Source organism: Strongylocentrotus purpuratus, unplaced genomic scaffold (assembly GCF_000002235.5).
Source record: "Strongylocentrotus purpuratus isolate Spur 01 unplaced genomic scaffold, Spur_5.0 spur5_contig_810, whole genome shotgun sequence".
NCBI lineage: Eukaryota > Metazoa > Echinodermata > Echinoidea > Camarodonta > Strongylocentrotidae > Strongylocentrotus > Strongylocentrotus purpuratus.
Window position 1 is genome coordinate 1064008 of NW_022145514.1, and position 72089 is coordinate 1136096.

Consider the following 72089-nt stretch of genomic DNA (forward strand, 5'->3'; position numbering starts at 1 on the left):
CGAGGTCGCGGGACCGCAACCGTGTTCCCAAAATGTCCGGTAAAGGGGTATTTTTCACGCACCAAAGTCCGGCTCGTAGTACTCCGGCCCGTATTGACTAATTTACACACTGGACTTAAGGGGTGTTTTCAAAAGGAGGGAACACGCATACGCGTACCCTAAATAACACTGAGTGGGGGGGGGGGGGGGGCTATACAGCTAATGGTAATTAAGACCACCTGTGACAGCGAAGAGCTAGGGTAATGAGAAAGGTAAACGGGCACCTGTCAAAGTAAAAGGGGCAATAATCATCAGATTTCAATGTAGGGGTATAGTCTCGAGGGTTCAAGTTCAGTTCATTTTATTCAAAACCACACAAAACATGACATAATCTTTTGCATATAATATATATGATTAATGTACTATTACCAATCTCTTTTTCTATAAAAAAGAGATTGGTAATAGTACATTAAAGGTAATACAAAGTTTTGGTATGGGGTCATGAATTTGGTTCAAATGGACATATTGGAAGTATATGCGATCCTACAATATTCAGTGATCGTTGTCGCGGTTGAAATCGAGTTTAGAGTTATGAAAGTATAACTAATTAACTCTTTATGTTGTATAGCTCCCTCTCAAGGTCAAGATATTAATCAAGCTATAAAACAATGTTTTTTGACTAAAATCGACCGACTAGCTTTTCCCGTTTGGAAATTATATATCACAACTACGTATTCAGAGATTCTTATGGTCGCAGCTACTATTGTACGGCCGTAGGTGCTATTTAAAATTCATCAAAATTTACCGGGAGCACCGGTAAATTTTTATATTCCATTTTTCTCAAAAGCAGGACTGTTTTAGGGGCTAAATTTTCTAGTGCTTACGAAACATCCACAGGGGCATCCAAATATATCAAAATAGTAAAGAATCTCTATCCACCCAATTTTCAAAATTTCCCAAAACTTTGTATTACCTTTAATCAACATAATTATACTAACTTGATTACATCATAAAATGAATGGTTTTAGGCGGGGGCGGATCCAGCCGGCGGCACATATGAACAACTTTCGTTCATCTGCTCCGCACGCATCGCACCGTGAGCTACAACACGTGAAATTCCTTACATCACCTACGCTAAATCACAGCAACAGCCTGAACCCACCGTCTCGGCCGGTATTTTAAAATTCAATGTTTTCTCTTTAAGATGATATAAATTTGAAATAATTTCATTCATGCGAAAAGGTTACACTTTTTGCTTAAAAATGTTCCCAAAAAACCTTTCACGACACTTTCTCTATGGAGGTCAACCGATTTTCGTCCAAAATTCGTCAACTCTCCATACCATACTCATCTTGGCTGTAGAACTGATTCGATGGCCGAATTGCACCGTCTCGCAGAGGTTTCAACGATTCCAGTTAAGTATCATTCATTTTGATTGGATAAGAGGAAAAGGTTGCACTTTTGCATCGAATGATTTGCTGTCTCTTATGCTCCTTTTTGCGCGAGAGCATAAAATATGCCACACTACACGAGTTCCATACATTAGCGTGCGAACTTTTGCGTTGCATGGGATTTGAAACATATAAGTCTCCTCTCGGAATGTTCCCCGAACCTGTCCATTTTGTGTAGTTATTTCTATCAATATGTGAGTTTCAACCTAAAATGTGGAAAGAAGAAGACATGTAGACTGTAGTAATGATAATTAAATGGTGATACATCATGGATTTGTTGTGTAATTTGCCAGTGACCAAGAAGAAACACAAAGGATTTTGTAAAAAAAAATTGGGGGCCTAGCTAGCTCGAAAAGTGATTCGAAAAATCGCACTCCCGCACTCCCCCCCCCCCTTGAGCGCCAGAGGTGGTGGCCCATGTCCAAAAAAAAGTAATTAACATGTTTTTACCCCAGGGGATTCGCCACTGGTTATAGGACCCCTGTGGTCTGTAGAGTGATGATTAACACTGATGAGTAGGTATTTTGTGGTCAAAAAGCATTTGAAAACGAGAAATTATGTCAGTCTTCCAAGTAGGTACGTTTTAGAGGGGTCTATTCGCTATTCATAAGGACCGCTATTCATAAGGTCCGCTATTCATAAGGACCGTTATTCATAACGTGTAAATTCCCGTACTTCCTGGTCCGCTATTCATAATGGCAAAAGAGGGTCGCTATTCATAAAGAAATAAGGTTCGTTAATCATAAGGACCGCTATTCATAACGTGAGATGAGGGTCGCTATTCATAATTCATATTAAGGGTCATTAATCTTAAGGACCGCTATTCATAATATGAAATCAGGGTCACTATTCATACATATGGAAACGTTGTATCATCCGCTCAATCTGACTTGCGTGCATAGAACAAATAAGCATTTTTCCATGAAAAAGTGAATTTTTCTAAAATGTGCGTTTCTTTCCAGCATTGGGGCGCCCGGAAGTCACTCGGGTAACATTTCATAAAGTATAATATAAAAAGACCATATGCAAATTTTCTGTACTTTTGTCGGAAAAAATACATTTATCCAGCACAATGTCGTCTCTTTCTGCGTTGGAGAAGAGTAAGGTTACGACGAGAATAGCGACCCTCTTCTCCTATTATGAATAGCGACCCTCTCCTCCTATTATGAATAGCGACCCTCATTTCCTATTATGAATAGCGACCCTCTTCTCCTATTATAAATAGTGACCCTCATGTCCTATTATTAATAGCAACCCTCTTCTCCTATTATGAATAGCAACCCTCTTCTCTTATTATGAATAGCGACCCTCATTTCTTATTATGAATAGCGACCCTCATTTTGTATTATGAATAGCAACCCTCTACTCCTATTATGAATAGCGACCCTCTTCTCCTATTAATAATAGCGAACCTCATTTCATATTATGAATAGCGACCCTCTTATCCTATTATGAATAGCGACCCTCATGTCGTATTATGAATAGCAACCCTCTACTCCTATTATGAATAGCGACCCTCTTCTCCTATTAATAATAGCGAACCTCATGTCCCATTATGAATAGCGATCCCCTACTCCTATTATGAATAGCGACCCTCTTCTATTATGAATAGCGACCCTAATTTCGTATTATGAATAGCGACCCTCATTTTGTATTATGAATAGCAACCCTCTACTCCTATTATGAATAGCGACCCTCTTCTCCTATTATGAATAGCGACCCTCATTTCTTATTATGAATAGCGACCCTCATTTTGTATTATGAATAGCAACCCTCTACTCCTATTATGAATAGCGACCCTCTCCTCCTATTATGAATAGCGACCCTCATTTCCTATTATGAATAGCGACCCTCTTCTCCTATTATAAATAGTGACCCTCATGTCCTATTATGAATAGCAACCCTCTTCTCCTATTATGAATAGCAACCCTCTTCTCTTATTATGAATAGCGACCCTCATTTCTTATTATGAATAGCGACCCTCATTTTGTATTATGAATAGCAACCCTCTACTCCTATTATGAATAGCGACCCTCTTCTCCTATTAATAATAGCGAACCTCATTTCATATTATGAATAGCGACCCTCTTATCCTATTATGAATAGCGACCCTCATTTCTTATTATGAATAGCGACCCTCATTTTGTATTATGAATAGCAACCCTCTACTCCTATTATGAATAGCGACCCTCTCCTCCTATTATGAATAGCGACCCTCATTTCCTATTATGAATAGCGACCCTCTTCTCCTATTATAAATAGTGACCCTCATGTCCTATTATGAATAGCAACCCTCTTCTCCTATTATGAATAGCAACCCTCTTCTCTTATTATGAATAGCGACCCTCATTTCTTATTATGAATAGCGACCCTCATTTTGTATTATGAATAGCAACCCTCTACTCCTATTATGAATAGCGACCCTCTTCTCCTATTAATAATAGCGAACCTCATTTCATATTATGAATAGCGACCCTCTTATCCTATTATGAATAGCGACCCTCATGTCGTATTATGAATAGCAACCCTCTACTCCTATTATGAATAGCGACCCTCTTCTCCTATTAATAATTGCGAACCTCATGTCCTATTATTAATAGCAACCCTCTTCTCCTATTATGAATAGCAACCCTCTTCTCTTATTATGAATAGCGACCCTCATGTCGTATTATGAATAGCGACCCCCTCCTCCTTTTATGAATAGCGACCCCCTACTCCTATTATGAATAGCGACCCTCTTCTCCTATTATGAATAGCGACCCTCTTCTCCTATTATGAATAGCGACCCTCATGTCGTATTATGAATAGCGACCCTCTTCTCCTATTATGAATAGCGACCCTCTTCTCCTATTTTGAATAGCGACCCTCATGTCGTATTATGAATAGCGACCCTCTTCTCCTATTATGAATAGCGACCCTTTTCATTGATTATGAATAATGACCCTTATGAATAATGACCCTTATGAATAGCGACCCTCATTTTCCATTATGAATAGCGACCCTCATTTCGTATTATGAATAGCGACCCTCATTTCTTATTATGAATAGCGACCCTCATTTTGTATTATGAATAGCAACCCTCTACTCCTATTATGAATAGCGACCCTCTCCTCCTATTATGAATAGCGACCCTCATTTCCTATTATGAATAGCGACCCTCTTCTCCTATTATAAATAGTGACCCTCATGTCCTATTATGAATAGCAACCCTCTTCTCCTATTATGAATAGCAACCCTCTTCTCTTATTATGAATAGCGACCCTCATTTCTTATTATGAATAGCGACCCTCATTTTGTATTATGAATAGCAACCCTCTACTCCTATTATGAATAGCGACCCTCTTCTCCTATTAATAATAGCGAACCTCATTTCATATTATGAATAGCGACCCCCTCATCCTATTATGAATAGCGACCCTCTTCTCTTATTATGAATAGCGACCCTCATGTCGTGTTATGAATAGCGACCCCCTCCTCCTTTTATGAATAGCGACCCCCTACTCCTATTATGAATAGCGACCCTCTTCTCCTATTATGAATAGCGACCCTCTTCTCCTATTATGAATAGCGACCCTCATGTCGTATTATGAATAGCGACCCTCTTCTCCTATTATGAATAGCGACCCTCTTCTCCTATTTTGAATAGCGACCCTCATGTCGTATTATGAATAGCGACCCTCTTCTCCTATTATGAATAGCGACCCTTTTCATTGATTATGAATAATGACCCTTATGAATAATGACCCTTATGAATAGCGACCCTCATTTTCCAGAATAGCGACCCTCATTTCGTATTATGAATAGCGACCCTCATTTCGTATTATGAATAGCGACCCTCTTTCTGTGTTATGAATACCGACCCTTTTGTAATATTATGAATAGGGACCCTTATGAATAGCGACCCTCCCGTCGTATTATGAATAGCGACCCTCTTCTCCTATGAATACCGACCCTCTTCTTTGATTATGAATAGCGGTCCTTCTGAATAATGACCCTTATGAATAATGACCCTTTTCTCCAATTATGAAAAGCGGACCTTATGAATAGCGGTCCTTATGAATAGTAGACCTTATGAATAGCGGACCTTATAAATAGCGGTCCTTATGAATAGCGACATTGACCCGATATTGGCGGCTTCGAACCTTGAACATCAAAGGTAACAGCATGCACACCAGTAGATTCTATATTGTGTAACCTTAGAAGACGGCAGCTGCTTGGAATAATTAGCTGGCAGTAATTGGGTCTCCAGCTCTTAAAACGGCCTTGGTAATACGAGCTTCGATCCGTTTCATTTTTTGAGAGGGGGGGTGGGGGGGGGGGGGCGTTTCCAAAACTGGTCTTAGCTTTACCTTTAATTAGGTCACTCCTTAAATTTTCATTTACAGCCATCGCACGAAGTTAAGCCGGTACCGCCTACGTAGGTAAGTGATTTTTTCCCTTTTATTCTGGCTCAAATGGTTTGTTTCGATAAGACATGCTGAAAAATATTGACCTAGAAGTCTAGTCATCGAACAATAGCCAATAATCGAACAATCTTCAGGATTGAAGGACATAGAAAGCTAAGAAGAAGATTAGAACGAGGAACGTCAGTGTGTGTGTATACTGTAACTTACAACGGTCCCACCCGTCCGTACTTGCGTGTGTTCATACATAATGTTTTGTCAACTAGAATCTAACCGTTATAGTCGTTAGCCTTAGCCTTAGGGCCTAGGCTAAATGACCATATTAAATCATTTCTATAAGTTTCAGTCGATTCGAAACCATGTGTTTAAAAACCAAAGAAATCACTGCTATTTTATTATAATTCTCCATTGACCAATTAGGTATTACTATTGGGTCTTTTTTTTAATGTTGTTATTTGTTGTTTCACTAGCAGCAGCAATATGTAGCATGCCATTTGATTTGCGAATGGTCAGGTCGTCTGGATTTCTTCTTCTTTGGGTTACTGTCCAACAATTACCTTAAAATGGGGTTAACATTAACAGGAACGGTGTGCACTAGGGTTCACTGCAGAGAGAGAGGATTGGCTTAATGTTTATTTTGCTCAGGAAGGAGGTTAACTTATTTTTGAGTTATGTTGACTTGGGTTGATTTTATGTAGTCTGGATTAGACCGAATTTTCCGTCTCTTTCGTTCGTTAGCCTCTTATTGGGGTAGGGTCGGCCGGCTTTCTCTTTAGAGACGGAAACCGTCTATACACATTCCCTTGATAACGCCACGGCCATTTCAGGTCGTAGCGTTTTGCCCCCCAAATCCCCCAAAATGTCATTTTACCTCGTGCATATCCACATGTAAATTAGACCTAGGCTATAATAAATCAGTTCCACTTACCAACTTGACTGAAATAATCAGTTTAATAGTCCCTTTTTAGGAAATTATGGGTCAAAATCGAAATCCATGTTGAAAAAGATTTTCAAAATGGATTTCGATTTTGACCCATAATTTCCTAAAAAGGGACTATTAAACCGATTATTTCAGTCAAGTTGGTAAGTGGAACTGATTTATTATAGCCTAGGCCTAATTTACATGTGGATATGCACGAGGTAAAATGACATTTTGGGGGATTTTGGGGGCAAAACGCTACGACCTGAAATGGCCGTGGCGTTATCAAGGGAATGTGTATAGACGGTTTCCGTCTCTAAAGAGAGAGCCGACCCTACCCCAATAAGAGGCTAACGAACGAAAGAGACGGAAAATTCGGTCTAAGTCTGGATATGCAGTAATAATAATAATAATAATAGTGAACATTTATAATGCGCCATGTCTGTCAAAAATGACACTCCTGGCGCAGTTGTGTGGAAGTTGTATAATTGTGGGCAAGAATTCAAGAAAGAGAAGGTTGAGTTCTGGGAAGAGGTGAAAAATTATTTGTGAGTGTCATCATTGCTATTATGCAAGGTAAAACATGTTCCCTGAAAAGCATGGCTCTTCAAATGTCAAGGGACAGATTTTTACGCCACATGTTCGTATAGTCCCATATACATCATTCTGTGTACAGTGCTTGTAACTTTACCAAGACTTGACCAAATTTCTTATCATTGTGATGATTTAGAACCTTGCAATACACACAAATACATAAATATGCTAGATGATAAACCTTTTCTGATCAATTCCACACCGTTTCTTGCACAATGCAATCGCATGACCAGAAGTCAACTTTATTTTTAAGCAATACTAATAATAGCAATTTTTGGTGTTGCTGCAATCGGGATAAAACAATTTTCTGATGATGTGTTCCTCAAATTTCTGTGGGTGCAGGGTAGAGAGCACTTGCACAGTGAGATGACCTGTAACTGCCTGTCGAAAGGCTGATAAGCAATCAAATTTCTGTCTCTATTTTAAGTTCATTTTATTTTTCAATGACGCTTTTTCTCAGTCTGTAATCCCCTGTTATGAAAGAGACTGCTCGATTTTGAATCATTTCAATTTCGTTATATAATTTTGTGTGTATGGATCCCATACGGATGAGCAATAAAATTCAGTTTGGGTCTCACTAATGTCTTGTACGACATTCTTTTTCATGTTTTTGACTTTAATGTAAACTATTAAATAATAATCTCTTGCCAATCTATCACTGTAACACCAATCATTCAAACCATACTGCCAAACTCACAAATCCTCTCTCCCAAGTCTCTAACTTATAATCATAACCAAGCCCTAAATTAATACCACTCACCCAGTTCAAGTTCAGGGCAGGGCCCTGTTTCATAAAAGTTGTTTTCAATAACAAATGCTAAATTTCTATGACAAATTTGCTCTCAGCCAATCAAATGCCACGATTTCAGTAGCTTATAACAATTATTGTAACTTGTTATTGATAACATGTTTTATGAAACAGGGCCCAGGTCTCCATGTGTTTTAATGTACATGTACATGTAGCATGCTATCCATATGCAGCCTCATGCAAAGAATATTCAAATGAAATATCACTCATCAACCAATAGCAAATAAGATTCAAGGATAAAACTGAATATTCATAAGAACAAAGGAGAAGAGAACCAATGATAAGTAAGAAGTGGAAATATTTAAATGAGAAAAGAACATACATGTACCACCTGTTTTAAGACTTGGTATGTGGAGGAGATGAATGGAGGATATGCAAATGATGTGAAATGAATATAGAAGAGACTAGAGAAACAAACAGTAATTGTGACAAATACAAGTAGGAAATAAGTCTAATTTTAACTCTTACATTAATATTACGGATTCCTTCTGATGAAACCTAGAGTTTTAGTTGCCTTGGAGAAAATTCTGCCAACGTGTCAGTTCCCAGTTAAATCACTACTTATCTACTCTTTTATATGTGTGAGTTTTAGTCTCTTGTAATGTAGTGTTATTTAGAGTGTGATCAAACTTAAATTGTTCTGTGGCATATGAAATATGACATGACACTTTTGGGCATGACTTGGCACTTTTGGGCATGGTTTGGCACTTTTGGGCATGGTTTGGCACTTTTGGGCATGACTTGGCACTTTTGGGCATGGCTTGGCACTTTGGGGCATGGTTTGGCACTTTGGGGCATGGTTTGGCACTTTTGGACATGACTTGGCACTTTTGGGCATGGTTTGGCACTTTTGGGCATGGTTTGGCACTTTTGGGCATGGTTTGGCACTTTTGGGCATGGTTTGGCACTGTTGGGCATGGTTTGGCACTTTTGGGCATGGTTTGGCACTTTTGGGCATGGTTTGGCACTTTTGGGCATGACTTGGCACTTTTGGGCATGGCTTGGCATTTTTAGGCATGACTTGGCAATTTTAGACTTGTCTTGCCAGGATGTTAGGCTTGTTAGCCTGTCTAGGTGTCTTTGTAACCTATCGCCATCTTTACGGCCCGTTATTGTTGTGTACAAAATGCAGTCATCTGCAAATAAATGACTTCCAGATTCAAGACCGTCCATCAGGGAGGTCATTTACAAAAAGGAGCAAGCAAGTTTATTGGACCTGAGACTGTGCCCTGTGGCACACTAGAGTCAACATTGACCCTATCAGAATGTTCACCATCTTTTACTGCCCTTTGCTTACATTTAGTCCCTCTCAGGCTCTGATACCATAGCGCCTAAGGTTTAGTAATTAATAGTTTTCTGTGAGGCTATTTGATGAATGCCTGTTGAAAGTCCATAATTATCACTTCCACTTGGCACTTTTGTTCCACTTCAAGTTCATATGCATTACCGGTATCTTGAATGGTGGAAATTAGCTATAATTCACAAGAATTATTTTTTGCGAAACCCATGCTGTTGGTTACACAGGATGTTATGTGCATCCAAGTGAGACATTACATTACAGCAGAGTATGTTTTCCATTACTCTACTACGTACAGATGTCAGGTTTACTGAATGATAGTTTGTAGGTTGAGTCTTATCACCTTTCTTAAAAAAAGGTGTTGCATGTATGTTAGCACACAGCCAGTCTTCAGGAAGTTCACGAACCATTCTTGTTTTGAGTGATAGCTAAAAGACAATGGTTGAAACACAAAGGTTCACTGAACAATAGTTTGTAGGTTGTGTCTTGTCACCTTTCAAACAACTGGTCTACAGGACCATTCCTGTTTCAATTAATAGTTGAAAGACAATGGTAAGTGCAGGCCTGATTTCTTCCGCTGTTGTTCGCAAGACCCAAGGGAATATTTCATCAAAATGAAACCTGGAGATTTGTAATGTATGGGCTGTTCTCTTTCAGTAACTTGACAACTCCCCCTACTATTACTTCAATTTCGGGCATGGGTAGAATTTTTGTTTCTTTTTCTGTTGGTAGGTCTGACAGTCTTTCTTGTGTGAATTGTTGTAGATACATGTATTCTGTTTACTATCTGTCAGTGTCCCTATCTCCACATCTCTGATGTCAGGTATGCCAGAAGAGTCTTTCTTAAAAGTTTTGATAAACTCCAGAAGGTTTTAGCTAACTCTGTAGACGTTTTTTCAAACATATCCTTTCCTTATTGCTTTTAAATTTTTTTTTTACTCTTCTTTGCTTTATTATAAGCAATTTGTTTGCTCTTGTATGTAGTACCTGTACATTCAATTGAGGAGTTTATCCAGGGTGTCTCATTCCTGTCAACTGTTACTTTTGATGGCAGCGCTCAAAATACATAGGGGGGCGATGGGCGATTCGCCCCCGTGAGCTACACAATCGCCTCCGTCAGAGTGCTCACGGGGGCGATTGCAAAATTATAAATCGCCCCCGTGGAATATAAATAACAAATATAAAATAAAGATGATCCTTTCTGTTATAACTTTCACACAATGTTGAGTTTCAAGTTTCAAACCTTAAATCAATGAAATGGAACTATGGAAGTAACATTTTTATAGCGTGCAGGATTTCTCACTCGAATTCTTTGGTGTCTGGACGCTGCCACATTGTGAAGGAATAAACACCTTTTCGCTGCAAGATTGCGCTATATCTCCCATCTCCACATCTCTATGGGTATTACGGATACAATCAAACAACGGAAGATCGCAGTTCACTGCGGTCGTCAGCAGAGCGGCTTTACTGGCTGCGCCGGTAGTATACTGGTGTGCACGCATGCCGCCCCATATCTGCTGGAGCAAGATAGAGGCGATCGCGCGAGGACCGAAACGTGAAGAAGTTTTTCGTTGTGAAAATCGTGAATCCTCTGAAATCTAATTCCAAAACATCAGCAAATAATGAACCTCGACCAGTAAATCAACCGAAAGCTAAAATTGGTAAAAGGAGACCTGTTGGCAAGGAGGCAAATGTATACGGGCTTGGACCAGAAATTTCGTACAAAGGGAAGAGATCTGACCGCGTAGCCAGGGGGGCGGTGGGGGCAGTCACCCCCCCCCCCCCAAAAAAAAAAAAAAAAAACGCGGGCCAAAAAAAGAAAGAGAGAGAAAAAAGGAAGAAAGGAAGAGGACGTAGGAAGAAAAAGGATTAAGAGTCGAGAACGGTACAACGGATCGTCTTCGTTCTCTAATAATTTATGAAAAGTCAAAGCTTCCGCGTTTCGCGCGGGAACGGGGAAACTGAATTCAGGCAAGGATTTAGAGTCGAGAACTGTAAAACGAATTGTCTTCTTTCTCTAATAATTTAATGAAACGTCAAAACTTTCACCTCCCTGCACCCACCCCTCTAGGGAGCGCGCTACGCGCGCTCTGTAAGTGATTCGCACGCTTTGCGTGCTCACTACCGCCCCCCTAAAATGAAATCCTTGCTACGCGCTTGCCTGTCGGACCATTAGCTGCATGTTATAACTTGTAAAGTTGTAAGAGGAAAATAATGCCGACTATTAATGATAATGATGAAATAGCAAATAATTTAGGAGTTTCATTGGTACCCCTAATTCAATGGAAATTTTTATTAATAAAAAAGCTCCCGTCAGTACTAAAAGAGAAGGCTCACGGGGGCGCTTTTTTTTTTGAAGAGCCCCCGTGGACCAAAAATTAATTTGAGCCCTGTTTGATGGGATAGGTGCACTGACAGCACCGTCTGTCAGTACAACCCAATTTGGTAAATTTACAGTAGTTGTGTTCAGATCTTTAGTTTTGAAATCCTCACTAATCAATAATCAGACATCAGCTGTACCATATAAATGTACTTTTTATGGTTTCTCTACTGTACTACATGGTTTGTCATTTACCAGCACCATAGATATAGTTGGCGACAATAATCAAATTACTGACTAATCACCAATAAGCCAAAACACAACAACAACAATCATCATGGCCACTAATACCAGAGATTGTGTTTGGTTTCATAACAAGAGATGGATTTTTGTATTTTGTAAATATAAAGAACAGGTCTGAGGTACTCTGTTATATGGCTAATGCATGATTTTGAATTAGTATTTAGTTTATTTTAAGCCTCGGTCACCATAGGATTAAAAGGAAATCATGTTATACATTTCAATCTTTTTAACATTGAACTTTATCCTTCGCATCTCAAACATGACTGTACTGTTTCTATTTATAGAGGAAGCAAGGAAGCAATATGTCCGCTCCATCCCTGGACCCCATCCTGCCGTTACCTCTAGACCAAGCACTATTGAAAGATGTGCAGGACCAAGCAAGGGACTTTGCATACAGCCATGGTGTGGTCATGAGGATGCCCCACCGGCCAGAAAGGTCAGAGGTCATCTGTCATGCTCCCTACACACTGATCCCGTCTCCATTTCCGAGGGTGTTCTTTGAGAAAGCCAAGAGGCTTCAGCAGGCCATTAATTTGCTCTTGTATAGAGTGAGTCAAAACAAAGACTTCTTGACACAAACACTGTCCAGGTAAGAACTAAGAACCCCTCTCATATCTTTTTGTTTAAAAAAAAAGAAGTTTTGAATATGATGAAAGAGAGCTCTGTCAGGGCTCAAAATCAGTGGTAATCTAGGTGCTATTGATTCAAGGGCACCTTATAGATCAGCCTTAGAAGCGCGGGTAGGAACTACAATATCTTGCCCCAAAAGGGATTTCTTGGGGTGAGGTTTCTTTTTGATCAAAGAAACAATATGACCTTCTTGTGTGGTAATGTGTTATATGTGGTTAACTTCAGGAAGAAAGAAAAACAAATTGTGAAAAGAAGGGAGTTTCCCTTTCAGTGCTTGGTTGAGTAGTACATGTACATTTTGAATGATTGAAAATATGTTAAAATAAGTTTTTTTTCACAATCAGTAGAAAATTGACCTGTTTTGATAAGCTCTTGCTCCCTATGCTGTCAACTTTTTGAAATGAAAGCTTACCAAGCCAAGTAATTTTTGTACTGATTATGAAGTAGGAACTTCAAAGAAATAAGGAACCTTAGACAGGAGCTCTTCTGCACTATATACAAAGTATCATGAGGCTTAAGCCTAGCCATCACTATAGGGTGTAAACAAAATTAAAGGGATGATCCCCCTGATATTAATTTGTTTTAATAGATCTAAACAGAAAAATGAGAGGAACAGGTCAGTGAAAGTTTTTAGCAGTTTCCGATTTCTAATCAGAGACTTCTGATTTTTAATCGAAATTCGCTCAAACTGTCAATGACCTGTTCCCTCTCATTTTCTGCTTCTATTACAACCTACTTAGTATCACTATCAGTATCGGGGTGGACTTCCCTTCAAGTAATTTCTTAATACTGGGTACCCATTTTACATTTACCTCACCTAGTTGGAGAGTGTCAAATGGAGATTAATGTCTTTCCAAAGAAATTAGTGATATGGCAGCAATTTGAACCCCATACCTTGTTGTACACAGTCTGGGCACTTACTTTAAGGATTATTTTCAAATGTTGAACAGTATTTTTTTTTTCTTCTCTCAATGATTTATACACCCTTTTCAAATCAGATCAATTATGTGCAACTGTGCATGATATTTCATCAATAGTAAAACATTCCTTTTAGCCGTGTGAATCTTGAAAATCAATATTCCCACCACAGTCAGCTGTATTGTACTGTTTTTTCAACACAACTGTAGAGATCTTGTAATCTATTGGTCTTAGTGGATTATAGTCACCGGACTGTAAACCACAAGGTACTGGGTTCAAACCCCCTGCCACACCACTAATGTGCTTTGGCAAGACATGTTGTACATTTGCCACACTCAACCCAGGGTAACTTCCTGGCTGGAATTAATTCCTTGAAATGCTGAAGCACTGTAATAACAGCCATGCTAACGTAAATGTTATGATTGTGGAGTGTCAAGTCTGACAGAGACATGAGTGCTGTATACAAGAACCCGCTATTGTTATCGTATTATGGCATCATTCAATGCCTAAGATTTATGATAAAAACATTTCATTATCCATTTTAAATTAATTTGATTTAAATTGAATTGAACATACTGTGACGGTGTATCCAGTCACATGGTTGTATGTAGTATAGTGACATGGTTAATATCGGCATTTAAGTAAGACTTATCTTTCATGTTTGTCAAGTGTAGTTATTGTGAATTTTTGGTAAATGAAAACAGAATGACGGCACCTTATCCTATAGTTTGTTAGGGTTTGCTACTTGTGTAATTATGTAACCATCTGTGAAGAATTTAATTTCCAGAAACATCTCAAAATTAAGTGTGTAGCACTTTAAAAAAAAAATTGGTTTAAAATGTATTTACTAACATAACAGTTCCACTTACTTTCAACATATGTGTGGATGTATGGGGGAAAAGGTTATCTTGATTTACATTAAGATAATAGTGCATGTATTAATTATACATATTTTTTGTTGCTTTTTATTTTACAGAACAATAGAAGGGGATGATTTCACAGGCAAACTATTCAAGATATATCAGCAAGTGCATGATGAAAAATTATCGAAAGTAAGTAAAATATGTTAAACTGATCATGGGGATGATGTCCTGTCTCTTAAAGATACTATGTCTCATTTGCAGGCCAAAATAATGAAAAATTCAAATTTCATCCGCATTTGAAAGATAATACTAGTTTAGAACCTCCCTCAAAACGAAGGGGCTTGAAAATGTCTTTATGTGGGAACATAACAACTGTTAGTTGTCTAATTGACTTTAGTTATTGCAATTGTTTTAGTAAATAGTCTGATTAAAAATCTTTTATAAATTGTGAGGCTTATTTTGTTTTATTTTGATTATTTTTGTTATTGTTGTTGTTTTGTTTATTTTCAGGACATTGAGTTAGGCCTTTTAAGAACAGACTACATGCTTGATACTGCCCGGGGTGAGTCTGGTAATCTTGCGCTGTCAATGGTTGAAATGAACACAATGGCTGCTTCCTTTGCTGCCCTAGCAACTAATGTAACACCATTACACAGGTTAGTCAAAAACTCCTGAGATTGTTAAAAGCAGGTCAAAAATTTTGATATAAAAATTGGATGAATTTTAATATGCTCCCAATAAAACATCATCCAGAAGGAATAAATTACTTTCTGGATTCTTAAAAACAGATTTTAAGCATACATTTTCATATTCATATCATAATACATTTTCATGTGTTTTTGTGCAAGCTAAAATCATTGAATAGGCTACCCTGGGCACAAAATGATTATTTTAATGAACAAAGAATTCAAACAAAGAAGAAATGAATGAAGCTAAAAGAATATGGTTATTATGAACTTGAAATACATGTATACTGAGTAATAATACTAAAGAGCACTGGGATGATATTTGATAGTACATACACTAAAGAAAGATACATGCATTTATTTATTTACATTATACTTATATTGAGACACAAACATATTTTAATTTACAATGATATGCAGTATATTGTGTGATGTCCTGACTGGTTTATATTGCAATGCATCTTTGTTTAGGTATGTCCTTGGACTATGTCGCAAAGAGTTTGAACCGTCCTGTATACCAGATAATCAAGCAAACAAAGGTTTGGCCCAAGCCATTGTCAAAGCATTCCACCTCTATGGTCAACCTAGGTGAGTACCCCCCCCCCCCCCTTTCTGCACCTCTCTATTAGTTTCCTTAATAGTGATATTTTTATTTGTATGACCAGTGCCGTGTAACATGAAAATTCTACTTGCAATCAAGCGAGTTTCATTGTATCTCCACTATTACTACAATTTATTGTATGTTACCATATATATATTGTATCTATCTGTAACATAACATTAAGAATGAGTTACTATTTGTATGACTTGATCTTGTGCATATGCCCCTGTCTGTATTCAATGTTTCTTTTTTTACAAATGTTCATCTTTTGTGAAAAAGGTTGTAGATCCCAATGTTCTGTGTGAGAAAGGGTTCTGAAAATAATGAAATCAAAATTTGTATGAGCAGGACCACAACTAGAATTGCACTCCAACATAGGCTCTGGCGACAGTTGCTCTAGGCTTCATGTTTTTGAAGATGCAGGGTTGGGGTTAGAGCTGCAGTTGGGTTTTAGGCAAAGTTTAGAAGTTGGGAGCCATACAATTAATCTGATTTTTGTCATGTTTCTTGTAACATAGTGCTGCAGTATTCTTCATCGTCACCTCCAAAGAACCCAACATCTTTGACCAAAGGTTCCTGGAGTATGCCATCACAGACTGCGACCACAAGATCAAGGTCATGAGGAAAACATTGGGTGACATCGGGCACAGAGGTGAACTCACAAAGGACAGGAGGTTATTCATGTGAGTCAGAGGTTGAAAGGTTAAAGGTTAGAGATGAAGGGTCTTTTCCATTTATGCATGCTGTGGAAAAACGGAAATCTACCCTGTGAAAACTACTCCCCTCAATGCCCCCTTCCCCCTCCAAAATTATTACCTCCTAAATAAATTAAATCACACAAAAACTGTTTGCAACGTAACTTGGGTTATATTTAAAGGGATATTAATACAGGCAGTTTTATTTCTTGGTGGTAATTTCCCTAGAGAGAAGTTGTCTTTCGGGTCGGGGGGGGGGGGGGGGGGACTTGTCCTGTCAGGTTTTCAATTATATAAAAACAGGGTTTTTGTGGTCTGAAATATAATTCTGTGCTAAAAAGAAGTTTCATTATGCCATTATAAGTTATAAGGAACTTTTTTGTGACATATCACCCAGGTACCATATATAATTTGCAGCCATTGAGTACCTCTGTGAAAAAATTCAAACAAAGATTATTTTTTTTGTAACTACTGCATTGTTTTTACAGAGATGGCACAGAAGTGGCAGTTTTGTATTACCGATCATGCTATACTCCTCACCAATTTCCAACAGAGTTTGTAAGTAAAGCAAAGCAAGTCGAAGTTTTCTTGTTCAGTCTAGTTTTTTGAAGTCATTAAAGCCTGTCTGTACTAGTTTGGCCAGGAGGGATTAGACCACCCAGCAAGGTCATTGACAGGTGGCTATCTCATCAATTAAGCTCTCAATTAACATAAGAAAAAGATCATTGTGGACCAACGGGCACCGCTTTGGCATTGTTCTCTATATAGAGGGAGCAAGTAGCTACAAGTAGTACAGTTAGGCTTTAAAGAATGATGATACCACTTTTGAACCATTAATGCACATAGGCATTATGTGTGAGTCAATATCTTATCACTTTGCTGATTCAAAATCTCTCGGTATACAGTTATGTACCTAAAATCTGCCTTTCCCAGTTACTACTGAACAGTCTCTGACACCATGCAATGAAAGGAACTCAACTTTATATTTGAAGGAGGCGAGTTGGCTCAGTCGGTAAAGCGTCTGCCCCGTTGACCCAAGGATCTGGTTTATGATCCAGCCCAGGCAGATGACTGAAGCCTGTGTTGTGTTTCGATGTGTCCCTACCCTGTTCTATAGATGCAGGTTGTGTTACAGTGGAAAATACTCTGTCCCACAGATAGGATGCTAAACAGAGGTCCCATGTGTAATAGAGTCATTACCTATGCATATTAGGTACCAACTGCAGTATTCAAATAAGATTAGGGAGGAAACCGTGATGTAGTGGTACACCTGCTCCTCCTAATCAGTTTTACTGGGAGGAGAGACCTGAGGGTTACAGTGAATAAGTCGCTTCTTCCCAAATCATTAATATCTTAAACAATTGATTTGTAACAAATTTAAATTATGATTCCCCATTTCATGACAGGAATGGAAGGGGAAACTAATGGGAGAGCAGTCTAGAGCTGTCGTCAGCCCGTCGATCTCATGGCATCTCGTTGGAACCAAGAAGATCCAGCAGGAACTAGCCAAGCCCGGGGTCCTGGAACAGTTTGTTGAGGACCAGGAGGTGACAGATTTCATCAGGTCCTCGTTTGCGGGCCAGTACTCCCTAGATCTGGTGAGTTGGTCTTATTTTATCTATTTTCAGTCTAGACACTGTTAAGCCTCTTTTAGATATGACATGGCAAACCCTGCCTTTCTTTTTTAATTTTCTTATTGAAACATAATCATAATAGGCTTCACGTTTCTGTATCTGATAACACAGAGCTCGGTGAAGATGAATAGGACCTTTTTTGCGTGTACTCCTCATTTATTAACACGTTAAAGAAAAAACCACCATGGTTTTACCGCTTTATACTTGAATGAATGAGCATTTAGTGGTACTGGTGTCTCAGAGTCTGAACTGATTAACCCATAATCTGCAATCTGTGTGTTTACTCACCTACAGCAGGTTGCAGTGTTCATGCAACACTCACTGTGTAGTTTGCAGGCACTAACCATTGTCGGTCGGTGTGCGTAATCGTGTCTGCATACTGCATAGGCTCTGTACTATAGCTGCTCAGGACACAGCCAGGGACTGACAGACCTAGGCTCTGCTCAAGGCTTTAGAAATTGTGGTCAAGTATCAAATTAGGGTCTGAGCTTGCAGATGAGTACTCACAATGTATAACGCATCAGGCATCGGTCGTTACTAACAGCTACTTGTATGGTTTTCTCACTCGTCTCATTGCAGACTCCCGAGGGGGATGAAGCTGCCCGAAGAGGTATAGAGAATCCAAGGAGATATGTCATGAAACCTCAGAGAGAGGGTGGAGGTACGTACATGATGATGATAATCTTGTGTTTCATATCACTGTTTTTAATCACTTCTCACAGGGGTGCAAAGCCTTCACTCCTTTGGGAATATGCTTGCCATATCTCCTCCTTGAGTGTTTTGGCAATTCAATAAAAAACAGCATTACTTATTATAAGAGTGGCAAATGTAAATTAATTTCTAAATGATTGATCCTTTAAACAAAGATTTTTTTTCTAAGGTGTGCTAGTACCAAAGATTACTTGATTAACATTGGTAATTATTGGTGATCATCTTTTCCCCTGCACCAGGCAATAATATCTACGATGATGAGGTGCGGACCATGTTGGAGAAGTTGGCAGGCAACCAAGAGAGGGAGGGCTTTATCTTGATGGATCGCATCCTTCCCCCCATCCATCAGAACTACCTGCAGCCATGCGGGGTATTCGATGACCTCAAACTGTCAAAGGTCATGAGCGAGCTGGGAATATACGGGACGATTATAAGGTAAGTGTGTATCGCCTGCTGCCCGCAAAAAGGTTATAAGAGATATGTATGGTCAGTGGCAGTAACAGCTTCTTGTTGGCAGCTGAAAATATATATTACTTCATTATGGAGTCAACAGTCTTGTTTTGCTTTTTTAACAGTAATTTTTAGAAGTTTCTGTACCAACAGCTTAACATTGAGTCTGAAGTCTTTTATTTTTCCTTTTCTTTTTATCTGCAAATTTTAGGAAGTTTCTTTACCAAAAGCACATTACTAAGTCAGAAGTTTTTCTTCATTTTCAACAGCAATTTTTAGGCAGTTTTTTGACCAAAAGCTGAACATCAAATCAGAAGTTTTCTTTTGTCTTTTTTGCAGCAACTTTTAGTTGTTTATTCAACCAAAGCCCATTATTGAGTCAAACTTCTTGGTTTGTTTTTAACCAGCAACTTTCAAGAAATTTCTTTTACGAACAACTCGACATTGAGCCAAAAGTCTTCTTGCATCTTTCTCTTTAAACAGTCATAATGGTGAAGTTGTGCTGAATGAAAGTGAGGGCCATCTCCTGCGGACCAAGCACACGGATGAGAACGAAGGGGGAGTGGCTGCAGGAGCATCCTGTGTGGACAGTCCTTTCCTAACTTGACGATGGTCATGCTAATCATCCAGCTCCCTGGCCGGGTGTGCTTCCAAAATTTCAAATCTTATGTCAAGGCCAATTGTAAAACAGGTCCTATTTTCTCATAAAGAAATTTTATAAAAAATAAAAGGAAATGATCAGATAAAAATACACAATCATTTAATTTGTGAGAATAAAACAAATATATGATCATACATGCTTATAACTGTACTTACAGGTGATCTGTTATTTGCTCTAGATTTTATTTCATCTAAATCATAGGTGTTGGGGTTAGAGTTAGAGTTGCAGTTGGGTTTCGAGGTAGGTTTAGGGCTAGTTTAAGGTGAGGTATAGTGTTTGGTTCAGGGTGGATCAGAGAAGTTTGTTCAGTATTGGAAATTACTTTGGAACAATTGTTGTAGGAGCAAGTGTCTTACAGCCTTATTACAACTCAAAAGATGATATTGCAATAATTATTATCACAACACTGCCAAAAGATACATAAACAGCAAAGCACACAGAATTACAATGTACCATTTGATCTTCTTTATTCTTTTGGATATTTTTTTTGAAACAATTTTTTGTAGAACTCCCAAGCCTGTATGCTCTATCTTACATGATTACATAAATAGAGAATACTCAAAATGTGGTTGAAGACAATTTTCTGGTTCCAAAGATAATTTGTGAGAGTCATTTTCCAAAGTTATAGATTTAATCGTCTGTTGAAAGCAAGAAGGGCTCTAACTCCATGTTCAAGTATATGTGTGAACACCCTTCTAGCATCAAACAGATGTGTACTTAACTGTCAAAACCTTTATAAGGCCAAGTCTTTTGAATATCAAGTTCTGTGTCTCAGGTGACTTTTTGTATTGATTGTGTAAAAAGGCCACCTGTCTACAAATGCCATTCATTCTGTTTCGTGGCCTTTATATACAAGATTGAATGTATACAGTGTACTTACCTCATATAGATTATTATGAGTAATTATGATTGAAAATGTAAACATCATTATACTAATCATCATTATGTGAAGAGACACCCTTAGTTTCAATTAAAAGTGTTATGCAACTGAAACTCTAGGTGTGCAATATTTGGAACAGACTTTTATCATTTTTAGTAGTCAAGATGAGACTCGACTTGTCAAGTGAGAATTTTAAGTTGATTCTTATTTTAAGTTTATTATTATGCTTAAACTTTAGCATTAATCATGATTTATCTGTGGTAGTATCCAATACTTTTACATAATATATTACTTTCACAATTATTTCCACAGTATTGATTTGTTATGTGCAAAAAAATTACACGAGTAAGTGGCTTAGCCTTTATATTGTACTGTGATTCATCATCCAATGTGTATATTTGATTCATATATTTGCCAATAAATCATGATTTATTTAACTAACAGCAATAGTGTGACTTGTCTAAATATTTCAGTAAGTGTCTTTAAAGCCCCACAGCAGAACTTATAACTACTTGCACCCTCTATACAGCCAACAATGCCCAAGTGGTACCCGTTGATCCCCCATGATGCCTTTTTTCTTTGATTTGATGAGATAACCACCTTCCAGCGACCTTGCAGGGAGGTCTAATCCCTCCATGCCATACTAGTGCAGAGGGGCTTAAAAAGAATTTCTTATGGTTCTGACTGTATTACATGTACTCATGTATGTTTTGCCATGTGCTAGGTATCTAATGAGGAGGTGCTTTAAGAATGATAGTGTTACTAATGTGTACGTTTGAGACGCGTTTTTAAAACAAATTTGCTCTGGATTCGTAAGAATACTCTTCAGTTTGTGTAGCATGTGGTCTGAATAAAAATTAGTGTCATTATCTGGCAGCACTGAAACCATTTTTATCATCAATAAAAACAATAGTAATGATAATAAGAACAACAATAATAATGTAATGATTATAACACTAGTTTGGTACGTCTATAAGACGTTACTAGGTTATATGATAGTTATAAGTGTACCGGCCTGTGCATCACATGGTTCACGGATGGATTCCCGCCACGGCACTAATGTGTTTGGCAAGACATTGTTCTACATTTGCTGCTCTCCATCCAAGTGTTAAATGGTACCCGGTAGGATGCGAATGTGATTGGATTAGCATGTGTGCGCTTGTAAAATGATACGGAACGTACGTATGCACTATATGAGGTACGGATCAGTAGTTGAATCCAATGACCAGTAAACAAGTAGAAACATAATATAATTAGCATCATTACTATTATTGATAATATTATTATCATTATTGTCATTACTATGTACAACAATCGTGTACGTTCACGCATCACTTATAGATCTAAAACGCTAACGAAGTGGTTGCTACAAATCACACTATGATGCAGGCGCGGTGTGGTTATCGGAGGATACCCCCCTAATTTTTTCTTCAAGTTTTTTAAAAACTGACATCCCCGCCCGCCCCCCCCCCCCCCTCCCCACTGAACGAAATATCGGTCGGCAAATTTTTTTAATTTCCGGGACACAAAAAAAAAAATATGTGCTCCTTTCTTAATCCTTCCTTCTCTTCAAAGCTTTTTGAGTTATGACGCTAATCAAAAGTGAAAACACTTCCAGTTCGTACTATAACTTTTGAACATAAAGAAGTACAGATAATGAGTGCAACCGTATTGGTTTCAGGTCGTTTTCAAAGTGCTTCCTAATTATATATGTAAATAAAATAAAACAATCATATAACAGCTTTCTCCACTATCTCTCCATCCCCTTTCTCCACTCTCTCTCTCTCAGTCTCTCTCTCTCTCTCTCTCTCTCTCTCTCTATCTCACTCTCTCTCTCTCGCTCACCATTTCTGTCTTCTATTTTTTGAATATCAAGAATAACAATAAACACAAACAAACGCTAATTCAATATATAACTTTTATTTTAATATAATATATACAATATTTACAGCATAATAATTTCTTGACTTTGTTTTCTACTTCATTACCTTCCTTTTTGTTTCTATCCAAATACGAATTCAAATGCACCTGTGGAATATATCACTAAATACTATGTACATATCTATGAAGCTTATATTTCAGTAAGTATTTGTAAAGATATGTTGATATTAAAGAATACACGGTAGTTTTATAAGAGTGGATTCGATATAATCCAACTTTTGCAAACATAGCATTGGGACCAACATTCTGTTGCATTATTGTTCACCGTGTGATATCTCGTTCCACCTTAATATCACCTAATATTCATGCTCTTCAATTTCAATTTGTAGTTTGAATTAGACTTTCTAGGATGGAAATGTTACGTTTATCCAGATAATGTAATAAGCAATGTAAAACGCATTGGAATTTCCTTTGGTCATGAAATGCGCTCTACAAGATCGAACTTACTCCGTGTCTATTGCCCAGATAGCTTAGTCATGATAACAATATATACAATGGTACAATACATATTAAACACAGTGATTACTTTCTAAAGCAGATTGTTTCTAGCAAATCAACGGTAGTATATATACGTTAAAAATGTTATGTACAGTTTCATCGTTTTGCCCCGATTTAAATCACCACACTGATCTTTCTACTTCTACTTCTAATCTACCAATCCTCGGCCTTTAGCTGTTCTTAGGCCTGCTCCTCTATTGTCATCTCCTGCTCCTCCTTTCCTTCCTACAGTCTTCACTGATGTTATCAAACTTTCCGTCTTAATCGTTCTTCATAATTATTGAATGATATTTCTACTCCATCATCCTTCTTTTCCTATATCCATCTACTATAGACCAGTTCTGGATTCAGTTCCCCCATTCACTAGCCCTTCTCTTCCTTCTACAGTTCTACAAGTTCTACATTCAATTTAAATATGCTACAGTATCTGCTATACATGGTTTTGCCCTTCCCCCGTTCCCCTTCCGATGAATGAACTAACAAGAAGATGACCAGGGGCCATCTTCCCCTTCTTCTATATATACCGGCTGTATTTCGTCGAGGATTTCTTGCACAGTTGGCCTCTGGTCTTCATCAGCCAGGTAGATTTGCGTACCAAAACACTCAAAATCATCATACCTCATGGCGCGACCTACGATCGCTAGCAATCTGCCTAAGGAGTAGACATCGCTGGATGTTGAGCAAGGCCTGGCGTCCAACACGCATTCAGGGGCAATATGGTCACACCCTCGGCCGCTACGGTAAAAATCAATTTGCTCTTCATCAAGAGGCATTACAAAAGGAGTGGCGATTTCAGAAGCCCATCCCAGATCGATGATCTTGGCTCGCCAGCGTCCAGACTCCTCGACAACCAGTACGTTGTCTTCTTTGAGATCATTACACAGGAATCCATTGGAATGGAGTGCTTTCAGTCCTTCTGCAACATCTTTGAGGACATTAAACCACTCATCTCTGGTGAGATCCGGTCCTGTCTTCAACATGGACTTCTCGAGACAGTCAGTGATGGTGTAGCTACGATCCTCAGACTCGCTCCCAACGAACTCCATGGCCAAAACTGCCTGGTCACCTTCGATGTCAAAGCTTCCATAGAAGGTAGGAAACCATGGGAGGCCACTGATTGCTTGATGAATCCTGACCTCGTTCCTGAAGCACTCTCCTGGGTATTCAACGAGCTTGGCAGCGACGGGGATCTTCGAGACTGCGTGACGGAAGAGGAAGACAGTTCCTGCGACACCTCTTCCAAGTTCGATGCTGCATCTCGTCTCCGCCCAAGGGATGAGGTCGGACATATTGGAGACCATCATGTTGCTGTTACATGGTGGCTCCAAACAGCTGATCGTACTGGCGATTGCAGAATCACCTCGAAGCAGAGATGTCCTACTTGGTGGTCTGAAGGCATCCCCTGCTCTGAGTGTCTTCAGGCTTCTGCAGCGAGGACCAAGACGAATGAGATCGCGAGATGCAGATAACGTGAAGCTATGGCTTCGGTAGGAGATGCTCAGAGAAAGGTGTTCTTTGATCTGCTGTAGCTTCTGCTCGGTCTTACCGAAAATCAAGGGGTCTCTGTTTAAAAAGAAAATTTAGAAAATAGTACAATAATCACAACCTTTATTACAATCAAGAATATTCTACTGAATCAAAAGAGTGATCTAAAAAGGCAGAGTTTAAGCATTTCTATCTTTTTGGCATGATGGGGGTCATCATTCTTTTTATAACCAAGAGACAAGCGAAATGAAAATCATAAGCTAATTTACTTTTGAAATGATGAATCTACGACTTTGTACATTCGATGATTAAAATAATTCTCTTACCGATCTGTTTGGACTGACTTGTCACAAAGTTGGCCTTCCGATTGGGCCTGATGGTCATCGGTTTGAGTGACAACTGAGGCAAGCACTGGACCAGGACGGGAGAGATGATCCTGTCAAAAATAAGGATGGTGGGGGGGAAACAACATTACTGAATAGGTGTGAAGTCAAAAGGGTGCGGAGACAAGTAGACAGTGAGAAAGAAAGAAAGAAAGAGAGAGACGGGGAGAGGGAGAGAGGTAAAGGGACATAAAGAAAAAGAGAGACATACAGAGTGAGAGAGAGAGAGAGAGAGAGAGAGAGAGAGAGAAGGGGGAGGGGCATAGAGATAGAGAATGAGATAGAGAGAAAGAGAGAGAGAGAGAGAGAGAGAGAGAGAAAGAGAGGATAGAAGGGGGCCTGAAGAGCACAAGTAAGAGAGAGGAGAGATTCGGACTTTACTTATTGAATAGATTGGATTACTACTTACTGTTGTCTTGATTGTAGTATACAGGATGCCATTTGTTATACTTATTAGTAACTGGCTGTAGATTATAGGTAGGCCTAATATTTATCTAGGACACTCTTTTTTTCTTTAATTCTTTTCTTTTTGTTATTTGGTTGCATATTTTTGTTGTTTGTTTATATTTTTGACATGAAAATTACCTTGAGAGCTTGTTGAGCCTGCTTGGTCTTCTCCCTTTCCTCTTTCAAGGCTCTTTGAAGTTCAATGACCTCTCGTCTGTTCTCCGTCCATCTGTCCATTATACCGCCAACAATGGTAGACTCACAATCAGACGTTTTTATACCCATGAAATCTGCCAAGTCCTATTTAAAAACATCAACAACAAAAAACAAAAAAACAAAAACATTAATGATTAAACGAATTAATGAATAAAAGAATAAAGAAAATTTTCACCTGATATAGTGTCGAATTGCAAGGAGAGTATATCTTTAAAAAAAAAAATGTTTTATAAACATTATCATTTGCATATTTTTATAATTCATTATTTGATAATATCATCAATTAAACCATTAATGTTTTTAAAGACTTTGTACCTTTAAGTTTTCATGAGCTTTGTTGTTCTGATCTTTCTCAACAAGTAGCGAGGATCTGAGTTGAGAGGTGAGAGATTTCATCTCCGCCCATTTTACTAAGATAGCATCCAGAATGTTCGTTCCATCTACATAGGTTGATGCCACTCCAAAGATCATGGCCTCGTTCTGTTTGCAAGAGAAAAACAATGATTATTCATATTCTAATCCACCTCGGGCCATATATGTTTTAATTTATTTTGTTTCATTTACTTGTTTATTTATTCACTATCTATTAATTTTTACTGATATAGTTCGGATGAAGATGACGCAGAAGGAGAGATTTGTTAATACACTTAAATTTGCTTCTAGACTACAAGTTATTACATGTACTTCCTTCGCTGGAACATGCCAAAGACAAAATTAACTTTTGGTTCATGTCTATAGATTTTTTAAACCATCCAGATTGTAATGTTTGTAAATTTGCTGATATTACAAGAGTGCTATGTGACTCTGGAATACCTGTGAATACCATTTAAAGACGACAAACCTTCGAAACAAATAACGAAGGGATCATATTATGAAAGAAGTTGACTTATAGGTGTGTGTGATTGTTTATTTATTTATTATAATTTCCAAAAGAAAATGTTGTGTCATTGTACCTGGAGCTGTTCTCCAGATCGCTGGATCTGCTCCTTCTGTTGGAAGAGCTCCTGCTGGAGGTCAGTGATCTTCTTCTGGCTCCTGGTCCAGATTTCTCCGATGCTTTCAGAGAGGGCGTCCTTCTTCTCAGGACGTACCACGCCCATCAGCTTTGCGATGTTCTGGTTGGTTAACAATTATTTTCACAAAAAGTTCAAACTTGAAAAATATCAGAATAGAAATTGTTTTCACGGCATGATTTTGAAAGAATATCATTTCCGAATTGAGCATATTTGATCAAAGACATTGTGTAACTTATAGAGCAAAGACAAAGCAGTCCTAAATAATTTGGTGAATGCATTTCGGTAACAAAGAAAAGGAAAAACCAAAATCACATGTTGCCACAGACAAGCAGTATATTCGTAATACATTTACTGGCATGGTTATGTCTTGTCACCATGTTTACAACAATGAAAACAATTCAATTTTACCTAAAAGAATTAATGACACTTAGTACTTTTAAATTGTAATTAGTAATTTTGTTTGTATTTTAATCACCTGCAAAGCTTGGGATGCCTCTTGACTTTCCTCCTGCTTCTCCTGCAACACCTTCTGAAGGTCATTGAACTTTGACTGCTGGTCTGTCCATCTGACCATGACGTCATCGAATACGCTAGACTCGGTGACAGGCGTTTTCACACCAAGGAAGGATGCCAGCTCCTGTTTGAGAATGACACAAAATTAAGTTATGTACTAGGTTATTCATCTACTCTGAGATTTGATTGACCTGCATGTATAGGGAGCTGTGCACTGAACGTGCTATTTTCCCCAATTAGTGCGTTTAGGAGACCTCAAGCTGGTTGGTTCGGAAAGGGCACTTGGAAACGATTATTGTTCGAAAGTTCGTGCACAATAATAATTGTTCCTTGAATACGTCTTAAAACCCTAATTGCTCTAGGCTCTTTAGTTGCCGATGATTATTATATAATATTATACAGGAACAGACTATTGGCAGGGATACTAACAACAAGTAATGACTTTATCAAACATACCCACTAATATAATTGTTATTCTGTTAAGAAATCGATCAGTTAATCTCACCTTGACTTGTGTGTTCTTTGAGTCCAGAGCTCCAGTCACCTCCCTCAGTTGATTCTGTATCTGGCGCCATCGTTGATCAAGGTTCGTTATGATCATCAGGACATCATCAGATGAGGCGATGTTGGTATTGAGCCTGATGTCGCGAGCGAAGGTCTAGAAATGTGTTATGATGGTTAAAAGAAAAGAATATTAGGATTGATAAAATTGATAGCAGTAGTAAAAACCGAGGAGCAATATAGGATAGTGATGAATAACAATGGATGTCATACGAAAGTCATGAAAATTGGTAAGAGGCAAAATTGGTAAATTGAACAAACAAAAAGGGGCATCAAGTTTTAAAGAGGGGGGGGGGGGGGGGTTGTGCCGTGCTCCATGTAATCGTCGTAAACAATATATTGAAAAAGAAGAGGTCGGTAGACATTAGATAATCAGAAGAAAAAAGGATGGACAAGAGGAACGTGAAAGGGGAAAGTAAAAGAAGAAGAAGCATGAGGCTAAAAAGAAAGAAATGTTAAAAATAAAAAGAAGAGAATAATAGATGAACTGAGAAGAGACATACCCTGAGTTTGTTGACAAGTGTGTCGTATTGGTTGGCCAGATAATGATGGGATTCCTGCTGAAGATGCCACGCCCCTTCCAGGCGTGACACTATGACGTCAGCATTAGTTAAGGCACGGTGATCACCCATCTCCAGAACAATAATAATAATAATACATAACATTTATTAGGCGCTTAATACTGATGTTTCTAAGCGCACAGTGTTCTGATTAAGAGAAGACTATAACCCGTAGAATTAAATTAGAAGAAAAAGCAAAAATACAAAAGTAACATAGATAAGGTAAGAAAAACAGTGGCAATCAACTAAATAAAGACAAATATGGTGCGCACCTCCATTGACCGACGCACAACTGCAATTTACAATTTGAAAAGATAGGTTTTGAGTAGAGATTTGAATTGAGATACAGAGGGGGCGCAGTGAATAAAGGCGGGCAGTTTGTTCCAGAGAGCGGGGGCAATAACTGAAAAGGCGCGGTCACCATACCGGGTGTTAGTGCGGGGTCCAGGTGTTAACAGTAATGTGGAAGATGAACGAAGTGTTCGTGACGACGTACGGGAACGTAAGGATATGAGATCGGAAAGGTAAGAGGGGGCTAAGCCATTGATAGCTTTGTAGCACAGGAGAAGTATTTTGAAGGATATGCGGTGGTGAATTTTAAGCCAATGTAGTGAGTTCAATATTGGAGTTATGTGCTCTGATTTACGCGAGAGAGTCACAAGCCGAGCAGCGCTATTCTGTACCCTTTGAAGTGGGACTAGATGTGACTGAGGGAGGCCAGAAAGAGAAGAATTACAGTAATCGATATGGGTCGAGACAAAAGCATGGACTAATTTTGAAGTTGTGGGTCGGTCAAGTAACCTCCTGATTCTACTGATCTTATATATACCAAAGGAAGCAGACTTACAAATATTACTAATGTGTTGTTTGAAAGTAAGATTGCTGTCAATATTTAAACCAAGGTCACGCACAGAAGCACAACAACTGAGAGAGCCATCACTCATAACAAGATCAGGAAAGGGGTCTGAGTTCCGAAATTTAGAAGTAATATGAATCATTTCAGATTTTGAATCATTAAGGCAGAGACAGTTTTGAAAAGACCAGGTTTTGATTTCATTGAGGCAACTGGTGAGTTTGTTCGCGGCTACTGTCCTGCTGTTTGGGTGAAGAGTTACATAAATCTGGGTGTCGTCTGCATACATAGTGTGTTGAATATTCTGATGAAGGTTAATAACATTTGAGAGAGGGCTGGTGTAAAGAATAAACAGGAGGGGGCCGACCACGGAACCCTGAGGAACGCCGCAGATGAGGGGAAATGATTCCGAGTTGGTGTCATTGATGATCACCTTCTGAGTTCGGTGCATGAGATAGGAGCGAATCCATTGAAGTACGGTGCCGGTGATGGAGAAGTCGTTCTCTAAGCGATGGAGTAACAGGTCGTGGTTGATAGTGTCAAATGCGGCAGTGTAATCAAGCAAGATGAGGACAGCTTCATTACCCTTATCTACAGCTAGAAGTAGGTCATTTAGGACCTTGACAGTTGCAGTCTCAGTAGAATGATGATTCCGATAAGCAGATTGGTGGATTGGAAACAAACCGAGATTGTCAATGTGGGCTTTCAGCTGTAGTGACACAATACGTTCCAAAACCTTCCCAAGGAATGGCAGGTTTGCGATGGGCCTGTAGTTCTTAAGTCCATTCGTGTCGAGACTCGGCTTCTTTAGGAGGGGAAGAAGCAGAGAAGTCTTAAACGACTCTGGAACTATTCCGGATGATAACGAGAGATTGAACAGTTTGGTTATGTGAGGAAGGAGTTCATCGAGGACTTCCTTTAGGAGCCAGGTAGGAATCGGATCTAGCTTACAGTGTTTAGAAGGAAGTGAAGTGATGAGCTTCCTGACTTGTGAGAGGGATACAAGGCAGAAATCAGAGAGTTCATGACGAGGGCCTGGAGCAAAAGATCTTGAAGCTGGTGCTGGTACTACATTAGGGAAAGAGGATACAACTTTGGCGACTTTTTCCCTGAAGAATGTAGCAAATCTGTTGGCGAGTTCACTATCAGAAGAATGATCTGGAAGAGGTGAAGATTGAGTGGGCGTTGAGAGTGTCTTCACAAGACGAAACAGTTCTTTAGTGTCAGCATTCTTGATGAGATCTTTGAGATACGCTGACTTCGCATTGAAGATGCACTCATAATATGACTCGCATTCACGGCGGTACAGCTCTCTATCAACAAAAAGTCCAGACTTGATCGAACGACGTTCCGCACGACGCCTTCGCCTCTTGGCTTCCTGGATATCATCGGTAAGCCATGGCGCATCAGGTCTGATTGATACAGTCTTGACCTGGATTGGAGCGTGCTCATCAATCAACGTCCGCAAAGATGAGTTGTAATGCTCCGCGGAAGCAGATGGACAAGATAGATCAGGAAGTGAATGGAACATTGTGTCAATAGAGTTGCGTAGAGAGTCCTTGTCAATGCTGCGATATTTCCTGAAGGAAACCTCTTTCTTGGGATTCTTCGGCCTTGCGATATTGACAGTGGTGACAAGTGCACAATGGTCGGAAGGCATGGAAGATAGCGAGTTCACGTTGCAGACATCATCCGAATTCCTTGTGAAAATCAAATCTAGAGTGTGACCTGCGCGATGGGTTGGTTCACGAACATGTTGCTTGAACCCTAACGAATCAACACATGTCATAACAGATTTTGCAAAATTATCATTGGGATCATCAACATGTATGTTGAAATCACCCAATAATAGAGGAAAATGATCATCTACAACAGCACCTTCAAGGAGAGTTGGAAATTCATCCAAGAATGTGCCGTTGGAGAGATTATTATTGGCAGACGGGGGTGGTCGATAAATACAGTACAACCTTACAGCAGATGAAGGTGTCAGATTGAGTGTGACATCCAGTAATTCAAAAGATGCAAAATCATTGTTGTTGTTCAAGGTACAGCGAGCCGTGGATCTATAGAGAAGCAAAATCCCACCGCCCTTGGAAGATAACCGGGGTCGATGGGTGAAATCATAATTAGGCAAACCAGAGTGCCTGTACCATACCGCAATAAGAAAATCAAAATTATAATGACTTTTATCTTAAAGATCTTCGTTCATGGAACTCTGTAACTTTTTAGACGTTTTAAAGAATTTGCAAACTCGTTTCTTAATGTGCACGCTTTACACACTTGTTACCTTTTGACCCCCTCCCGCTCTCTCTCTCTCTCTCTCTCTCCCCCTCCCCCCCCCCTCCCTCACGAATTTTAGCATTCAAGCATCCCACCTCCATCTCCCATTCCCCACCCCCATAACTCTTGTTACAACCAGTTATAGCTAGATATATAGTGGTAGAATTATTGTCAATTGCATCAAGCAAACTGAAATTGAACAGAGTCTCAAGATACCTTGATTCGATGTTCGATACTGTATACTTGATCCACATCCTCTACCTTCTCAGGAACGGGCCGAGATTTCAGGGATTCGTTCACAACCGTTTTGAGAATGATGTGATCATGCATTTTCTGAAAAGCAATGGAAGTCAATGACATCATTCTCACTATGCCTTATTTGTAGGAGCCTTAGAACTTATAGAAGATTAGCAAATAATTTTGAGTTGGTGATAATCACACAAATAACACTTTTCTAAACCTTCTTGACATTTTAAACACTGATAATTGCCAAAATAATATGCAAAGTGAGAGAAACATTAGTCATAAAAGTTAAAGTGTAATAATTTGATAAATTAAACTTACCTTTGTTCGGATCTTAGCTTCGTTGATGATGTCTCGACTGAGAATGGGACGGTTAGAAGAGTTTCTCACCATCCCACCGAAAAAACGAAGAAATCCAGACATTCTACCAGGTTGAAAATAAGGTTTATTTATCTAATATTTGTTCATTTAATCATTCATCTTTTTTTCTTACTTATCTAGTTGATTATTCATTCATATATCTGTTTGTTTACTTAGTTATTTCCTTGTTTTATCATTTATTCATTCATTTTTTATTTATTTCATTATATTTTTGATATTTACTTTTGTTTTATTTGTCCTTTTATATATTTCTATCTAACTATTTCTTTTCACCATCTCCTTTTCACATTAATAATTTCTATATTATAATAATTTCTTCTTCTTCTTCTTCTTCTTCTTCTTTTTCTTGTCAAACTCTCGTTATCATTTTTCTTATCTTTGCACAGTATCAACTTGACTTCCGAAGTCGCATGTTTCATTAAATCTTGTCATTTCAATCTCTCTCTCTCTCTCTTTCTCTCTCTATAAAAACTGGATAATATTATTGGATCAATATAGAGTTTCTTACCTGATTAAGTTTTATTTCGTCAGAAGTGTCTAAAAATACTCTAAAAGTTGAAAAAATTCAGAAGAATTTCTGCGCACCTTTATCTTGTTCGGCATATAAACAGAGTATGTTGATAAAACATAACTCGTCTCCATGCCGCACAGCGGTTGTATGCAAATGAGCTGGTGATGACGTAAATTACTTGGGAAGAATAACTTTCAACCAATCAGCGGACATGGTTTATTCCCATATCATTCCCACGTCATCAAGCCTGATGAATATTCAGTATTTTCATTACTGCGCACGCGCACTTTAAACGCGTGCCTCCTTACGTAATAATAAGGCCTTTTTCATGCGCGACCTCCAGGCCCTCGCCCCTCTTCTGTCATCCCCATCCGACGACTCTCTCTCACTCTCTCTCTTTCTCTCTCTGTCTATCTCTCTCTCTCTCTCCTCTTCTCTTTTGTTTCCTCCCACCTCCCTCCTCCCCGGCAAGTTCTTCTCTTTTATGCTTAAGCCTTTCACTCCTTTCGTCCCCCAAACGTTGTTTTTATCTCGAAAATAATACATTTCAGTGTTTTCTCTTGTTTTACAGTCCCGTGGAGGAAGATCATTTGATCAGCATTTCTCTCTCTTCTGTCTTCTTGTCCACCATTGGTTCTCCTCCCCTCCCCTTATTCCCCTATCTCCCCCCCCCCCTCTCTCCTCCCCCTCCCACCGCTCTCTATATTCCATATCCTCAATCTCTTAAACTAACCACATTAAAATGATAATAAAACATCGCTCAATATACTAATAAATTGGCGTAAATGATGATATGTGATTATTGAAAACCAATGAATTATTAATGAAATATCAGTTGCCAAAAGGTTGTCAGCTTACACACGCAAACACTGTTCTGACCACAAGTCATCCACTCGTTCAGTACTTTCACTTCAGTTTTCAATCAATAAATAACTTAGCACAATGAGACGAAAGCAACAATCTTATTCTCGCCACTTAATTATATTTTTGGTCGGTACTACATACATGTACATACAATCGGGAAACTTGGTAGAGTTGGGTTTTTCAATATAGTACAATAGCTTTCGATTTTCAGGTATACTATTATGTGCTATACATGAGTTCGTTTTAAAAAGTCAACAAAACAATAATAAAATGTAACTATTTGAAGCATTCTTCTATCATAATTAGTGTATTCATCATAAGCCAAGATAGAACCACAACTCACACAAAATACATGTATTATATTGCATACAGTCTGTTGAGAGCAAGAAGGGCATTCTCTCGTGTGTCACGTGGTAACTCAAAGTAATTACACCTAAAATGCCATTTACCATTTCGATACAGCAATACCCTCACTTTAATCCGAGTAACCATACGTATACACCATGCAGTCCATACCATAAGCAAAGACAATAGTTGTGATATTTCAACAAAGAAATATAATCAAGACCAAATACAATAGTTGTGATATTTCAACAAAGAAATATAATCAAGACCAAATACAATATTATGTAAATTTCATAAAAGTTAACCTTGAGGGTTATACTTCAAATAACATCGTAATCAGATTCTCAACTCGAGACTTGCAAGTCTTGCTGTATCTTTTACTCCTTCGTTGACTCTGATTTGATTTTGATTTGATTTTATTTTCTTATGCATTTATGTAAGTACTCTGTTTTTCGATAACAATAATAATATACGGTAAAGTACAATAAGTATTTTTCTGACAATGAATCATAAATAAGGAAATTGTTATTTTCAAAAACGAAATGATAAACTGTCATAAATACTAAATTTCCTCATACATTATAAAACATTATACAATTATATGCGGAAGAAGGACTGTCATTGTAAGCAGATTGCTTGATAATACGAATAGTAATTGAAAATACAAATGTTGATGATGGTGATATTAACAATGCAGATGAGGAGGATGATGATGATGATGATGAAGATGATGATGATAATGATGATGATGACGATGGTGATAATGATTCGAATGAAACTTGGTCCTGTAATTGACCTATATTCCCTCACACTTCTCTAGATTCCTTTTTCATGTCTCATCTGGCGCGTCGGAAGCAGTTTCTTTTTCTCTTTTTTTTTTGAAGAGTGAGGGGGGCTGGAGCCCCGAGCCCCGCCTTTCTGCAGGCCCTGACATGAAGGCTTCTAAATAAGCACATTTTTAGCCTGAATGTAAATTTGGAATTTTTAATTTTCCAACGAACGCATAACAAAGTATAATTTACCCCCCAAAATGAGAAATCCCTTCACCAAGCATGTCGGTCTTAATGCCATGATGAGTTGTGTGTCCCATCAATGACTTGAGTTCTCCAAAGATCTTTTGGACTGCTTGGGTTACCGGCTCTCGGCGTGCATTGTGGCTGGTGACACCGGCATGGCGGAGGAAAAGCTCTGCCTGTCCGATCAGACGTCGCGTCACTCTGACGTAGTCGGCAGTGGTGATGGACCTCTTCATCAGACAGCACCATAGGGCTGACAAATTCCTTTAGATCGATGGGACGACGGTCGCAGAAGATTCTAACTGCCGTTCATAGGGTGCGGGCGAAAATGGAGACTTCAAAACGCGGTCCACCCCACAGCTTCTGGTTCTGCTTCATGATGTTAAAGATCTCCTTGATGTGTTGGAGCTTGATGGAGGCCGCTCTATTGTTCTGGGGTTGCGACAGATCGTACCAGGAGCGGATCCAGCCGGCGGCAAAAAAAAAAAAAAGGGGGGGGGGGGGGGCCAAATATTGGGAAAATATTAAGCGGCGAATAAGCCAGCCGAATAAGAGCATATACATAGGCCTATTTATTGGGGTGTCCAGTTTTTGAGGAAAAAATTATTTTTATTTTTTCTTTCTTTTTGGGGGGTTAGGGGGGCCGCTTTTGTTTTTTGTTTAAAAAAAGGTAAAATTTACTTTACTATCCTATTTTTAAAAAACATTTTGGGGGGCTAGGGGGGGGGGCGGGCCTGTCTAAAGGATCGAATGAGCGAGATTTATCATGTTTCATTTGGGCATATTATTTGTGTGAAAGTTATCTGATCAAGAATAAGGGGTTGTATCGAAGGTTATATTTGATAATTCAATGAAATTAGCAGAAGTGTTGTTTTTCTATAACTAGTACATAATTGCCTTCGTATACGTGTAAGTAAAGGGAAGGTAGTCGGTAAGGCAGGTATATAGGCCTATATAGGCCTTATATAATATGAGAGAAAAATGTTCATATTTCAATTTGTTTTATTTGTATGCATAGATACTAACTAAAAGCCCACTCTAATGTTTTCTTACAAACAAATAGTGATAATGTGATAAGATGAGTATAACAATTTACTTTAATGGATTGGAAATTCGGTTCAGGAGTGCCCCTGTACGATGTGTCTCAATTTAGTGTTTCTGTGTTTCAAAATAAAAAGATCACTGCGCACGCACGCCGAGTAGCCGCGAAGCCTGTTTCAAATCGGGCAAAACTAGTTTTCCATGCAATCGAAACCGGGCTGACCAGATGAAACTTATAAAAAAAAACAGAAACACGAAGTTGAAAACCATCCAGAGACTCCTAACAAATTGCGTTACTGACTAATTAATTATGTCATTACAAATCTTTATTTTCAGTTTTCTTATGTATAACTGATTTTCTTATAAGACTGAAGATATGGCGTATATATTCAATACTGAATAAACGCCATTAAACTATTACCAACAACATTAACAACGGTAAGGCAGGATTGTGTATTTAGATATTTCCACTACATTTGATCCGATACGTCCATCCAGGCCAGCCTCACCCCCATATTCTGGTCTGATTTCTTTAGAGCAGTAAAACGTATGTAGACAAAAGGGTGATAATAAGTGACTGTTAAGTGTTAGGCAGGTGCGGATCCAGGAATTTGTTTTGCTCCCAATTTTTTTTTAATCGCGCCGGCCGAAAATTCCCTCAGGGGAGGGGGGGGGGGGGGGGGAGGGGGTAGTGAGCACTAGTTTTTTGTTTTTTTTTGGCCCTCGAAAAGTTTAAAAATTGCACCCACCCCCCTCCCTTTGAGCGCCAGGGGGGGGGGGGGCATCTAAAAAAAAAGGATCCGCCACTGCACATAGATACGGGAAAGGTAATCTCTTGTGAGCATGACTGATGCATTTTCTTCAGATCCAATAGGGCCCATTTTGAGCTCCAATCTTTTCCATATGTTTTTTTTTATCTTCACACGTTAACAGAATCGCGGCCGGTTACAGTGACACATCTGTATATGATCGTTCTAATTCGTGAATACCAAAGGACCGAGCTGTGCATGGAACGAATCAATATTGAACTTTGCTGAGGATGAGATGAATATTTCTTGAACGGGAAAATTAGTTACCATATGTTATCGGTGAGTCGATTATTTTTCAATTATTATTTAACAGATGCGACCAAGCTCGGCATTGTACTAATTGGGCATTTTTTGAGCTGAAGCATTTAAAAATGGCATTTCAGATCATGCAAATGTTTTCCCGTCAACTTACCTCAGCGTTAGCTCATAAAACACGCGTTGGACGCTTCTCTTTGGCAGTCCTGGCATTGTCTGCTTGTATTTTATTCGGGACACAAAAACATTATTGGACAAACTTATCCACCGTGAAAGAAAATCCAGTTTTCAAAGCAATTACGGGCACGAGTGATGTCAGGAAATCTGCCAAAGTCGATGAGCCCCCTCCGTTTATTATTCTCATGGCGCAATGGCGTTTTGGATCTACTGCACTTGGAGAGCTTTTCAACCAGAATCAAGAACTCTTCTACATCTTCGAATCACTCTGGCCAACTACAGAATTAAGAAAATTAAAGAATGTAACGCAGAACACTCCGGAAAACAAAGAAATGGCCAGAGATATACTTCGCGGTTTCGCCAAGTGCGATTTCAAAACGGACTATGTGAAGATTTTAAGTAATTGGGATGGTTCTGCTAATTCTGGCCATAACAGAGGACTCTGTTTAAACAGTAAATCTTGCAGAATGCACTCAGCAAGCGTTCTCGGGGACTTTTGCAAAGAATTTAAAGGTAGACTAGCCACAAAGATCCTCCACGCCGATCTAGACCTTCTGAAGCCGCTGGTGGTTGAGGACGGTATCAATCTCAAAATTATCCACCTTGTTCGGGATCCCCGTGGAGCTACCTCGTCCAGAATAGAGTACCTGAACTTCAATTATCCGCGAAATGTGGCTAAAGCACGGCCTTTCTTCCCGAACTTGGGCCGCCTTAAACCGCTTGGTCTTCTTGATGATATTCCAGAGTACATGCTTCCCGTTCAAGAGATAAACGATAACAACCCTACAGTTCGAGGGTTGTGCCAGTGGATCAGGGAGAACACGAAGAGATCATCCGACCCATTGCCTCCATGGTTACAAGGACGATACCATCTTGTTATTTACGAGGACTTCGCCAAAGCCCCTTTGACAGAGGCTGAAAAGATTTACAACTTTATCGGGATGCCACTCAAACCAGAACTCAAGAAGTTTGTCCACAACATGACTAAATCAAACTCCAGTGACACATCTATATTTTCAACTTCAAAGGATGCGCACAAAACAGCCAATAAGTGGATGAAGTACTTGACAGTTATGGAAGAGAGACAAATCGTAAAGGAGTGCCTGGATGTCCTGCAACTCCTGGGATACGAACCGAATCGCACCAGGATTCTTCCAGAGAGTTGATGGTTAATTTCACTCGGAAACAGGGTAAATGATATTGTCCAACAAAGCGCCAAAGCTCTGCAGGAATGTAAGGAGGACTTTATACACATAATTGTTTTGATATTATTGATATTACATGAGTATTTAAAATCCTTTTGCATCCAAGCCAATTTTATCTCTTCCAAAATGCATTGATAACGCCTTTACCTTGCGGTGACAAAGCGCTGCACACAGGGCTTCTGAGCATCAGATGCGGCGCTCCCCGTTGAGGGGTTGGGCAAGAACGAACTGTGCTCCTTTTAGAATATAATCGTGCTCATTTTCAACGCTATAATGTCCCTTCTCTATGTAGGTCATTTTAATATAAAGAGTGTGCCATCTTTACACTGACAGGGGGGGGGGGGGGGGTAGTGAGCACTAATTTTTTTCTTCTTCTTCATTTTGCCCCCCGAAATTTGCCAAAAGTGCCGACCAATATTTCGGGGGGGGGGGGGGTGGGGGGTAGAAAGCACTAACAATTTTTTTTTTGCCCCCGACAAAAAAATAGAAATGTTTTACTTTTTTGTCAGCCCAAGGTGGGGGTAGGGGTGGGGGGTGGGGTTAAAACCCCTAACCACCCCCTAGATCCGCCCCTTGGGAGGATAAAGAATGAAATATGGTACATTTAAAAAAGCAATATCCATACCATACCGCTGCAAAATCGAAGTGACATCATGCAGACCCTGATTGTGGCAAATCAGTGTTTTATTGTTTTTGTGTTGTGTGTATTTGTTTTATATTTGAAGGCTTAACTTGTCCACTCCTTTCGCTTTCGTTTGTCTTTTGTGATCCAGTCGAAACGGGTTTTTTGAAGTCTGGCAACAATACTCGTGTCAACCTAGATCCCGAGGGTGTTTCATCAATCCTTAAAATTGATCTTTTATTTGATCCGATCAACTTTAAGGGCCTAAAATTGATTTCGATTTAAGGCCCTGTTTCATCAATCAAATAAAAATCAAAGTTTAGCTTAAAATTGATTTGATGGAACAGCTCACAAGTATAAATTTTAAGCTAAAATTGTTTAAGCCTTAATATTCATTTGTAAAGATCAATATCAAATTTAGTTGATGAAACACCCCTCGACTAATATACTCGATATGCTATGTAGAATGTAAATCATTAAAGAGAAGTTTCATTGATTTTAAAAACTAACTTTGTTGTCATTATTGCAAAGGTGAAACTTTGATTGGAGAAGGTTATCAAAATTCAATGTTTGGAAACATTCGAAGTAATGATGATCAACAATTACAAAACGCTTAGATACAGCCCCGGCATAGCACCTGAACAGCTCTCCGATCACTGCTGAGATGTGTGACGTCACATGTTGAACATGATGTGCACTTGCTCGACGATGTCCGATCTCACACACTTTCAGTGCCTGTTTTGTCATCTTTTCTTCAGTTATTTCTCTTACTTCACTTCCCTCAGGCGAAATGTTTAATCTATTGCCTCACTCTACCCTGTGCATGGTATTATTTTGATGAAAAATGCAAGGATAAGGAAAGAAAAGCTAGGTTGACCCCCCTGGCTCCCGGTCTAGGACCCCCCAGGAAATGAAGGAGGGGTCTGAAAAATTGAATCCCATCATTTTTGGCCAATTGGGACCCTTTTGAAGCCAAAACAGCAACAACAAAAAAAAATCAACTTTGGCACAAAAATCCTACGGGATTACATACCATACCGCACTATATGTTTTGTGCACTGTGTTTTACTATATGCTTGCAACATGTACGATTGTGTAATGCAGATTCCTTTTGGAGTTAGATTCTATTCGTTGGATTTATGTGCAGCTGTTAACCAGCCTATTGTCTTGGACAATAGGCTATGGCTTCTATCATGGAATCCACCTTGAGAATTCCTTTTGTTCTGGTTTTACTTCTTTTATTGGGATCACCTCAGGCATTCAAGCTACAAACACCAACTTGCCATTGTCAGATCGACGTATGTTTAAATATCATGGACCTATTATGACTAATGAATGAATAAATAAATAAATTGATGCAGATGACGCAAATATTTGTTTTAATTCAAGATTTTTTAATTAAGACCATATCGAGACTTAACAAAGAGAATGTATATAATACCTATATGTAAAACATGTACAGAAATAAACACCAGTTGAAGATATATACCGACATACAGTAGTAAGAATCATCCAAGTTCCTGTAAATGATTGATGATGATTGTGATTTTATTGTCCGAGGAGCAGTCTGAATATTTACCCTTAATATTTCTGCTGAAAACAAAAAAAAAACACAGTCGAATACAGTTATACAAGAAACAATGATTTACTAGACGTCTCATGCACATATTATGACTTATCTAGCTTCTAAATTCTTACGAGCGAGTGAGAGAAAAATAAAGCGTATTTAGATAGCATTGACTGTTTGTGTTCTATATACATTGATCATTTCAATAATTATCTATCCTTATATTAGGTATATACTTTTAGATTAGATAATAACTGAAAGAGACCATCGGCTGCTTCTATAAAGGCCTATAGGTGACGATGGCTCGTCCCTTTCTCGTCTCTGTTGGCATCCCCCTTTCCCCCTATTTTGTAGTTCCCTTTGTAGAACTTTACGGACTTTTTAATTACTCATTATTCCTAAGTATCATTTGAGGTGTTCACACTTGTACAAGAATGGCTTTTTAGAAGACCCCTCTGTTTTCAACATGTATTTCTACGTTTATTTTAAATGTTTTTAATTGATGTTTAATGTTTTATTGTAACATGAATAAATTGAAATTGAAATTGAAAAAATTAAGAACTTTCTTATTTTGAATGCGGGTCTTTGCTCAAACTTTCACTGACCTGCTCCTCTCATTTTTCTACTTCTATAAAAATCAAATTATATCAGGGTGGACTTTTCCTTTAAAATGTCATAAGACAGGGCTAATGGAATAGGAAAATACAAAATAAATTGTAAACATTTCTATTGCATCTATCCCTTCTTATCTCTTTATTTACCATGAATCATCAACCCCCGCCCCCCCCCCCCTGGATCCGCCACTGCTTTTAGGTGATTACGAAGCATGGATGATTGATTGCTCGAGGGATTGATTGCTCGAGGGTTGATGCTGTGCAATAAAAGGATGTAGATTTACTCCCCACAGGGTGTGGAATCGATCATATAGGGTATAAAATTCAACCCCACGGGTGTAAATTTGAACCCATTTTTCATGAAAATGGAACCAAAAGGTGTTTATTAAGCACCATTGGTTGCAAATTTCACTCCTTAAAGGGAGTAAAATCATAACCATGGGGTGCAAATTTACACCTTCTTGTGGGATGTTAATTTACTCCCTACATTGGGGAGTAGATTTACTCCCTGAGGGGTGTCACTTATGCGACAAGCATTTACTTCCTATAGGGAGTAAATTTACACCTCTTTTTCTCTGTGTGTACTATGGGCTTCAAATCGTTCCAAAGACATCTTGTGTGTGATTTCTATGAACACCCTGACAGAAAGGTATATATCTTTTCTTATTTTTTCAAGAAGGCACACATTAGACATGCATCAAACTGTAGAGCTTGATTGTGTTGTTCTGTTCACTGAACCTGCGTCGTGAAGAAGGGCTTTGAGCCATTCCGATGGATGAGGAATATTGTGAAACCTGCATGTAAACATGCTTCTGAAGACGACCTTGAAGCAGGGATGACGCGCTGCGTAAATCATAGGGTTCAAACAGTTAGGGAGAAGCACAAGACCGGCTAGATAGGCTGTGTGTAATCCAAGGTGTGGTGAATACAGATTCAGTGCGAAAGGCAAAACACAGATGAAGAAGACTACCACAACAAGAGCCAAATTTTTGGTGATATTGATCTGTTTGACGCTTGGGCCCTTTCGCGATGACTGCTGGTTGGTTCTGCCATTGATTGCCAGGTTGTCATTGGATTCTCTCAGCCTGCTGCGTGTGTTGATGACATGTCCCCGGACAAAACGGTAGATTGCAATGTAGCAGAAGAATATGATGAAGGTACAACCAGTAAAGATGATCGAGGCTATACTTTGAAAGACGATAGCTAAAGGATGTTCCAAATCCCACATACAGGATCTGAAGTTGGGAGCATACACTATCCCACCCGTTGCGGGAATCAGCTGAGGCATCACCAGAACTAGGAACGGAAACAGCCACACAAGTGCTACCATGAAGGCATTTCCACGGTGTGTGTAGATCTTCTGTTGTACTCTCTTACCCTTGGTGATGATAATGTAACGGTTGACTGCAATTGCAGTTAAAGTCAGGATGCTGGTTGGGTTAGACCAGATGAATATCGTTCCCAGCAGATCACACATCCCTTTCCCAAAAGGCCATCCAGACTCAGAGAGCACTGATATGCCTTGGAATGGCAGAGAGACAGATGAGATGAAATCAGATATAGAGAGACTCACCACAAAAACATTTGTGGAGTTCTGGAGGTCCTTGGAGAGAGAGACGGCCAGGAGCACCAATAAGTTACCTATCATACCAAGTATTCCTATGGTGATCCCCAAAGAGGCGATGATTGTAGCATCTGTTTGACTGGTGTAGATCAAGGGTATGGTTGGTTCTGCAGTGGTAGTGACATTCAACGTGCTCCCTTTTATGTCTGTTGTCAAGAAATCCATGATGATTCACATGCAGGCTGGTTTCCTTAAAACAAAAATGTACACCAAAAAATACGTCAAATTACAAATTACAACAAAATTGTTAAGAGTGATTCAAATATTTTGTATATTTTGTATATTGAAAACATTCTAAAACATACATTTATGTTTCTTGAGTCAATCGTTCGAAATATTTTCTCTCTTACCCATTCGTGAGTAAAGATGCTTGCCGCAACACAAATCTATTTTCCTTTTTCCCCAGCTAGAATTAGAAATGTTTTAGAGTCTTTAAAACATTTCAGTATGATGTTGTCTAGTGGACATTCACTGTATACATTTCATCACAGGCTTTAAGTATGTAAGTAGCTTTGGTAGGACACTCTGTATGACTTCTGAATGCCTCAGTATTACTTAATTGGTGGGTAGGAAGAAAATTACTCACAATGCTCGACTGCAATCTGTGTCGTTCTTCCTGTGTATGTCCTACATATCCTACACATCCGATAAAAAAAAAACTGCATCTAGAACAGGAACTGCTTTTTGATTGGTCCTCCCAACTATCGGAAGTGTCCGACCATCATGTAAAATTCGCTCTTGAAATATATTTGTATAGCTGTTAGGTATGAATAGTGTCAAGTATTTTGCTAAAATGGCATTACATCTGATTGAATTGACCTTGATATTCATACCCGCAGGAAAACACATCCTGTTCATATCCTGTTATGTCACTATTATAACCTCAGTTTCCTGTCTTTCCTATCCTATGTATTTCACTTTGTAAGCAACGTGGACAGTATGGCATGCATTGTAATTCTATATAGTACAATTCTGTAGATCGGTTTTCTTTCGATACGAGCACATGAAATCACAAGTGATGTTGGCTTGTTTTATTAGTTTTCATTCCATGTTTTCGTATTAGAATAGTGTCTTTAGTGGATCTTTTGAGATCTTTGAAGCATTTTACATTTTGGTCACAATGCGTTCAATAACCACTGGTGTATACGAATATGGGGGGGGGGGGGGTATCACATTTGAGTTTTAACACATCTATTCAAGGCGAGCCGAATATCTCGCAAAAATAGCAGATATCTATTTATTATGAAGTTGACAAGACTCGAGATCGCGCCTGAGCGTCATATTCTGACGCTAAAATTATTTCGATCCCGTCCCCAATTCTACTGAGAGTTGTTTACCAAATCATACACGCAACACAACTCACAAGCGAGATGAAGGCTATACAGGCTCTCAGTTGATTATTATTTCGTGCTGCCAGTCTTGGCTGTAAAATGTAATTTTAGTGTGTCATGCCAATCGGGTTACTCTTAATATTGAGCGTCGTTCAGATATGACACAACGAAATCGCAGCGTTTTTTGTCTGTCTTCTTTTCTTCTTCTGAATATATACATAACAACGAAAAAATGTAATGCACTTCAAATTGCTCAGTGAATACACGAAAGTCCTATATGGCCCGCAGTTGCCATTCATTTACATGGCGGCTTTCATTTTTGCGGTGCTTCACCGCGCCATATCTGAACAAGTGTTAGGCTAGTACACAGATGAGACAATAAAGATGATTCAATTCAACTCAATTAAGTTTATTTCACTTCTATTTAAAAACCTAAAATAACAATGACATTTCACAATATTATACATCGTCTTAGTCTGAATAAATTAATTTCGTCCTGTCTCCGATAAGAGGTGTCGCTACAACTTTTACATCTTCCACCTTTTTTCTCTCCACGAAGTTGAATTTATTGACTTTTGCACATACGATCATTTTTAATTCAACACTTCCAACAAACCAACCATATTAACCTTGACATTAATGTTTGCGTGAAATTCCTAAAATGTCAATTTAAAAGTTTCAGTAGTTTTAAACACAGAGCAAACTGAAAATGCTAATTAATAACAAAAAAATACACTTTGGCTCAAGAAAATGATGAATTGTTCGATTACCAAGTCAACGTAAATAACAAAAAATATATTTCTAAGTTATGAAATAGAACAAAACCTAGTCATCTGAATCTGGTATTGAAGCACTTCTTCAAAAGTCATCGTCTCAAACTCTCTTCAACCACTCTGAAAATTCCCTACCTTTCCCCTATTTCCTTTTGTTAAATTGTTGATAACAAAGAAAAAGTGCGACTAATGATTAAATGACAATGTATCCCTACTTATTAGGTTTATGAAATGCACACATTGCTGAATTCACAGCATACTTGATACCAAGCGCGTAGCCAGGATTTCATTTTAGGGGGGGGGGGGCAGTAGTGTGCACGCAAAGCGTGAGAATAACTTAAAGAGCGCGCTCCCTAGGGAGGTTGGTGCAAGGAGGGGGGAGCTTTGAAAGAAGACGATTCGTTGTACCTTTCTCGACTCATAATCCTTGTCTGAATTCAGTCCACCCCTCCTGCGCATAGCGCGGAAGCTTTGACGTATTATTAGACAAAAAAGACGATTCGTTGTACCTTTCTCGACCCTTAATCCTTATCTGTATTCAGTCCCCTCACGCGCGAAGCGCGGAAGTTTTGACCTTTCATTATTTATTAGAGAAAGAAGACGATCCGATGTACCGTTCTCGACTCTTAATCCTTATCTGAATTCAGTTTCCTCCCCTCCCGCGCAAAGCGCGGAAACTTTGAAGTTTCATTAAATTATTAGAGAAAGAAGGCGACTCAAAGTACCGTTCTCGACTCCCGCCACCCCCCCCCCCTCAGTGTTATTTAGGGTACGCATATACTTGTTCCCTCTTTTTGATACCACCCCCTATCTGAGGACTGCCACCATTTCCGAACCCCCCTTTCGCTGGCTTTTTGCGGGCTTTTCCTGCCTTGGAGACCCCCCCCCCCTAAATTCGGATAAATGCTCAATGTACCCCCCTAAATTCGGAATAATTTCTCAGGAGTCCAAAGAGATGAGAGAAAAAAGAAAAAACACCCCCTTTTTAAAGAAATCTCCAGGTGAAAAATCAAATACACCCCCCCTTTTTACAATTTTCGGGCCGGCCGCTTTGTCGCACGAAAAGTACCCCTTTACCGGATATTTTGGCAACACGCATGCAGTCATTCCCACCCCGGAGTGGGGGGGGGGGGGGGGTGGGTCTCGACTCTTAATCCTTGTCTGAATTCAGTACCTCCCCCCCTTCTGCGCGAAGCGCGGAAGCTTTGACATATTACTAGACAAAGAAAACGATTCGTTGTACCTTTCCCGACCCTTAATCCTTATCTGTATTCAGTCCCCCTCTTTCGAAGCGCGGAAGCTTTGACGTTTCATTAAATTATTCGAGAAAGAAGACGATTTTTTGTTACCTTTCGACTCTTAATCCTCAATTTGAACTCAATTTCCCCCGTTTCGCGCGAAGCGCGGAAGCTTCGACGTTTCATTAAATTATTAGAGAAAGAAGACGATTCGTTGTACCGTTCTCGACTCCTTTCCCTTTTTCTTCCTACGTCCTTTTACTTTTTTTCTTCTCTTTCTCTCTCTTTTTTGTTTTTTGGCCGGCGTTTTTTTTTTTTTTTTTTTTTTTTGGGGGGGGGGGGGCTACCACCCCCACCGCCCCTCCCTGGCTACGCGCCTGCTTGATACATGTATGATAATTACATCAAACTACTACTGTTAAAGTACTTTCAACCTAACCAAATATTAACTGCTGTCGTATCTCCAGCGTAGTGAAATAAGTATTAGTCAAGTGCTGAATGTTTAGTACAATGGGCGAGTATATACAATGCAATTATTTTCAGCAGTCGCATAAACGTTTAGACACATTGAAAACAAATACTAATGTCCTTTGCTTTATATTTGGACACATGGTAATACAAGGCATGCAATCAATAATAACAATAATAATAGTAGGCTAATAACTGTTTCTTTAAAAAGCGCTTTAACAGATGGTACCAAAGAGCGTACAATATCAATATCACCCCGGTTATTGGATTCAACTACTATTCCCCACATAAGTGGGTACATTCTCCACTCCCTGGGGAGCATTCTAGCTGGTCCCCTTTTGGCCTTCGTTTATCCTACCGGCTAGCCATTTAACACCTGGGTACAGAGGAGCAATGTAGATAACAAATGCCTTGCTCGAGAACATAACTGTCGCCAAACAATTTTTGAGCGTCAAGTAACGCCTGGCTGGAATGCTCCCCAGGGTGTGGAGATTGTGCACACACTGTGTGTGTGGGCAAGTATTGAATCCAATGACCGGGGTAATAGTATATTTGTAAAGCGTTTTAGATGTATTAAGCGCAATATAAAAGCAGAATATTAGCATTATTACGACACCTCTACAAATCAAACATTACATTTTATTTTACTTTAGATTTCAAGATAAAGAAAAATTTAATCAATCTACAAAACTATCATGAAAGTCCATTCGTATTGGAAAAACGTAAAACTAGTAAAACTTTTGATCTCAATTCAAAATCTTTACCTCCGAAATATTCAACTGTCTTCGTCACCAATGCGACCCGAATTAATTAACCTTTCTGACGTAATTGGCAAACAAACTATACCGTTCGTCAGAATCTAATACAAATATAATCTCAAACATTTGGCAGACAATGACTGTATCGTATCTTCTGTTATCAATAAACATTATCATATTGAGTAATTGTAAATCGCTTTGGACATGTATATAGAATAAGCGGTATAAAAATGCATTATAAGTAGTAGTATTAGTAGTAGTAGTAGTAGATACGTGACACAGAAGAAACATTATTTACACATACATATTGCACTCTATTAATTGAATAACTGGAAAGCCACTTAAGTACAGTACCCCGAATACCATCATATTGCATGTTTTGTAATAATATTTGATGACTTATAGATCTACCATCAAATGCCTTGGTTAGATCTAAAAATATACCAGTAACAACGTTTTTTTTTAAATCTTCAAATGGTTTAGCAATAATATTTATAAAATCCAAAAGAGCCATATATGTAAATGGACGACTATACTGAACTAGTTTTCAAAGATTTTTGAGAAAGTAGATACATTTGTTTATCTCATTGTTTGTACAAATAAATCACCTAAGCCTTCTTGAGAGCAGTAGGAATGACACCAACTTGTAAATATATGTTGAATAAATTACAAAGCGGTATAACAAAATATGTAGCAATAGATTTCTTTAGAACGGCAATATTAACGTCATAATATCCTGGGGTTTTACATGATTAATTTTTTTTTAACGATTTCAAATATTTTCGACATCTCAACTGGTTTCATAAATATAGACTTTGAAAAGTCCCTTTTAGGTAAAAAAAAATGCAAGAAATCAACGGAGGCATCATATCAGGGATAGTATTTACAGTGTCCCTACCAATAGTGCTCAAAAAGTTATTAAATGCAAAAAAAATCAACGGAGGCATCAGGAATAGTATTTACAGTGCCCCTACCAATAGTGCTCAAAAAGTTATTAAATGCAAAAAATCAACGGAGGCATCAGGGATAGTATTTACAGTGTCCCTACCAATAGTGCTCAAAAATGTATTAAATGCTTGAACAATGGCCTATTTATCATGTATCTGTTCACCATTTTGTTCAATAAAATCACATTGCATTTTACCCGATCTTTCATTAAAATATCATTCATGGTTTTCCAAGTTGTCTTAATATTACTTTTGACACGTTTAAATCTACAAAAATAATATTCTCGTTTACGTTTCCGTATCTCACTGTTGACTAAATTTCTATAACACGAGTAAACATTCTTCAGATAAGAAGATGGATTTTTGATATATGTCCGGGAAAAAAAATCATTTCTTTTTGCACATTTGGTTGATTCAGCATCAAACCAAAGCTTTTGTTGTCTCTGTTTTATTTTCACTTTTTGAAATAGAAAGCATTTGTTGTAACTTTCAAATCTTTGATTCAGCAGTAAACCAAGGCTTTTGTTGTCTTTGTTTTATTTTCACTTTTTGAAATCGAAAGCATTGACTTTCCAGAAAATATTTCATAAATACATTAAAAACACTGATAACGTTATCATATTTTAAAATCTCATCCCAATTTTTAATAAGTAGCCTTTCACGGAACATGTACATATTTAAGTCATTTATTGCACGCTGGTATATTGCACCAGGATCATCTTCATCAAAGAGAAATTGAAATTGACAAAATAGATAGATGATCACTCACTTCATAGAGGAGTATCCCAGCATTCATATTATTTTCAGGTCTGTTTGTAAATATATTGTCTATATATGAGGGTGATAGATTGTGTAGTTAGTCTTGTTCTGATATAATACATTGTTTCTCTTTTGTTATATGGTGGTAATTCTAATGCATTTAGAAAATAAGGAACTGATTGAGCAGGTTGTCTATAGAAGATGTCAAGAATTTTGTTTGAATATTTACAATATATTTCATTAAAAAGAACCTCAATGAAATCATTACAAATATCAAGATATGAACGTCTCCTAAATTACAAGCCAGTTTCTATATAAAAGACCTACTCCTTCACTACGTTTCTCGCCTCTCCCTTTTCCAAGAAACCAATTACTATTTATGTATACACATTCATTTTTGGTGTTCAGAAGAGTGATAATGAAGACACCGATCAACTGATCTGCGATATCAGCAACACAAATGAACGCCTCAAGTACTCTTATAGATTGTTTGTTGCCATCTATAACTCCTGAAGTTTGTTTCCCCTTTTCTGTAATTCTTCCTCTACCTTCTTCAAACCGTGTTATCTGTTTTCTATTATGACAAAACTATGGCGCTTTACTCAAATCATTTATAATTTCGATCGACTCAACCTTTGATTTAAATTCTACAGCACAATAAATATTTCAATAAGTAAATGAATTAATCAATTCATATATAGATAGATTAATAGACAAATAAATAAATAAGTAAATAAATAAATGAATACAAATCATTAAATGAAACAATTTAATGATAACTCGTTATGGTTCGAGTGTTGACACCAAGTACTTCGAATCTCATAGCCGCAATATTTACTACCATTACAGGATGCAACGTGACGTACCGTGCGGTTACTGGCTCAGGAAACAGTATGGTCACATATGTGGCAGCATCAAAATTTCCTGCATATGTCTGAAAAATAACGAAAACAAAGGATAATATTATTTCTAACAATTATAATTATAATGATAATTATGATAATCTGTTTTTTTTTCTCCATCAACCAAACAAAGCCTCATCAGTATTACTGCCGATTTTCCCAAGGGCCCTGCAATACATATAACCCCACAAAACTTGGTACCCATTTACACCTGAGTGGAGAATGGCAAATGTTGATAAATGTCTTGCCTGGAATCACTTGTATTGGTATAACTCTTTTTTGAGAAGCGCAATAAGGCACAGAGATTTTATCTCCAAGGCCCATGAATACTTTATTTTAATGGAATTTTTTCATATTTTGTTCACTACTTTTAAAAAAATCCATTAAATGTGCGTAGGAAATTCATCCTTTTGGATGTGTTAATAAAGTAATATGTAGATATGGAAAAACATTTGCATGCAAAATCAATTTAAAATTAAAACAAAATACATAAGTATATAAGTAATAAAAATAGCATGGATATAAAAGGTAGATGACAGATTTGAAGACAAATAATGAAATAAGCATTTTCTGGAAGAGCGAAAATGACACTCACTTTTCGTACCCCGCACTGCTCTTCCAGAGCAAAGGTCCAATTTGTATTGTCCCTTGAGTAGGAGATTTGGAATGACGTAACCCTTTGTTCGTAACTGATCCGTCCCTGTATGATAACACCAGTTACTAAAGTATCCTCGCCGAGGTCGACCTTTTTGTAATTTTAATGATGAAAAGAAGATAAAATATTAATGAATCCAACGGCAGATTATTTTGCATTATATTGATAACAATGCTAAGGACAAGCAATATATAAAAATATGTGAGCCATTTGAACACATGTTGTTTTCAATATGAGCAAACTGAAAGGGCTGGTCAGATTTAAATGAAAGCAACAGCGGGATTTTCGATTGAACATACGCCTTTTAATGTTTTATTCAGGGTGGACTTTAAGAGGGAAATCTTTTTTTTAATAATTAAACTTGTTTATTATCATTATTACAAACATTTTTTACATTAATGTCTCTATTTGTAACATCGGTGTATGAACATGAACATACGTCTATCATTTTATGGCATGTATTCTTGTACATTAACCTTATAATATATAATCATCTGAGTTGTCAGGAGTTCTGTCAAGGTGTATGGTGTCTACAGGCTTGACAGGATCCAGGTGATGAATCTGAACGCAACTCTCTCTCCTCTCTCTCTCTATTTCTCTCTCTCTCCCTTTCTCTCTCTCTCTCTCTCTCTCTTTCTCTCTCTCATTATTCTTTGTTGACCTTCGGCTTTCCACTGTGCATTTTTTACATTATTATTAATGATGAGGACGTCACCTCAAGCTGTGCTTATAACGAACCTTTTTTAAAAATATGTATATGGAATATTAAATCAAGATGATGACGATGATGATGATAACACTATTTAAGATATAATAATGATAATTATAATAACAACAACAACAATGATGATGATAATAATAACTATAACAATGATAATGATAATGATGGTAATAAGACTGTGATTAGTGATTCTGATAATAAGAGGCATGTTCGGTATCAAACACGAGACAAACGTCCGTCCGACACCAACGCTTACAACAATCATCCCAACGATAACTCCATCGTCACAATCACTCAACGGATCCAAGCTTGGGTTCTCATTATGGTAAAGAAATCGAAGGACACTGATTCATCAATAATTGTTAGGTGTCATTATCAACAAAATGATGAATACTTTACCAGACCTGAATAAATCAAGCAGAGATGACCTCACTCAATAATATAAAGCGCATGCTCGAAGCTGATCCGCACTTTTTTGTTCTTGTTGCGTGAAGAGCATATACGAATATAGGAAGCATCGAACAAAAAAAAAGAAGAATAATATTCATGACCTTCGGGCGGGTTGTAGGCGTGCGAAAATATCTAACCAAACATGGCGGAGCTTTATCTATACACATGAAATATATCATATTACAGTATATTATTCTTTATTTTATTCATACTTCTCGGTTATCCCAAAGAAAGCCAGGTGAACCCTTTCTCAGGTTCTTCTTCTGGTAATCTTCAAAGGGCTATGCAGTCTATCACGAAGAGAAGGTTGATTTTTTAAATACGTTTTAGCTGTACACAAATTATTTCTTGATATGGGTACACTTTATTCAAATCATCTCAACGCACATCTAGACATGCTAGAGCAAGTTACCTTAACCCACTCATTGTTGTCGCTATAGGCAGCGACCCATGCACCGGCAGATACCAATCCACTGCCGGGTTCCCCTGGAACGGGAACTTCATTCAACCTTCCTCTGTAAGCTTCATGGCCGGAACCATAGAACGATGACGAGGTCAGACTAGAGTCTGGTATCCGACCATCTTCCACGCCAAGCCCCTCACCGAGGACAGATGGAGTGCACCCAAGTTTCGCATCGAAGTTCAGCGACCCTGCAAAAAAAGGAAAAAAAGAAAGAAAGATGAAGACACCTTGTAACTAATAAACTTTCCTACTAATAAAAACAAACGAGCAAGGAAGACAAAACACCAACAACAACAAAAAGTGAAAAAGGAAAACAAAGAAGGAAAATTTGTGTTTGGGGAATGGTATGAATGGTATGGTATTAACCAATAATTATCATGATTTTTAACGTGTTAATAAAACATGAGTTATCTTTAGCAATATCTTTCTGTATTTCTCGAGCATTCGTGTGAGAGGATGATTATTTAATCACCTACAATATGGGGCCGGCCTGTCCGGGAGTTCACAAACTAAACGATCCAACTACGACCCTATTTTGGAAGTATTTGCAACAACATATGATTGGAACATTCAAACAAATCATGTACTAAATTAAATCTCAAAGATCGAGGGTCCGAGTAGTCATATGAATTATCATCTATTTTTTTGAGGCATTTGAAACTTAATTTCTGGAGGAAAGACAAGCTAAATCGGCTTAGACTCGTAGTGAAGACAGGCCAGTAGAGCGATAGTCTACGATGTGAAGCCGATTCGGCTTTGTTCTCACTAGAAGAATTAAATGCACTTAATTGGTAAGGTGATGTTTTTTGTATCTCTCTTTCTAAGTGCCATATCGATTGACTTTGGCGATCATGCTGTTCCACAACCCTCGGTTCCTAGCCTTCTGTATTAGTACCACTCTCAGTTCTTTCACTCCTCTCTCTCTTCCAACAATTTCTGCAGACTGTCTATCCAAAGTATCCTCCTTCTTCCCCTTCTTCAATACTCTTATTCTGGTCCTCATACTCATTATTCGATTTGTCAGAATTTTGCCTAGCTTTGAAAATGAAGATTTAGCGAGAGCTATCCTTCCTTTGATCTCTGTCTCACATAGATTTCCATATCTAACATAATTGCCATTTTTTCGAAAATCGGATCGCAGGAGGATGGTGTAGTATGCGGTGGGGCAGTTCTGCTGAACATGATAGAGGATCGGTCTTGATAGTACACTCAATCATTTGTGTGATTGATGGCACCCGTTAGCTCAAAGAAAAAAAAAACATGTTTAGCGTCCTGCTTTTTTGAAAAATAGGAAGGAGGAGGCCCTTTTTTCTTTTTCAAAATGGCCGCTCAAAATTGCCGCTCGGTACATTTTCCCTGACAGTTGGGTTTTCTTTCAAGATGGCCGCCGACAATTTAAAAAAAAAAATCAGAAATAGATCCATTTTAGCAGCGTTGTTCATGTTTTTTTTTTCTTTAAAAAAAAGAGGGAAAAAAAGAGGAGGCGGCCCCAAAAAAGGAAGCGGGTGCGGACGCTAAACATGAATATTTCTTTAAATGGCCTTACCGACTACCACCAAAATGGTGTCATATTTGCCACGACAGCCCACTGCACTATGTCTTGAAATATTATGTTCAGAACTGGCCATGATATCACATTATTACAGAAACTGTCCAGAAGCAATTGTGAAAGGTTGGCCTTGTAGAACATAACAAACATATGAATGATCAAAATTTGAAACAAAAAGCAAAAAGGAGATTAAACTACGTTGAAAGTCACATGCATTGCCCACAGAAATGGGTGAATGGGACTGCACACAAATGTTTCACCAGAATAGTCAAGTTTTGACCATTTCTTTGTATGAGAGCATTTTAAGAGCAATGCAGTTTGGGGACAATTCCTATAGTATTCTCCAACACTGACATTCCAAGAGAGGGAAAGCTCACAATTTTATTTTCATTTCTTTCAGCACTTACTAATATATATTTAAGCCTTCTCTTTTAGTAATGCCTAAACAAACAAAAAAAAGTTGCATTGCCATTTTGGTGCCAGCACCTGGGTCGGTATGTCGATTTTTGTCGTGGCTTTTTTCCCTCTTTGGGCTGATATTTTCAGTTTTGAATGCTTTAATACATATTTTTTTCATTCATTAAATATTTTTTACCCCAAAAAAAGGTTTAAAAAAAAACTTTAATGAAAAGCCGACGGTAGATTTTAATATTTTGGGCTTGGTCGCAAAGGGCAATACAACAACTTTTGTATTGCTTCATAGTCCTACTCTCCATTTACCTATGGCATCAATATTATTATAGGTCACCTTTTTCATTTTTACCAGAAGCAAACCTTCTCTTTTGTTAACAGTTCTACGCTGCACTTACCAATAGCATCAGTTAGAGGTCCATACCCATATAGTTCCATCCTCAAAGAAAGGAAACCGTGATTGGTCTTTGGATAGATCCGGAAAGAGCGTCCAACTATCGGCCTAGCAAGCGTGTGAGTCACATGGCTATCACGGTCATAATTTCCCGGAAATATCTATACAAAAACATGGTTAATGAGAATGACATTAAGTAATATTGCAAGGCAAACTCATTCTTAATGAAGCTCATCGTTAGGTCATAACCCTATACAGCCTGAGTGTTAATACAATGCTGACTACACCCCTTGTAGTCAAGAAGAGCCAGAGCGAATATCATTTTTTTTTCCTTTTCTTTTTTTTTTCCTTCTTTTTCTTCTTCAAGTCCATATTTCAGTATCCTAGACAGTATTGTGTAAAATGGAAGAGAGCTATACTGAGTTCAGCGCTCAGGGGTTGTCGAAACCTCCATATCAACATGGCTTGCTCAACCAAGGTGTCATTTTAGTGATTCTTGTTTCTTATCTAAAATTGAAAAAAAAAATCCGTATTGGGTTGTAAGGTTTTATGATCTTCTGATGTTTTGATATAAATAGGCCTATATTATGATATTGATATTTTGAATTTTCTTCTGCCCATTACACTTTTTTAAAATCAACCATCATACATAAAAAGAGAAATGGGAGTTACTTTTCTCTATTTCCTGTTCCCCAGCTTTAGAACTTCAAAATAAATATGGCACAACTTAAACTTATTGTGACTTTTCAAAAACCTTGTCAACTTAATGATTTTTTTTCTCTCCAGGAGAGCTGCGGTATATTAATTTTGTGCATGATAATGATAATGGAATATGAAGGATTTTCCTTTTTGTTCCATTTATGTTCTATCCCTCTTATTTTCTTTCTTTGTTTCTGTCTATGTTACACTGGAAGACTCTTTCTTTCTGTATCTCCTTCTTTCGCCTTTGTTTTCCCTTCTTAATTTCTCTCCCGGTTTGTTTACAAATCGTTTTGTTAATGGCATATTTGGTTCGGTAGTAATCATAAACTAACATTAGGTGGATATTTTTATCTTGAACATTTAACAAAAAAGCAGTTTACATTTGCAACCACTTGAACTGGGGATTAAAGAAGGCTTTTTGCTACCGTTATTAGTTAACATTTTCTGACCCTGGCATTCCATTTGATGTATAATATTTTATATATACAGTCAAACCTGCTTAGTGACCACTTGTCTACAAAGGCCACATTCGTTGTTTCCCTTAAAAATGGTTTCTCATTGAATCATGTACTAAAGAAACCTGTCTACAAAGACCACCTGTCTACAAAGGCCACTTTTTGTGTTTCCCTTGGGCGGTCGCTATAGACAGGTTTGACTGTACTTGCTTAGTTGTCTGTTTTCTGATTTCTCATGTATTTTCTTTACTGCCAAATAAAATATAAATAATAATAACACTATTGATTTTATAAATTACAGTATATAAAAACATTGTTTTACCAACTTTTACTTCAGCAAGACAATCCAATCAGTTTATTTCTAAGTAATATAATTTTTTTCTCGTTTTGTTTGTTCATTTGGACAGGGTACTTTTTTGCAGCCATGGCACATTAACAAAGCTATATTATAACAACAAAGTTTCCACAGTCATATAGAGTTCCAACGAGGTTACATTGTATATCTCTGAACACAAAGACCACTGATTAATTGTTTTTGTAATGTAATTGAGGAACCGCAGTTTTGCAATTACCTCAACTGATCCAGAGTATACATTCAAATAATCAGTCCAAGCCACGTTGTCAAAACTTGACGAAAAAGTGTACGACGTCACCCATTGATCAGCGTTATGTCTACCCTGAGTCGTTATGGCCGTTACGATATAACTGAACTCAAATTGGACCTGCATCCATTGGTATTGGTCGGACGGGTATGCGATCCAGACTGTCTTAGCGTTCAGGCGGCCAAAACGGCTGCAATAGGACGCCGAGAAGCAGGATGATTCAGAGAAAGCCGAATCTGGAAGAGCACCACTTTCAAGGCCGAGTGGTTGACCAGATATATTACATGGGTTCACTGTTGAAAATTAAGTCAAGATAAAAAAAAAAAAGGTTATAACAGAGTAAAACGACATAGGCCTAGAAGTGAAAATAAAACACGAGAGTGAAAATTATATATCACACCGTAGCAAGTCATACACGGCGTTGCAAAATTGCAACGAGATTATGATACTTAAAAAGCATCTTACCAACCTCGGTGAAATTTTGTAGGTGAGGTTTTATAATATGCACTAGCTTGTCCTTAAAATATACAATCCAAGTAAATACTAAAGAGATAACATTATTTCGGCAAAATGTATAATTTGTCAAATGTTTACAAAGAGATCGCTTTCGTCTTTCGCGACAAATATTTTCATGAAGATATTGTCATGAACCTGTATTTAAAACATCTTTTAAGAACAAGATGCAAAAGAAATTATTTCAAGAAGGTTTTTACGTGAATTGTGAGTTACGTGCCTTTTCTATGCATTTACATTTCAATCATTATTGACAAGCACTATACAGTACACACTTAAAATAGTTGGGCAAAAAAATGCCCAACTTTTAACCAACACTGAGCAACATACGGTCCACACAACTATTGGTTAAAATCTGCCCAACTGATGTTGGGTAATCAGTTTGCTATGTGGTTGGGCAAATTGAATTGCCCATCAGTTGGTGACCCATCATATTTTACCCAACTCTACAATTGCCTAACAGTTGGTTATATTTTCAGTTGGGTAATTTCTTGCCCAACCAATTTTACCCAGTTAGATATTGCCCAACCTTCTATTTGCCCAACTTTTGAGTAAGTTTAATGTTGGTTAATTAAATGCCCAACCAGTTTTTACCCAACTCCCAGTCTGCCCAACTATCAAAACACCCATCTATTGGGTAATAATTGCTCAACAATTTCTCTGCAACATCCATTTGCCCAACTCTCAAAACACCCATCTATTGAGTAATAATTGCTCAACAATTTCTCCACAATATCCATTTGCCCAACTATCAAAACACCCATCTATTGGGTAATAATTGCTCAACTATTTCTCCACAATATCCATTTGCCCAACTATCAAAACACCCATCTATTGGGTAATAATTGCTCAACTATTTCTCCACAATATCCATTTGCCCAACTCCCAAAACACCCATCTATTGGGTAATAATTGCTCAACAATTTCTTCGCAATATCCAGTTGCCCAACTCTCAAAACACCCATCTATTGGGTAATAATTGCTCAACAATTTCTCCGCAATATCCATTTGCCCAACTCTCAAAACACCCATCTATTGGGTAATAATTGCTCAACAATTTCTCCGCAATATCCATTTGCCCAACTCTCAAAACACCCATCTATTGGGTAATAATTGCTCAACTATTTCTCCACAATATCCATTTGCCCAACTCTCAAAACACCCATCTATTGGGTAATAATTGCTCAACTATTTCTCCACAATATCCATTTGCCCAACTATCAAAACACCCATCTATTGGGTAATAATTGCTCAACTATTTCTCCACAATATCCATTTGCCCAACTATCAAAACAACCATCTATTGGGTAATAATTGCTCAACTATTTCTCCACAATATCCATTTGCCCAACTCTTTAATTCGTCTGTTGGATAATCATTGCTCAACATTTTTTCCATAACATCTATTGGCTCAACTCTTTTTCTCATCTAAAGGGTAATAATTGCTTAACTGAAACACAAATAACATACACAGTAAACACATGTTGTTGTTTTCATCAGAAACGTAAAAACAAAACTTGTTAACATCAACTACAACATTACAATTTTTGGTGAAAAAAATACAACCTTTTAAAAAAAGTAAATGCAAATATAGCCCCTGTTTGGTGCAGCATGACAACTTTGATGTACACTGTATGTATTCCATGTACTCTGATTTCATACATGAATATGTGCATCATATATATTTTGTGGGTGTGGCATAGTGTTCATTTATCCTGACACACCAATACTCTGCCTTAGAGTGTTACACATGAACACATTTTTTTGAAGTAAAAAAAAAGAGGAAATAAATTCAAATCCCTCTAGATTATTTGACATGTGCAGAAGTACCACATGAAAGTTTGGCTATCTGTGATGGTGAACAGGTACTGATCAAATAACAAGGATACACACTGCCTACTATAACTTTTTGATTAGATTAAAGACAACAAAAATCAATTGACCCTACCTGCTATACTCAGTTTGATTGATTTTATTGATATTATCAATAATATCAATACAATTTTGCAAAATGTAGATAAAAATGTTGACTTCTCTACTTCTGCTTTGCGCGATGTAAATTAATGCATGCAGTCCATTCAGCAGAGAGTTCAGCGTAGGGTCAATGGACGATACACATTACATGAAAATTAATGGTATATGTAATTTACAATCATATACCCCACTTGCTTTTTTAAACGCAGAAAATATCATAGCTCATGTTTTATGAAGAAATATATCATTTTGATGTACGAGTTATGAAACAGTACTCTTGGGATTAAGACCAAACACGATAAGCATTTGTATACGCCAGTGCAAAAGATTTATAGCCAATAATATGTTTTGTATTTATACTTGGCATATATTTATTTGTTTTCTTAAACTTTCAAGGTGGGGATGTTAAGCAATGATTGGGATAAAACAATTAGGCCTTTATCATTTTTAAAATGTACACAAAGACTTCTGCTGTGTATAAATTCACTCTTTTTTTTAATATTATTCAGCGATCCTCACCCCACCCTCAAATCTTCAGTCTTACACAAACATGTCTAAATTATGTAAAATAATGTGCTGAATCCAACTCATAACAGTTTGTCTTTAAGGTTATTTTGTCCAAAATAATACTTTTTTCCAGTTTTTTTTCTCCCAAAATAAACTGGTTCAAGTAGCCAAAATGTGCTAAACGATGATGTGTCAGTTTCATCTGTAGGAAATATATCACCAGTAATCATCCTTGGCGTGAACACATCATGATGGCTTATGGCATGTTCATGAAGGCTCGGACCTCCCGCAGCTTTGGTGTAAGATGCTCCCCATCGGTAAACTGGAACACCACAATCTGGAGAAATTTCCAAACAGAACAGCTTTGCGGCTGATATTCGATATCCATCACATAAAGTGCCTTAAAGCACAAGTCGACTGCTTTAAGCAGTGTTGCGGCAGGAAGTATCCTCCTCTCTACTACGACGTACGCCTGTATTGGTGTGAGAATGTTCCCACGCACAACAACAAATGGCTGTGACCTGACTGCTTCATCAATGTTATCAACATAAGTCTGGATGTCGAGAACCTCCTGTAGTCCAAAGAGAAATCAAGAAGAAATCATTTGTAATTATATGGATTGATATATATATATTTGATGCTTGTCGAATGCTTCTGCTTATGAATCCACAATCACCTACAGGACACCCAAATTTGTTTATGCATGTTCATCCCTGTCCCATCAAAACATTACTGGGTATTCTTAAATATCCCTGCGGCAAAGGTCAACTGTACCCAAACTGGTCACGTTCAGAGCATTACATCAACTAAGCTGGAAGGCATATACAGCCTGTTAATATAAGCATGCATTTTTCACATGTCATTTGCAGGTTAAAGGACTTGCTTGCATTCATGAGTGAAATGCGATGTGATGACAAATCTGAGGCCATTTGTAGTTGTACCACAGATAATGACGAACTGACTTATTAAGATTAAAGCGCCTAGTGTTGCCCCTGCAGGGCCTCCTTGGGGACCAGCGTGCCCATTACTAGGAACTTGAAAATGGTTGCTTTTCAAGTTTTACACAAATAAAATGTTATGGCAATGCCTTATCTGGTAAGAACATAGGTATTGCATTTCAACCTCAATTTCATCAGTTGTCCTAGGTTTGAAACTCTTAACAAATTAACTATTGAATTTGTTTGTAATGAAATATGATTACTATGGCAAGATTTTAAACGCAAACCAAAATATATGCCTTACATGTCATTACTTTACCACCTCCCCAGCACATATACTTACTGGTTGAACGTCAATGAAGGACGACAATGTTTCTGCAGTGGTGTACGTTCCTCTCTTGGAATCTTTCCTTCCTCGGAACAAGACTGGGAGCATGTAGAATCCAAGATTGCTCTTTTCCTCTAAAAAGAGGGAAACAATGAAAGAGTTAAGTAATTAAGTCCCAATTACATATGAAGAAAAGGTGCAACAGCAAACAGGTCAATTATGGAACATCTTACAAAATGTACAGTTATATACAGCAAATTAAAAATAACGGTCGAATACAACAATTATTTTCTACAAATATGGGTAAAATCACTCAACGTAAATGTCAGTCAGTAATTTGGAGCTCAGCTTTCTGAGTAAAGAAAATCAAAATTGCACAAACTTCAGCATAGCCTTCCCAATGAGCTTTAAACCACCATCCCCACCCCAAAAAGCAAACAAACAAAACAAGCAAGTAAAAGTATGCTAAACCTTTGTCATGGAATCATGTTTTTATCATATGTTGTACATGTATTATATGTTTCAGAGCACTTTTATTTATTTCAGTTCAATTCCTTACAGGGGGATATTAGACTCAATGTTTGGTCCTGGCCACAAAAATAAACATCATATAGTGTAATTGAAATAAATTCTTTTGACTTTCTCTCAAGTCATTTTCACTAATACTGTCAAATGTGTGTTCTGACACCACATACCAAGACTGAGTTTCCCAGGGTCATGAATGTTTTCGAATTCGGCTCTTGCACTTCTCCAGTTGCCAGTTTTCTCGGTGAAGTCCACTACTTTGTTACAGAATGTGGGCCACTTCTGGTACAGTGCGTTTGCTTTCTCTGGGAACAATTCTGCAAAATCTCCTTCAATCTGTAATTGTTAGGATAGTTATAGAAGCCAGATGAAAGGTAGGATATCTTTCATTTGCATCTTCTCTTTACCATTTTGCAAGGATTTGAATGGTACACACTAACAATTATCGGTTCAATAGGGATGCACGATTTCTGTAGGACCGTGTATCTCAGATTGTTAAACGATCCCTTTAAGGAGACTGCTAAAGTAAACCTGCCCATGCAACCAAAAAACAAAAAAGTTACTTCTCAAAACATGCGACTCTAGTTTAATTTAATGTCCTTTCTTGTCACATGCAGAAGAAAAATCAAGGTCCACATACCATTCCAGCATCGAGAAGTCTGGGATATGTGGTAAGAATGTTCTTCACACAACAGTCACTTCTCTTGATCCAGTCATGTCTTTTTGTTGCTGTTTGTTTCATGTAGTCCTTCACCATGTCCTCTGGCTCCTTGTTGTTACGCAGCCATTCTTCCATTGTCGTGATGTTATCATCGTTCACAGACTCAAGATCGGTATCTCCTGGATATAATGCAACAGAACAATCAACAATTAGCATGTATCAACAAGTTTTTGATGATTGTATTGGAAGGGGGGTTTTAGTTGGCATTGCTCATGCCCCACCAGTTTGTTATGGCACAGCATGACTTCATCAGACGGATCTGAATAACTCAAAACTTTAACTATATGAAAAAGTAGCCAGAATACCTTGCTTTTGAGACTCTGCCTCGTCTTCAGCTACTGGTACCCTCAGGGACTTCTCCTTTTTTCTGACATACCTCAGATGCTCCTCCAGGTAGCCTGTTGCTGGCCGTCCCTTGGCCCCCACGCAGTACCAGGCCTCCTGCTCAAATAAATTAAAATTCCTTCATAATTCAACTTCAAAAACAGTAATGCTCAACAACATTTGTTAAACATTAATAATAATCAAATAAAAGCACAATAAAATTCCAGTGTAAACTGTACATTTACATATTTTGTTACATATGTCAGTGTTTGCAATAACAAGGTTTGTCCTCTTAAGTACCTATTTCTAACTGCACACTGTTATATTCCAGCAATGTCATCAAGTCATTGCAAAAACAAAGTGAATGATGGATAATTCTGTGAATATCCATTACTCAATGGCATGCAGACAGAAGTCTAAATATTAAGAGATGTGTCATTACTGGATAATATAACTTATAAACAAGTGGTAAAAATAAACAAAAATATTGCACGATTTAGTGATTGATGCCATATTAGCTTTTCATTATTTGTAAGCTTTTCAGGCCTGTCTACTGTCAAATTTACTATTGCCAGAGATGCTCTTACAATGCTTGTGATAATGTGATACAACATGCAATTGATTGAGCATCTCCAATATAATAAATACAAGAATAACAAAATTGAGGAAGCTTCATAGCAAGTTACACAAAATAATATGATCCAGTATTCCAAAAGTTATTGCATAAACACATAATTTATTTGATTTAGACCTTAAAGTAGCTTATTGCTTCTGGCTCAAACAGAAACTTCTCATAAAATTTCACTTTCTTGTAAATGGGGTCTGTGGGGTAGGGACAGATGGAGGTATGGATGGACAACCTAAGAATTAAGGCACCTCCAAGTAATAAATGCCCGCTGTGGTAAGAATCAATCCATAAATCAGTCCAGAAAAAAGTGGTGATCTGAGCCATACCTGAGGTCACATTAAGGAAAGCAATTCATGGACAGGACTTACATAGCCAAGTGGAGATTCTGGATCTTTTAAGAAAGGAAAGCTTGTCACAATGGCATGGGCCATTGATGCCTTCACAAATGAGCTTGGCTTGGTACCATACTCCCGTATCAGGTACTGAGTCAACATATCCACAACAGTATGCCGGTCCCTTTTGCTGCAGAGATTTGTAGCATTGATGTTCCTTAATGCTGCTCTTCCCATGGTGGTCTCTCTCAATATACAAGCAATGTTCTGCAACAGATAAAGGATTTTTTGTTTAAAGATCAGTAAATTCAGAATAAACAAGTGAAATGTGACAGCATGCAGTCGGTGGGTATATCTCTGGCTGTCCGACCTCCTACAATAAGCCCATCATAAATCACTCACTGGGCATTCCTTGCAAACTTTGTTCTGATAAAAAATTTCAATGAAACCTTGAAACTGACCTTAGACTAGCTTAAAACCCATAACCCCAACCAAACATTTTCCATAACATTCCTTTATTCATTCATACCAAAATGTACCTACCAAATCATATCACTAGCCATTCTGCAGATGTAGAAATAAAATGGTATTTTTAGTAAAAACTTGAATAACCTTTGAACTGACCTTTCACCTTTGAGCCCTGCTGCTTGTCAGAAATACTGACAGACAGATAACTCCAAGACATAATGCCTCTGGCACCCTTATGTGTTGGAGGCATAAAAACTGATGAATGATGGTGACTCGACATGCCCACGCTTCAATTGTATCAGCCCACTATATACATAAACTTACGAAATGCACTTTCTTGACCCGTTTCAGGGGAGGATGTTGATCAGGACTCTTGGATTCTGGGGAGTCGTAAAGTGGCGTATCCAAACTGGGCTGGGAAGGGCTTTGTCTGGGACTCCACTCACTTCCTGTTACACAAGAGAGATCTGAGCAGTCATCTAAGGAGAACACTGATGGGCTTCTTGTCGACGTTGATGCTTGTTCCATGCTTTGTTGATTTGCAGCATGATACTACAATAAATAAATGAAAAATAATTGAACTTTCAATGTACATGTAAATGACTGATTATTCTTTACATTATTAATGACACAAACAGCCCCAGGTTAGACTTTAGTATCAAGTTTATTCCTTGAAGGGGAAAATCATTCTCACTGTTTCTGTACCCTTGTCCTATTTAAAGCAAACCCATAATTGAAAAGTGGTCACTCATGAGCCGAAGCTTCTTCAGTACATCTATAATATAATAATATCCAGTTAGGAACTTTCACTTTAGGCAGGAACATGCATTGGTAAAAAATAGCACATTTCCGGGGCCTCAATGAAGTACATATGCTAGAAAAACTTGGCATGAGTCATGGTACATTTAAGAAATTACAACATAATATGAATGAATGCAAATATAACAGACACATTTTCAGATACAGAAACAATGAAGTTAATAACGAGTTAAAAAATTCAAACCAGATATTTACTGTAAAAATTGTCATTGGAATAATCAAATTTGTTAGCAAGTCAGTACAGATCGATCAAGGTTAGCTTCTTAGCTATTTTTTCAATCAAAATGTGTAGAATGATACACTAAGAACTGATTCATAGATATAATTGTAATTGGAATAACAGTTTCTTTCTTTTGCTTTGTTTTGGTTCTGTTCTCTAAGACAAAATTTGCAAGTGCACCTGTAATGTCTAGTTGTAAAAATATATCACTTGCTTGCAACGGGTTGCCTACACGTACCTTCTTGTTCCTAGATGAATGAATGGTGCACCACAATATACAAGCAGCGCCCTCTTCCACTATAGGACTGGACAGCATTGACTGGCCTGTGATCAAACAGGTCACACCATTCAACAGCAGCTTGTGATTCCTCTCTGCCCACCTGTACTGCAAATGCTTCAACATGTCTGTTGAAGTACAAGGTCTGATACAGCCGAAGGAGCAGATACAACTTTTCTTGCACCACTACAATATGCTGAACACGTCCAAACGTGGGTCCATCATCATCAGTCCAATATAGAAGTACATCAACACCTGCCCGGAACTCATATCCATGAATGTCCACTTTCCCAGCAACTGTAACTTCGGTTCCCCTTCCACAGTTAATTTTTTTGCAAAGTGCCTCATCATCAAGTAGATCACCAAGCATTGCTGCAGCTTGCTGTGACACATTGATATCTTGGCTATCCAGTGACTGATTTGATACTGACCTGTAGCACCGTGCCATTTGGTATCTGTTAGCCAATGTTTTGACAATGTTTTGGTAGTTGCAAGATACACTGGCAATCTGCTTGAAAGGTCTGTGCATTGCTTCAAAACGCAATGCTGAATACTGGGTCAGTGGCCCAAGGTGTTTCAGTGCACGTGGGTAATGCACAAGAAAGTGCTGCTTCGGAGTTAGACTAGCTTCAGGGAAGAGCTGCATGAAGAGCCTGTGGTGATCATCAATCATTGCCTTCAGGACATAGATGGCAGACTTACTGATACTGGGACTCATAATGATTTTGAAGATGTCAATGATTGACAGTAAGAGTTCCCACTCATCACACATCTCATCAATCTTGTCTCCTAACATGAGAGGGATGTTGTATGCAAGGCACGTCATCTGTGCTGATGTCTGTCCACTGGCAGAATATGGATTCTTCAGTGATGCCTGCCTGATTGGGCTTGGTCTGTTTTTGCGGTCCACAAAGCCAAAATTGAATGAGGATATTCTACTGTTCACCTCATCCAGTGTTATGAAACCCTTCTGAACAAGTTTACTCAAAACAAGGTGCATTTCCAGGGGCAAGACTCCCTCTGTAAAATCATGCATTACATCTGGACATAAGTTTTGGGTGGAATGGTAGTAAGGCAATTCATTCAAAACTGTTGCATGCTTCAAGCCAGATTCTGACAAGGGCTTTTGAAGATCTGTATCATAGTTTATTTCATCACGGAGATATTGGGCATCCTCTTTTGGCTGTTTCTGAAGCAACGAGCGATGGCCTCTACAGAATCTACAGTAATAGTTGGCACGGAAACAGGTTGTACATCCCAGCATGGCATGAATGCCAAGATTGTCCCCTACAACTTGGAATAAGTAGGGTTTGACCCTACCCTCAAACTCTTTGCACTTGATAGTGAGTCCATCAGTCCACATCTGCTGCAGATCATCCTTGATTACCTTCAAAACTTCTGAGATGCCATATTTACTCAAAAGCGGAGATGTGATCATAGCTGTGAGCATGATATTTTCTAGCCTAGCCTGGTATTTCCTGGGAAGGGATAACACACTTGTATAAAAGGCACTTACCTTGTGTTTGCCGCGTTTTGACCCAAGCGGATTGGCTGTCTCAAACTCATCATTGTACAACAACAGAGGCACTAAGAATTCACAGTCTTGTCTAGCAGTAGCTTCCTGCCTTTTATAATAGTGACCATCTTTGAATGAATACAAAACATCATTATCTTTTGATCCTTTTTGAGACAGTATGGCGTTCATTACTCCTGGTCGCTCTAAGTATTGTTTAATAGTGTCAGCTAGTGGTATATATTGAAAGGTTTCTTTTTGTGTGCTTTGCAGTGGATCACCTGTCTTTTGATCAATTTTTGGTTTTAAGCAAGTTCCCAACAACACCTCACAAGGCTGAATGAAATCACCTTTCTCAGAGAAATATTTTTTCTGTTGAGTATCTGACATGAGCTCTGAAAATGGATTCTTTGAATTCTCGAATACATCTTGTATATCAGATCTCAGCTCACTGTTAGCTGCATATTGTGGCTCACTTAAGATATCCATCACATCCTGTTGCACAGTTTGTAACACAGAAATAACCAAATCTTGTGCGGTTTGAATGACCTTGTTGGTGTGTGAAGCAGGCACATTAGTCCTTGCCCTGAGTTCTGCTACAAACTTTGCTGCAATATCAGGTAGTCTCTCTGTTTGCGTTTCAAAAGAGACATCTTCCTGCTCACTGCTTTCTCCAACAAACAATGCCTTTTCCTGGTGCAGTTGTTCCAAATTCCCTTCAGTGTTGTTATTCTTTCCTAGAACAGATCCTTCATAACAGGTTTCACTTTGGTGATCTGGAACTGCTTTTGTAGTTGTGCTTGACGTCTTTATCCGTGCAGCGTGCTTTGAAATGAGATGTTTTCTATATCCCGATAATGTACGAAATGTTAGTCTACATGCCCCTTGCATGCATGTTATACTTACATTTTTCCCCCTGGTTGTTGTATGTGTGTATTTTAAATGATGGAATAGGCAAGAAATATCCCCCCTAATTAAATCAAGACACTGAAAGCATCTGTAACTATCCATAGTGAGATATTGTGCCACATCTAGGGCCTACCTCTGCACGCCACCCAGCGAGAAACTTCAATCGAGGTCCAATCTTGGGTATGAAGGATGTGATTATACTTTCACTTAGAAGGGGAAGGGTTTCCACATCAACTTCATTTTCTGGAGAAGAAGAGGGAGAGATTGATAAATAAGGCTTAGTGCAGCATAAACTGATTGTTTTCATATAATACCACAAACACACGTATGGTTGCGCAAATTAAACAAAAGTATATGTTTTAGATAATGATAAGCTGTAAACATTTGCTCATGTTCCAGCTAAAATATCTTCCATTTTGAATAAATCGCATAATCAATGTTTTTTGTTATTCCACAAGAGTCTATGAAAATCTGAATTTTCAAATGCGATTTTCTCGAAAATTTGGTCTTCGTATAGAAAACTTACTTTTAGATCATACTAGCGAATTGTATCAACTAATTGCTATTTATTTTCAGGTGATGTTACTAACATCCACACAATCAAATTAAGAATGGAAACCTTTTCTAAAGTCATACTAGTAATCACCTTAGTTTAGTCAAATTGTGCCTAATTTTTAACAATGTAGGGGCCTATTTAAAGTATAAAGATTAGTTGCATCAGCAATGAATTTGATTTCAAAGAAAGTCATTCAACTTACCAAATGAATCAGAATGATTTGAGAGTTAGCATAGCGGTCAATATATGCTGATTGGTTAAATAACATTACTAATTCATTGATAATCATATGTGTCTTCTCCATGTGCACTGTCATGCCTATTACTTCAACTTTAAACTGCCATACCGGTAATTGTTTTGTTCAACCTTTTGCGGCTGCCATGATATTGTCTGCATTAGTAGCCATGTTTCTCAGCTTTAGTATGACAAATAACCTAGCTTTATCTGACCAGGGTTTCTCAAAAAGTCTAGCACTCAAGCCTTTCACAGGCCACTTACAGTACCATACAACCATATATAAATTATAGTGTGTTACCTTGAATAGAGGCAACTGACAATTGTTTATCCTAGAAAAGATAATTTGTGGTGTTTAATAATTCTTTTGTACAGCTTATTGTTCAGTGGTGTGAAACATTAAAAAAAATGCATGTGCTGGAACATTTCACTGATATGAAGCAAAATAGGACAGTTAATCCTGTACTAACGAATGTCCTTCCTCCATGTGCACCTCCATCCCAAAATCGAATCAGTTCGTTGGCTTTGCAACTTGCAAGATACATGTACATGTCCCAAGTTTGGATGGTAATCCGTCCATCGGTTCTAATGATTTCATTGAAATCTGGACATGTAGTAAAATAGTGTACAATTTTGTGGGCATAATTTGGTGGCTTAAGCATCTGTAATTTTTCCATATTTAAAAATTATTTTCAGAAAAAGATTTTTTTAAATGAGAAAAAATGTACCCATGTTAAAAATTGTGCCCATTCGTGTACTACAGCGAGGTCACTGCAATTTCGAAAACCACCACAGCCTCTTGGTTTTGAATTAGGCTATTAATATGGGCTAAAATGTGGGTCAACTGCCTTTTAGTTATGACAAGGAATATCGCAATAGCACATAATTAATAGCCCCATTTAAAACCAAGAGGATGTAGAGTCTATGCTCTGTAAAACAAAGTTAGGCAGATGTTACTGGGCAAATCAAAGTTTGGCGCGTTTTTGTCAAATAATTTCTCCCAACCATTTACTGTATGAAGTTACCTAATAAAAGGTCAGAAATAAGTTGGGTAGGTGTTACTTGGTAAAACTGATGTTGGGCAAATTTTGTCCAACAATTGGGTTATTTTCTACCAACCATGTAGTTACCGATGAAATAATTGGGTAATATTTTTGGGCAAATTAAAGTTGGTCATTTTTGTCCAATAATTGGGTTATTTTCTACCAACCATGTTACTGATGAAATAATTTGCCCAACTAGTGTCGAATATACTACACATTATGGTGAGAATTGGGTGAATTTCCTATTGGGGTAAATTTTGTTGGTTAAAAGTTGGGTATTTTCTTTTCATCCAACACTGGGTAAATCATGCAAAATCTTTAATTTACCCAATAGTTAGTCGGACACATAAGTGCCCTCATGTTGGGTAAAAATTGGGCACTTGCCCAACATTTTTTTAGAGTGTTTGAATTTCAAAGTCCTGTAGAAAATGAAAGGGCAAAATCCTTAACATGGCAATGGGCAAGACAAATTGTCTCACTTTTTGAAATCTAGACTTCTAGATCTACAGGAAAATGAAAGATGATCTTCCACAAAATAATGTTCATAAAATTGTACATTATTTGACAACTTCAATTTTCTGATGAATCATTCAGTTCAGTGTTGATTATTAAATATAAGTAGGCCTAGATCTAGATCTAGACCTAGACTAGATCTAGTATAGTAATACCAATTTCAGATAACAGAGATAATTGTTCAAAATTACACCAGTCCCACGTACTGTATTACTATCTGGGTACACACCTACAAGTATGTGGTCCAATGTATTGGACCCACAGAACTCTTAAATACGTATTAAAGAGTTCTGTGATTGGACCCCATACAACCCATGATCCATAGAAAATGGAGGGTATTGTGTTATGTATGTATTGTAGCAGGTTTTGGCCTTTGGGTTTTGTAAAATCTTGAACAAAATATTTTTAAATATTCATTTGTGATCTAAAATTCATGGAAACAGTACAATTTGAATTTGATATCTAGACCTATATCAATCAAATATTAGTTTGGATTAGTAACACATGCATTAAAAGAGCAAATTTGAGGCAAAGTTTAATAGACCAATTGAATTGAAGCGTATTCATTAACCATTGCTGAGGCATATAGAACTAGTCTACATGTTGCTCATGTGTTATGGATATGGGAACAAGTCTACAGCAAGTACCTGTTGATCATGTTCTAAACTTCTAATCTCAATAAGATGTGAACGTACCTTCTAGTATCTTTAACACTGACGGACATCCCCACCTTTGAACGATTTTGGTGAGAGGGTCTATGAACCCATCTTCACTTGAACTATCTCCGCAGCAGTTGTCGAGCTCCATTTTTAGACCCTCAGGCTCTAGCATGCAAGACTCCGATATGATGCGTATATACGTACGTACGTACAGTACAGGCTGCTAGTTACGTTGGTGCATCATATAGCTCGAGCTCCCGGGCCGGGACGGCCGCGCCGGCTATACCGAGTAAATAGAAATAGTACTGCGCATGGCATGCTGATCGCGAGCGACCAGGCCATGTGCGCGCTACCCCAAGACCAATACCAGGCAAACTTTACCCAAGTCTGGTTAAACGTAAGTCTAGTCCCCATCGAAGGTTTCCACTGCCATTTACGCATGCGCGTAATTGACGATGATAGCGTGTACGTTCCATGATCATTACTTACGTAGATTATGTAACTCTATAGGCCTACATGGTTAAGATGGCTCAGTTTTCACAAAAGATAAATCTTGGACTCTTTCAGCATCAAACTCGCACAAATTCATCGTCGCTTCAACACTCTGTTATTATAATTTTAAAATAGTCTAGAAGTAAATGGTTACAATTACAGGAGAGATAATTTCAATTTTTCATAGCAATATTTACACAGCATATTGTGAGCTAAAGAAAATTGAGCTAAATATATTTGGTAAAAGGCGGTGGTCAATTACTACCCTATATAAGCAAACAAAAAAAGGCGCAAAGTGAAATTGGGTAAGTGGTGATGGGTAATTATTACTCAGCATATGAGCAAACACAAATATGGGCAAAATAAATTGGGTAAGGGGCGATGGGTAATTATTACTCAGCATATGAGCAAACACAAATATGGGCAAAATAAATTGGGTAAGGGGCGGTGGTCAATTATTACCCAATTATGAGCAAACAAAAATTTGAGCAAAGTAAAATCGGGTAAGTGGTGATGGGTAATTATTACTCAGCATATGAGCAAACAAAAATTTGGGCAAAGTAAAATTGGGTAAGAGGCGGTGGTCATTTATTACCCAATATATGAGCAAACAAAAATTTGAGCAAAGTAAAATTGGGTAAGTGGTGATGGGTAAATATTACTCAGCATATGAGCAAACACAAATTTGAGCAAAGTAAAATTGGGTAAGAGGCGGTGGTCAATTATTACCCAATTATGCGCAAACACAATTTGAGCAAAGTAAAATTGGGTAAGTGGTGATGGGTAATTATTACTCAGCATATGAGCAAACAAAAATTTGGGCAAAGTAAAATTGGGTAAGAGGCGGTGGTCATTTATTACCCAATATATGAGCAAACAAAAATTTGAGCAAAGTAAAATCGGGTAAGTGGTGATGGGTAATTATTACTCAGCATAAGAGCAAACACAAATATGGGCAAAGTAAAATTGGGTAAGAGGCGGTGGTCATTTATTACCCAATATATGAGCAAACAAAAATTTGAGCAAAGTAAAATTGGGTAAGTGGTGATGGGTAATTATTACTCAGCATAATTATGAGCAAACAAAAATTTGAGCAAAGTAAAATTGGGTAAGAGGCGGTGGTCAATTATTACCCAATATATGAGCAAACAAAAATTTGAGCAAAGTAAAATTGGATAAGAGGCGGTG

At 38.0% G+C, this 72089-nt stretch overlaps 4 protein-coding genes across 4 annotated transcripts; 2 read left to right on the top strand and 2 right to left on the bottom strand.

The window, feature by feature from the left end:
- The first annotated feature begins 5778 nt into the window (after positions 1 to 5778).
- LOC115921023 (glutathione synthetase-like) lies at positions 5779 to 21246 on the top strand. The gene is made up of 11 exons (XM_030977980.1): positions 5779 to 5851; positions 12359 to 12663; positions 14599 to 14674; positions 14996 to 15141; positions 15643 to 15759; positions 16291 to 16455; positions 16956 to 17025; positions 17874 to 18065; positions 18681 to 18762; positions 19052 to 19247; positions 19746 to 21246. The coding sequence occupies exons 2-11, from the start codon at positions 12377 to 12379 to the stop codon at positions 19867 to 19869; spliced, it is 1455 nt and encodes a 484-aa protein (XP_030833840.1). The 5' UTR covers positions 5779 to 5851; positions 12359 to 12376; the 3' UTR covers positions 19870 to 21246.
- Positions 21247 to 37382: 16136 nt separating this feature from the next.
- On the top strand, positions 37383 to 38408 carry LOC115920898 (carbohydrate sulfotransferase 3-like). Its single transcript, XM_030977641.1, has one exon. The coding sequence runs from the start codon at positions 37384 to 37386 to the stop codon at positions 38362 to 38364; it is 981 nt and encodes a 326-aa protein (XP_030833501.1). The 5' UTR covers position 37383; the 3' UTR covers positions 38365 to 38408.
- Positions 38409 to 41903: 3495 nt separating this feature from the next.
- On the bottom strand, positions 41904 to 43477 carry LOC115917943 (octopamine receptor beta-2R-like). Its single transcript, XM_030977660.1, has 2 exons — positions 43417 to 43477; positions 41904 to 43020 (listed from the first exon to the last, which is right to left on the bottom strand). The coding sequence occupies exon 2, from the start codon at positions 42993 to 42995 to the stop codon at positions 41904 to 41906; it is 1092 nt and encodes a 363-aa protein (XP_030833520.1). The 5' UTR covers positions 42996 to 43020; positions 43417 to 43477.
- Positions 43478 to 58259: 14782 nt separating this feature from the next.
- Positions 58260 to 70607, bottom strand: LOC115921025. The gene is made up of 9 exons (XM_030977992.1): positions 70446 to 70607; positions 67538 to 67647; positions 63991 to 64218; positions 63235 to 63465; positions 62220 to 62355; positions 61834 to 62033; positions 61364 to 61529; positions 60684 to 60802; positions 58260 to 59973 (listed from the first exon to the last, which is right to left on the bottom strand). Exons 1-9 carry the CDS (start codon positions 70579 to 70581, stop codon positions 59659 to 59661), a joined length of 1641 nt encoding a protein of 546 aa, XP_030833852.1. The 5' UTR covers positions 70582 to 70607; the 3' UTR covers positions 58260 to 59658.
- Between the last annotated feature and the right edge of the window lie 1482 nt (positions 70608 to 72089).

What these genes read in the sequence shown, in the direction of transcription:
- LOC115921023 (XM_030977980.1), top strand. Translation starts at nt 12,377, where the DNA reads ATGTCCGCTCCATCCCTGGACCCCATCCTGCCGTTACCTCTAGACCAA. An exon ending in AATGTAACACCATTACACAG is followed by an intron (nt 15,142 to 15,642) that starts GTTAGTCAAAAA and finishes ATCTTTGTTTAG; the next exon opens with GTATGTCCTTGGACTATGTC. An exon ending in GCCAGTACTCCCTAGATCTG is followed by an intron (nt 18,066 to 18,680) that starts GTGAGTTGGTCT and finishes GTCTCATTGCAG; the next exon opens with ACTCCCGAGGGGGATGAAGC.
- LOC115920898 (XM_030977641.1), top strand. Translation starts at nt 37,384, where the DNA reads ATGGCGCAATGGCGTTTTGGATCTACTGCACTTGGAGAGCTTTTCAAC.
- LOC115917943 (XM_030977660.1), bottom strand. Translation starts at nt 42,995, where the DNA reads ATGGATTTCTTGACAACAGACATAAAAGGGAGCACGTTGAATGTCACT.
- LOC115921025 (XM_030977992.1), bottom strand. Translation starts at nt 70,581, where the DNA reads ATGCTAGAGCCTGAGGGTCTAAAAATGGAGCTCGACAACTGCTGCGGA. An exon ending in AGTGTTAAAGATACTAGAAG is followed by an intron (nt 67,648 to 70,445) that starts GTACGTTCACAT and finishes CTTCTTCTCCAG; the next exon opens with AAAATGAAGTTGATGTGGAA. An exon ending in GACTTCTCGATGCTGGAATG is followed by an intron (nt 61,530 to 61,833) that starts GTATGTGGACCT and finishes TAACAATTACAG; the next exon opens with ATTGAAGGAGATTTTGCAGA.